Below are 70768 nucleotides of genomic sequence, written 5' to 3'. Positions count from 1 at the left end.
ATAAATGTTCAGTTGAACTGCAAGAAATTGTTTTAGGGGGCACAGTGGTTCTGTAATACTCCTTCATAACAGGGATGACACAAAATAATTAAACCTTTTTACATGGATGAACACAGAATCCTATATTCTTTTAATCAAGAACATCTTTGGTTTTAATTGTCCTATGCAATTACCCATGACTTCATGGGGGAGAAACACTATTCTTAATTGTCTTGTTTCCTCTGGAGAAAAAAGCAGGATTTTATGTTCTATATAATTAGCAGTCAAGCAAGAAAACAACTCATAAATTGTCAATGATACACTTTCAGGAGTAATTACCAGGAGTTTAATGAACAATTATTACATTATTAATTTCCTTAAATCCAGCAGAGAGGTTCTTCAAGATGAAGATTATGGAAAAGAATGTTAATTTGATATGAGACTAACAAAGACTTAACATAATTCTCCAGTATTTTTATGAATGTGACTTTTATGGATAATTCGGTGAGGAAGCCACTAATGCTGAAAAGTGAAAAACAGTTTTGAACAAGTGTGCATATTTGTCTAAGATATATCATAGAATTGGTTATGGTATGCTTTTGAGTCAGATACAATTATTTCAATTAACATGTGATTGGGTTGCTAATTTAAATAGCTGTGATTATCCACAGCTGGCAGGAACACTGTATTGTGTAGATTGTCAGGAAAGGACTTCAGAGCCTGAAGTGAGATAATGGAGCACCCAGGGTTTCATTCAGGTGGCTCTTTCAAGCCAGTTTATTCCCTTTTCCCCCTCTGTACATTACATTTGATCTGCATTGTGAGTATTGTTGAAATCTATTCATGTAAGAATGCTAACTGGTGCATGCCCCAGCCTTGCACTGTAATATTTTCTATAGTGCATCATAATAAATAAATAAATAAATAAATAGGTCCTTTAAGACACATTTCTCTTCATCTCTTCAAGACACATTCCTTTGCCTTGGAGAAGTATGTTGCCCCCCCCCCCCCCCCCAACACACACACACACACGCGCGCGCACGCTCACACACACACAGGCACACACACACACACACACACACACACACACGCACACACACAGTTTTTCAGCACCTTAAGAGCATCAGCAAAACCCAACAATTCCCTGAAGGGGCCACTTGTAAGGGACCAAGGACATTTATCCCTAAAGGTCAATTCTGTTCCTGGAAGTGCACTTTAATTTCTACTTCTATAGGAAATGAAATGGTTAAATAAAATGAAATCCTGCTGATGGTTTGCTGAACTAAAGGACTTAATCACTGTGCCATTTCCATGTGCAACAGTATTCAGTGCACGCAAGCTGCATCGCCTGTTCTAACCCATAAAATGGGCCAGACTCAGCAAGTTGGACAGAAACAAAAAAAAAAAAAAAAATGAAAGACACTTTTTAAATGTCACTTTTGTCATTTCAAACTTTCGAAGGATGCGCTCAGAATTTCAGCGAGGCAGGAACGTGAATCGTAACTGTGCCCCTCATTTCGGCAGCTGTTCAAAAATGCAGCATAAATGTTGCAGTCATTGTCGTTATGAATAATGTTGCATTGATCTCCCCTTCTCTTGCAGAGTGATGTCTAGCTTTAATGTCTGCGTTGCTCTGCTCTTGACAGATCTCAACACAAACAGCTCAGTTTTGAAGGCTGAATGGCTGTCCAAGCAAATTCACCATGGTTTTCAACATACTGCTTTTTACCATGGTTTTTCAACACTGTGTCACAACACATATTAAAGCTTCAGCAAGTATGCTGGGAGATATTGATGCAATATCAACTTGGCTTTTGTAGAGCTTCAACATATATGAGACGTTTTAAATATGGCAAAGACATCACACAGCATTTGTAGAGCACAGCGACAGATCACAGCACTAGATAGGGAGAACATGCATATTAAAAATGAGAATGTATATTAAGGAAGTATAGAACTTCATAGTTATTCTTATTTACAATGTCTCATGGGGTGGTCTGTAATATTTCAACAAACTTTCTCACAGAGAATCCAGACTTCATCCTCGGTTTATGCTCTCAGACAGACATGTTGGGTCTATCAGCATTTTACCTTGTGTGACTCTCCTCCATTTGGTTCAGTTTGATGGAGGGGAAGATCTGAGAGGGACAGTGTCACAACCTTTTCCCACAGCCCCACCCCCCCCCTCTCTCTCTGAACCCGCCACTCAAATTAATCAGCCTGAAACACACTCGTCCCAAACGCTCTGTCATCCTGTCTGCTCGGAGCTGCTCTTGAACCTGTCCTCCTCCCTGTCCAAACTCACATCATTAGTTCTCCATCTCACGGCTGAGCCTGAGTTTCAGCTGCCAATTAGGGGCACCGGTATAAAACTCCATCCTCCGTCACTGCAGGTTCTCAATCATACACACACTTAAATCGCACTGGCAAGGACTGACACATAGAGAGAATCTCTCAAAAACCTTTATAGATGTGTACCAAACCTGCTCTCTTTACACACATATATATGTGTGTGTGTGTGTGTGTGTGTAAAGAGAACATGTTACCTTCTTTAGTGATTTAATGATCATATTGAAAAATGATCAAAATGTGATTTAATGGACACCTTCATACTGCTAATACCATGAAATACCCAGTTTATTTTCTCATTCATTTCTTTATTCAATAGAGCAGCTTTTTCATAGAATCAGCTCAAGCGTAGACCTTAAAACTGCATATTTACATCGGAAATTCTTCACAGCTGGTATGAAACTGCATGTAACATCAAAAGTGAACTGATTAATTGATAAATTAATCGTGTAATGCAGTAAATTGCCAAAAATTAACTAATTAATTAATTATTCGACTGACAGGCCTGACTAATTAAAATCAGCTGTCCTTCTTCATTATTGCCGTGGTGTTCCTGTCCATAATTACCATATGATGAAATTTCTACATCACAGAAAATACCTTATGTTTTATCACTAAGAAATGGGTGGCACAATATGATGTCTTTATGGGAATACATATCTGTACGGCATAATATTTGATACATTTGGCACTGTGAGATGGTGTAATACATTGCAGAATAAGGAAGGAGCTCATGGTGTTGACAGAGCTTGTCAAAAAAAAGTTGCTGCTAACCCGTCAGTTCAATCTGATCATTATTTCTCCGATGAAGAAGGTTGGATATGAGTAGTCAAGTCTTCAAATAATAAAGCTGCTACTTCTTTTCTCATTGGGTAGTTTTATGTCGACGATCTCCAGGAAATTAAATGGCTTGGAAGCACGACATCAATTCACTGGCGTGAATAACATGTGCATAGGCATCACACAGTGCTCACGCAACAAATCCCAGCACTGGTATTTTCTTTAAAAGCCCATTGCAGACCAATTGATTCGTAAAAACCAAGCGGCAAGCTCAACCCAAGGACGTTTATACGTCTGGTTATGGTCAGCTTGCCTGCATCTCTTTTGCATGGGGCCGCGAGCCGGGCAGACTCCCTGCTTGTGAAAGCCTTCCAGGATTTATGCCTCTCCACTTTTGGAGCCCAAGGTTGTCATCAGCTGTTTCTCTATTTATCTTTCTAAGCAATAGCCGCTGGGACGCAGTTAGGCTGTGATTAAGTGTGTCTCCCAGCCCCCTTTGTATTCATGCGGAGGTGTGTGGAGGTCACATTCCTGGCAAGAAATCAAATTTACAGCTACCTTCATGAGAAAGAAAGCCGTTTAGATTTTAGGTGAGCCAGCCACATTGGGACAAGCTTAGAGCATCTGGCTTAAGATGTAAGATGGCTGATTCTCCCCCACCTGCAACCTGACTGGAGATGAGGGTTAGTTGATGATTTTTTTTAAAGCCTTTCCTCAGAAGCCTAGTTCCAAATAAAATTCTCAGCCCAAACAATGAAACAGACCCTCTGGTTTTAAGTGTTGCTGTGACACTGCCACAAGTTCTACCACAGATGTCAGGTAATGTGGTAATGTAAAGTATGTGGCATGGTAATTCCAGTGACATAAAGCTACACAGTCCCTTTAATGGCATGCTACTGTAAAACACCCAAACCATCAAGCTTGTTGAATCTGCTTGTTCAAGATTTTTCCTGCAGTCCTGTGTTTTTCCATTTTACAAGTTCTTTTCGCAGATGTGACCCTATAGCAAGTGATGTGTCCACTCTGCAACTAAAAAAAAAAAACACATACCTGAAGGCCACACAAGTTACCATCATGATATTCTCTTGTCTTTTTAATCAGACTGAGTACCTGTCAACCCCAATTAGTATGTGATGATTTAGTACAACTTAAGACAAGTCTCTGCTGAAACTTCATCTGTTTTTGACCATGCCGCAGGCACTCTGATAGGTCCCTTGAGTGAGTCTGCTTGCAAAGTACTGTACTGCTAGAACCAATGTACTCAGCTTCCAAGAGACACTGTCATCCTCTCTCAAAGTTAATTGTGTAATGGAGACAATGTCTATCCACAGGGAACAAGATGTCAGCTTGCCTGCCTAAATCCTTCACCCACATCTGTGGATTTCAACAACTAGCTGGATCAGGGTGCAGAAAGCTCATGATCTGTGTGATCTGATTTTGCTGCAATGTGTAAAACACTCACTTTCCCAAAACAGTGTATATTCTGCAATTATTCAAATGCCTTGCAGCACATGGCCACTGAACGCACACACACACACACACACACACACACACACACACACACACACACACACACAAATACAAAGGGCTAGAAATGGCAGCAAAATATCTGCATTGCAGGGGATAAGAAAAATATATTCAACTTTCTCAAAGGAAAAATCATTTTGATTGATTACTTCTTGTTTATGAAAAAAAACAGTACCTTTGTTTCTGAAGGATGTCTTCTCTTCCAGAAATTGTGATTGTGTATTTTTGCAGCAAAGAGCAAACACAGGTCCTTATGTAGGTAAGGTCTTTGCATTGCCGGGGGCAGCAAAAACATTTGCCTCCGCTTATCATGAATATGCTGTGAAGGTGCGGAAAGGTCTTGGTGTTCTGTTTTTTTTTTTTTTTACATTACCCATGGTCAGCGTAACATCTCACTCTAAACCGCAGCACGATTATACAACCTCATCTGTGCCTGAAGTCTCGCGCCATTGATTTTCTGATGACCTCCACGAGGAATGACAAATTCCCGCTCCTTCGGTGCGGAGTCTGAGGCTCTCCATCTACTCTCTAAAAGCCTAGATGGAGCTCATCAGGCTGCTGAATTTAATGAGCAGTGTGAGACACTACAGGGGCTACCAAGCTCTCGTGTTCAGCAGCCGTCACATGTGGAAACCTAGGGACTGGGGTGGTTTCCACACAATGGCGAGCCCCACCTGATACACGCATTTACATCTAAATGTTAATCTCCTGCCCATATGACTACTGAATGCATAATTCACACTTTATGTCACATGTGTAATGTGGGTTATGTGTAACAGAGTCGCATGTATGTGTGGTTGTGTGCAACAGAGACCCTCCAGTGCTTTTGTTCATCAGTGTGCAACCGTGCAGCTCTTTGCATGGTGTTGCCATAATGCGCCTGCTTTGGTATCTGTGGTTTTCATCAAATCCTTCTTCTTGGGTGCCGTAATTACAGTGTGATGTAGCACGTATGGACTTACACATGCGTGCCTTTCAGATTTCACGGCCGATCGCGTGTCGCACGTGTTAGCCTGCAGCTAAACACAGTGAATTTAGAACTTGTCTTGCCTCATGTGTCGCTGGCCTTGACTGCTTCTGTAGTCAAGGCCAAGTACAGGTCCTGGGCTGTGTACAAACAAGGCACGGTGTCGTCATACCCCTACGCACAGGCGTACAGTGCTTGTTGTCGCCTATGCCCAGCAGTGAATGGCTGGAGATTGTGGTGCAATTTCAAAGGATAAAAATGCAATTAGGAACAGAGGTAGAAATGCTATCTTCATTTTCACTATTTCTTATTTTAGTCTGGCTTTTATATCTGGTTTTTTAATTCCCATGGTCAGAGAGAACGTATCTGTCATGCCAGAGGCTTTAGGGACTCTGTCAAACTCTCTACCTGTCATCCAGAAATGCATTCAGAGCAGTGCGAATTTGAGGCAATGATGGATTTCATTGTAATTTTACGCATTCAGAAACGGATGATTTCCCTGTTTTAAAATGATTTTCTTTTTCTTAAATTAAGTCTGTGTTTAAGGGAAAGTACATCTAATAATGTGTAGGAAATTAATTGGTAAAAAATATTGCATATTTGTTCAAAACAGCCACAGAAGTCAGAGTGCTTGAAACGGAAAAGCTATATTTTGAGCTGGTTTTGCTCACAAACAGCAAAGAACATTATTTTTTGTGGAGAACCATAGGGACCCTTCCCATTTTAAACCCCTAGAAAGACAGCTATAGTTTCCTCTCAGACACATCCCAGAACATTACATACAGCATAACCCTCAACTTGACAGTAAATCTCTCAAAAACGTGCACTGTGGACAAATCTCAATGCAGAAAAGCATGTTTTAGAGTTTCGTGGATCAGAGTGCTTCTTTTAGGAGAGACAAAAGCTTGTTTGAAGTCTGATGGGTAGAATATTGTGTGAAAAGAGTTAGGGTTGTCCTGGATTACTACTAGTATGGGGGTGGGATGGAGAGGGATCCCTCTGACAAGTGGTGGGTTTATAGGATTGGTGGAGACTGCAGAGGTCAGGCTGGGAGAGCAGAGAGAAGGCGGGCAAGGACAGGGGACGGTCTTCCCATGGCAGGGGAGATGAGGGGACGATAATAGCCTATAGAGAGTCCAGCTTTCCTGCATATCTTTTCCACTGTGGGCAGTTCCACTCTGACTAAATGAGGAGGAGAAGAGAGAATGGACCCTCAACATTGTCTGCTCCCAACTGTTATAATAAAGATATCTGAACAGATGCATTAAAAATTCATGCATCTCTCTCATTCTGTTCTCTTTTTTTTGTGGTCGTTGTTGTTCAGCTTCCATGACTCATGTCATAGGCAGAAGGGAGGTGCTCAGAGGGGATAATTTATTATGCTTCTGAGCAAAGATTATATCCTAACATTATGATGCCGGTGAGATATGGCCCTATTGCAATACGCGGTTGTGTTCCGGAGCTGAATGAGTAATGGGGCTGCGAGGGAAGTGATTTGGTTCCGAAGTTCTCGTGCACATTACTGCAGTTTATGCTCAGAGGGCTTCCTCGGAGGCAGAATACTTTATGGCACTTGTAGGCAACAAAAGGCATTAGTCTCATTTTAACTCGGCCGCGGAGGGCAGGACCCACATGCGAAATGTGCATCCCTTGCTCAAACTTTATTTATACCCTTTCCAATGAAATGTTAGCTCCAGCAAGCCGACTGATTGAGATAATACATTTGAAGTGTTAGTAATGCCACCTTAAGTGCCCCTGGAGGAGCGAGGCAAATTAATAGTCTCCGCGTCTCCATTGCAGGCAATTGCATTACCTTCTGATTTATGAAACAACAGGCTTAAATAGGATGGTAACCTTGAGGGTGAGATGCAAAGTAAAATGTGTTTGCAATTCCAGTGGCAGATTGAACCCGCTATCGGAACATTTTCCATGTTAAAACCATATGCAGAAGTGGATGGGTCATTTATAGATGATTTGCTTGCTTTTTTTAAGATTGTTTTCAAGCGAACCGCAATTTTATTTTTACTAGAGCTATTGATATTGCTCGTCCCAAGAAAGATATAGACAGAAATTCCTTGATTACCTAAGGCAGAAATCAAGATGAAATTTTTATTGGTAATCGTTAAGTAATTTATTTCTATGGAATAAAATTATTTCACCCTGAAAAATTGCTCCTCTCTACTACCAATTTAAACATGCTGGGTTCTTACGAAGGGCATTGTGCAATTAAGCATGTAGCTTGCTCATTTAAGGGAGGGATTTCTGCTCCCTTAGAACTGGTGGGTATTTGGGTATTTGTTCCAAATGATCTCTTAATTACATCATGGCAAGGATCACCAGCTTCTTTGCACAAGGCAAAAGCTGATTGCCTAAAGTCAATAAACCGATGAATCAAAGATTTTTAATACAAAACCTTCAGGGCTGTTGCTTTCCAGAACTAGGAATGAAAACAGCTAGTGTGAAGCAATATCAAAGAGAAAACATGAAATAAATGGCTCATCACTTACACTCATTGTCTATATTTTTTCTCCAATGTTAGTTTCTGAAAGTTTGATTTGTCAGGTCATGTTCAGAAAACAAATATTATTTTCAAAGATGGGTGATCTGCAACCATTAAAGAGTTAAGTTAAGTTAGAAATTAACTGATTATACACTGAAATTTATCAACTGCATTTTTTTTTACTAAAAATAGGGAAGGCAGAGTCTATTTCTAACTCCTTTCTAAGAGCATGTAAAATTTCATTATCTATTGTTCCATTATGACTGGACTTTTTTTCATCTCTTGAGGGGCATCCAAGTTGACTTTCAAAGCCAATATTGCTGTTACAACATCTTATCTGCAGAGACTCCCTTCATCGACCCACAGTGCCCCCTTGCTGCTGGGGGATATAAGAGAAAGAAGTACAGATGTCTGAGGTGGGCATTTTGGGTGACTGGCTGCTTCCCTGTTTTTAATGGTCGTCACAATCCTATAAGACCCCCAAAAAATACAATGGGTTATATTCTCTGCTCCTTAAGCTGCTTTTGAAAGCCTCTTGGTTTTTCTGAAGCTGAACATTTTGACACCTCGACAAAAGATGCTGCAGATGGTGAAAAAGGGGTGCGCTTCAGAGTGTTTGGCAAAACTTACAAATGACAAGCACACAGTGTCCCTAATGGCTAATGGATGCCATTTTCATGTTGTCTCGCAGGCGGCAAAATACACTGCTGAGTGCTGAGACCAAGAATCAAATGAGAGAAACAAACAAGTCAAAACCTTATTGCCTAAGCTTTTGTGGTAGTACTATAGTTGCTCTAATTCTGATGTCACCACTAGCAACGCTAACCATCATGCGCTGCCAAAGAACTACAATGTAGCATTGAATCTCACAATAACAGCGTGAAGTGGAAAGAGTTGGTGCCTGTTCCAGGTAACGTGATCATTATCAACACAGACAACAATGGTTAAATAAAGGTTCCCGCTATGACCTGAACTAAAATGTAATACAAAAGTTTAAGCGCTCAAGGGAAAATACCCTCTACTGAATTACAGAGTAGCACTCAGCTTCATCAGTGAACAGGGCATACATTTCATGGGCATTTAACTCTCTCAGGTTGTTCACCTCATTAACACAATGAAGTGTGGGCTAGAATAATGAGGAATGCTTCCAGTCATTGAGACTGAAAGTTCCTTTATTTAGTTGAAGGAAGTAATGCTGCCAGCATTCAAGTTTTTTAAACTTAAGTCAGCAAAGAAAATGTTCACAGATGAGTTATGGAATGATGGGAGACTAACTGACACTCAGCACCTTCACTGCTATTTGCTGTAATAAAGTAATAATAATGCCTTATGTAATAATAATAATAATAATAATGATGACATCATAATTTCATAATGATATAACAAACATCTTAAACCTCTTCATACGTGTCTTACACAAAAAAAAGTGGAGCTAACAAATTGCCCAGGGATAAGTTTGCCACAGTTCTTTCCGAGTAGCCAGTACCCTACATATCACAGATAGCGAGAGCAAATATATTCCTCATTTCTGTACACCGCATGACAAAGAGGTCAGCATCATGGATGCATCATGGGTATCGCATTGCTTCAAGAGAGGGCTTTCTCCCTTTCACATTGACATTCCGCCAACCAACTTTTCTTTCCACTGGAATCACTGAAGGTACTATTGACCGATGGAAATGAACCGAGGCGAAGGAGGAGGGCTGGGCAGAAAATAGCCCGGTGGTGGATCAACGACCTCCCGGTTCTGTCTCCCGGGGATCAGACTTGCATCCCACAGCGTGCATGCATCTGTAGCTGTGGACTGTGAGTCTCTCTGGGGACCAGCCCGACAGTCCGGCCCAGAGCAGACAAATTACCATTAGCGCGCGTACACAGGTCAAGTGCAGTGGGTCACTGATTAATTATCACCAGCAGGCTAAAAGGGGGTACCCACATCTAGACACGGCGCATATGGGTGATTGAGAGCCTAAAAATGATGGCAGCGGTGGTTTTCTGGTCTCATCTTTTACTCACACTGGAAGCAAAGCCATCCAATTTAGGTCATGCTGGTCTTTTTCCAATCAGTCTATGAGTGTGCAGGAAACAGGGGACCCAACAGAAAGTACCGCAGAGTCTACTTGTACAGAGTTTCTTTTTCTGTGCAACAACAAAAAAGGTTAAAAAATGTGCTGATGGTATAATAGTAAAACATTCCCTCCACCCCCTTACCACTTGATATCTTAACACCATTGCAGAAAATAGTTTTGGCTTTGAATATCCAGATATGTAAGTATAACAATATAACACTTGTTTTTGAGCTATGTATCTATTATTATAACAAACCAAAAGACCGCTCTAGCACATCAGTCACCAAATTGTGTAAGAGTAATTAACTGACGTACTAGCTAGCCAGGTAACCACGAAGGTAATCACTGTGGTACAGTCTTCTCTATTCATGTAGTTAAAGCGGTTGACTGTAGCTATGAATTGCTAGCTAAAAATGTGACTGATTTGGTAAGACAGCCAACAGACTAAATTGTCATACCTTCATTAGCTAGCTGGAAAATATTAAGCTTTTCCAATCCTTTACATATGAAGGACTTACCCTATGTACTTGTAACATATCCTTGATTTATATGAAAACTGTATTTCATATTTGTTATTCCTTTTAAAATGTGTCCTCCCACACCCTCTGACAACTACGGTGTATCCCAAAATATTTAAAGTGGAGCCTCACCCCTTCCTCAGCAAAAGGATTTAAGGGATATATAAAGCTGGTAAGGGGAAATCCTGGCTTATTCTACAGAATACCTTCCTTATGTTTTGAAGAAATGTCAAGAGGAAAAAGCCATTCAGCAAAATTCAGGGTCTAATGATGACTGATCTGGTGAACAAATTCATCCGTGTTGCCTTTGTCGGAAACAAATAACATAATGAATCATCATTGCCAACCAGACATAATTTTAAAAGTTACTCTCTTCCCGACAATGTCAGCGATGTGGATTGTTTCTATAGCTCTTCTCCACATTAAACCCTGTTCTTTACTTTGCAAAGTAAGTGCCGAGCAGAGAGATCAGTGCCAGCCGTCTCACTCTTGACCCTGCTCCCTTGGATCCAGCAATCACCACCCACTGAATCTGTGCTGCCTTCAATGTGTGCAGCCTCTTGCCATGCCCTTCTCTTTATCTCTATGTAGCCAGAGCATATCTTTCTGCTTCTCTTGATGCTTCTCTTTGGTAATACATTATTAACCACAATAATTATTTTCCTGTTTCGGAACTGGAGCGGAGGAGAGCATTTGCTACTTTCAGCTGACAGGCACATTCCCTGTTCCCTTTGCAGGCATAGATGCATCCTTAGCCCATCAAATTAGTGCCATTTTCAGTTTGTTACATTGTTTCTTTAGTCAAAATTACCCTGTAGAGATACTCTCACTTATACTCACATACATATTCTAAAGTTCTTAGAATTACCTTTGTATTCCAGGATACAAGTATGTACCCTTTTTACGTTTATATTGATATACAGTATATGTTATTGATATATATTATAATTCATTTGTCTGTATGTACGTGTTTGACAGTGAATTTGCATCTTTGCATTGTAATGCGTTTGCTCTAACGCATGGGGTCGTGGATCAAAACAAGCTTAAGTTCAATACACCTTGAGCGTGTCTGCACTCATAAGGTTGAGAATGCAGGGTCTGACAGGCATACCTGCGATTGTGATGTCATGTGAGTGCATTGTCACATCATCACCTTCTGGAGCCAAAGGTGAGTGTGGTCATTTCAGCTGGGTTTGTCAGCACAAGACAAAAGATGTAAGTGACCACAAACTACTAATACTTTGCTCTCCTTTCTTAGTTCTTCCCAAGAGATAGCAGGCTGTGATCTGTGGTATACAACTTAATACCACATTCATCTCTCCAATTCAAAACAGGTTAATTTGTCTCCTTAAACTGAAATATCTTCTTTAGAGAATACCCAGACGTGCGCCCCCGCACATCCCCAAGCCTAACTCCCTCGCAGGCCCAAGAAATGTTTCCAAATCAATTAAGGTTTTAATTAATGAAATGTAACACCTGTAACGCTGAGCGTTTGCCAGGAGACAGTGAGTAATGTGGCCATCAAATTAATTAAAATGGTCCCTCCAATTATTCGCAAACAATGTGAGATGAAACATTATGCGTAACAGTTGATAGTTATCACTAAATTACGGGCGGAGATTAGTGCCCGCGGTGAGGCTGGGTTTCCTCATCATTTAAGAACCAGGTGAACTATGGGCTGCCCGGAACATTTGTTTCGGGACTGTGACAGGCAGTACTGGCTTTCATTTCGCCGCTGCCTAAGAGGAAGGCCCTCAGACAAAGAAGAAGCAAATGAATCACCTGTGTGTAACTCTGTTGACCGTTTCTGAAATACTTAGGAGAAACACCAACACATCTCCTTGGAGGCTTTTTTGGCCGGGTTGACCGAAAAGTCGGGCACATATAAATCATTAGAAACAATACCTAAAACCACTGATGCATGCAATAACAAAATACGCTATGGCACCTAATTCTCTTGCAGTGGGTCCAATTTTACGGGCTCCCTAGCCGAGGATTTCAAAGGCCTATTGCAGCTCATTTTGTGACGGCTCTCCGTCATGCTACTCGTGTTTCATTTCGTTACATTAAAAAGACTACGCTGATGATGTCACCAAGCCTCTGGGGATGCAGTTTAATCGATCTGCCACAGGACACATCTATTTTTAAACGTAACTAAAAGAACTATATGTACCGTCACCACTTAACAAAACATTTAACTTTCAGCTCATTATTTCTTAATGAGAGATGCTGGAGATGGAAGTTATGGATGCACTTCAGAAAGACAGGTGATACTGATTACTACATCAGTACAATGAATGCAATACATGTGAGAGGAATTAATAAATAAATGTTCTAGATTTAGATCAAATGCTATTGAAAAATAGAAGATGGCTAAGTTTACTAAGCACTTATAAGGTTCCAAGGCTCACAGTACATTTACAAATCAATATTTCATCATCTGAATAGAGGCACAATGTTCTTTGCTAAATAAAATCGCTTTTTCCCTCTAAATTCAGGGTAAAAGTTTTTTTTTCTTTCAGGTTGTGAAGTTTGGCAGCTGAGACCCCTCCCTGTGGCAGAGGGAGCGAGTCCTTGGTTTCCGTGGTCGCGGACTGCGTTACGATGGGGAAAAAATCAAAGGAACAAGCAGGGACGTGAATGGGGTGGCTGTCACCCGGGCTAATGCAGCGATGTGAAATATGCTGTCTCTGGTATTAAGTCATTTCAGATGAAGGGAAGCCTGGCCTCGCATTATGGAGCCACGAATACAGCATTAATCTCTCGCCGAAATGAGCTTGTGAAGATTTTATGGTAGACATTTAAAAAAGAAAAAACTTTGAGAAAGGGGTGGAGGGATAGGAATGGAGAAAGGGGGTTATTACACTGTGATCCGGAAAACCCCGATGGCATGAATCACAAGCGGTGATGGAATCGCTGCAGTTAAAGACCACTGCCGGTGGAATTATCCACTGCCCGGCACATGTGACTCCCAATCAGCAGTATATGCTCTTGGGCATTCTGGTTTTGAATTCTCAGTGCAATAATCCCGCTGAAAGACTGTATCCTCTCTTAGAGTACTAGATAATGGGTTTATGTGTAACAATTTTGAAATTTGAGCTGTACTAAGGTGTTGGACATATATTGTCAGGAAATTGTTTGATTGCATTCAAACATGTTCGGTGAATGCAATGCTTGCATGAAGTTCATTATATCTTGGACTATCTACTATAATATATATTGGAAAAAATGTGCTCAATTTCAATCAATTCAAATTCCATTCAGAAAAAGATATTCTGTGGGTATTTGGGGACCAAGCCTAATTTGCTATATAACAACAGCGCCATCTAGTGTGGTACATAGAGGACTACAATGGAATTTACCTGAAACCGACTCTGGTCAGAGCATTTCCCTCAATCTTGCATAATGTTCAGAAAAATGATTGATGAAATACACTGGGTGTTTTGTCTGAGCAGTATTGCACAGGATGTATTTGGGAAGCCGTTAAAAAGAAGGTTTATCATTGTTGAAGAGAGGTCTGCATTTTTTTATCATCATTCAAAATGTATGAGAAAGAGAAGCAGCACAGAGGTGATGATTTTATGGTTGTCTGGTCTGGTATATCGTATCTTCATTGCCATTGAGTATTGGTCACTAAACAAGCCAGATCAAAAAATATTTGGCTGATTGAGACACTACTGTCAGGCCATTGCTCCCAACAGCGGGAATTTCTGTTCCAGTGGGGCTATCCTTAGGCAATACTAGAGCTCACTGTCTCCACTAACATCTGTGATCCATTCTTTTTATATTCAGTTCAAAGACTGGGAATATTGAATTGTATTCACAAGTCATAAACACAAGCCTGTGTTTTGTTTGGGTAAAAACATGGTAAACCAACGTCCACATAATTTAAATCTGAAAGCATGCATACATTACTTTTAGGATAAAAGAGTCACTTTACTGGAGATGTACTGTATTGAAAACCATGGTGAATGAATCAGTGCAATCCATAACATCCATTTGATTAACGCCATTCATATTCAAAATCCAGCATGTGGCAATTCTTGGATTTAGATGATGCTTGTCCTCAATGATGTTTGTCAGGTATTACAGCAGCTCGCCCTGAAAACACCTTTGTAATCCTCATACTTTGAGGTACCAGGCTTCTCCAGTAGCAGAGATAAATATTGTCTCAAAACAGATTTCAGCGTAGCTCAAGTCCAGAATGCAATAAAACTGTTTGTTTGGGTTTTGTGTTCTCTTTCTCTCAAGGGCAAACGTCTGGTGTCTGTGTGCCGGCTGTTGGGTGTCTGCAGGATGGATCTTATTTGTTAGCCGACATCATTTTGTGGCTGTCCCTCTGATCATACAGGGAAAGGAGAAATACCTCACAGCACTCTCACCATTGTTTTGTAACTTAATCCATAGGTCTGTCCTCACCTGTGCCTCTTTCTTCACACACACACACACACACACACACACACACACACACACACACACACACACACAAAAACGCAAAGAACACAGAGGCATAAACACTCTAAATGAACGAACGCACACACACACACACACACACACACACACACACACACACACACACACATACACACACACACACTCACACATGCAAGCACACACACATTTCACTGCACTTCAAAAAAATAACATTTTAAAATATCCCACTGAGGAGTTGAACCAGCATCCAGGAAAACAGTCATTTATATGCTTGACTGCATATTAAGCCAGAAAAAATAACAAAGTAAGTCCCCAAGCAAACCTTACAATCATACAGGTCTTTGTTAAGCTTAAGCATACTCTTAAAGCAATGCATTATTTAATTGCCTAAACATTTCATTATTCAAGACAACTAGGTCAGAGTAGAAAGTGAAATAAACTAACTATGGAAGAAATGAAGATCCTACTTGAATAGCTGGTTCCTGTATGGTTCAGTCCTCATTCAAATCACATACCTCAACTGAGTGTGTTTTATCTACCAGTAAGGGAGGTAAATATTCCTCCTACGAGACATGCATTGATGGTTGCCTCATGAGAACCTGTGTGTGGCAGACCCAACATGACAGCAATAGTGGCTTGTTCATAATAACAGGTGGATCTTTCTAATTCAGCATTTACATGACATTCTACAATTCTCAATAACTCATTCAAGATGTCATCCTCCAAGGCTTCAGAGGAGTACAAAGAAAAACTGAAATTAAAAAGATTTCTTCATGTTTTGCTGACAGCCTGAGACTTCCAGCGTCTACCATCCATCTTATTTCAGTCTCTTCAATCAATAGTCCTGAGGCCAGCCTATGTGCTGTGACAGTGAGGAATTCCAGATAAAACCTGTGGTTTCTTTCCTTGGAGAGGTGTGCTGATTACATGAGGAAAATGCTAGGTGGAACTGCTAATATATATAATACCACTCGAAAGTTTGGATACACCTAATTAAGATAATGAAAAACAGGCATTCAAAGTCATGCATTTAAATTTTGATCTAAAGACTTGCTTGAAGTTTGTCTCTTAGACAAATAAAGTTGCCTATGCATGAATTTCTTTTAAAAAAATTACAAAATATTTTTGGCTACTTTGAAGAATCTAAAATATGATAGTTTTGATTTGTTTAACACTTTTTTGGTTACTGCATAATTTCATTTGTGATATTTTGTAGTTTTTATGTCTTTATTATTATTCTAAAATGTAGGAAAAGTAAAAATAAAGAAAAACCCTTCTATGAGTTGGTGTATCGGAACTTTTGACTGGTACTGTATATATAACACATCATGAAAGGAAATGCCACCTTCAGAATCATCACTGTTGACAGAATGAAATCTATGTAAAGACCTATAGCGAAACTGGTAGTGAAAGCTTACAAAATCTTTCCTTCACCCTCATGCCACCAAAGTAGGATCCCTGGAAAACATTCTGGCTCTTGATAACTTGTTGTGTACCTGTCAAACTTAAAAAAGGTTATTCCCAGGTCACAAACATTGCCTGAAGCCTTATAATCGTATGGTACAAAGGAACTGAGAAGTCAGTACAAATCTCTTTTCTTTCCTTTCTCAACAAACTGATGAGCCAGATGGATTCTTTAACCCACTGCTGTCAAGCTAATGGTCTAGACAGCTGTAAAAGCTCCCGGGATAAGATTTTTTTTATTGCAGCTGTGGAGCATCTTTCCATATTGTGTTGATGGGTAAACGCTAATCATGCGTGCAACAATGGCCAATTGGGGTAGCATTTTGCCATGCTGATTTTCTAGTAACGAGAAGGCCGGAGGAGTTTTTTTTTTGTTGTTCTTTTTTTAAAGAACGGTTCGGTCAGATCATTTTTCACGACCAAATAATAACTCAAGTTTCTGAAAGCAGCTGTTGAAGACCAGCATAATCACGTAAGCATATAAAAAGCCCCCCGGGCATTCAGAGCTCTGGGTGAATGGATGATCTGTTTTTGAGTTGGTGGGTGTCAGTTATCCGACAGCTGTGGAAAAGTGGTGAGGAAGGCAGATATAGCAGCCTACCTTCTGCAGCCTGGTGTGTTATGTTCTGCCAAAGATGAGCTAGGCCAAGGCTCCCTGCTGAAAACGAATCTCCCGAAAACAGGGGCCAGGAGATGGGATTTCATTTGGAAGTACTCATACATTTGCATTTTGTCATATAGCAGATGCTCTCGCCCGGATTACCTCTCCAGGAATGAGTAAAAAGGGCATGTGATAAATTTACATGAAGGACGGTGCATGGGGAACACAACTAACCACATTCAAACATGTGTTATCCCTTTAGAGCATGCTGTGAATTATGTATGTTTTCGATCCACAACATACCCTACAGTAGAACCACCATGTACCCTGAAGTTGTACTGCACCAATATAGGTATCACACAGTGATTTCTGTGCCGAATGGCTAATGAACTGATGTGTAGACATGGTCACAAGTTCTTGGTGGTTTAATTAGACCTCGATAATATGGTTATGCCCTACTAGGAATATGATTCACTTCTGTTCTTCTGTGCTGGAAGTCACACTGGAAAAGAGTGTCTTCTAAATGAACGTAATGAAATGTAACTGAAAAGACTGTTCCACATTTCAAGGGGATCTATTTTCCTCTAAGGCACAGACATCAAAATATCACAAAGCCAAGTTATTTGCTTAAAGTGTGCTGGAATTGGAATTAAGAACATCTTGGACTCAAGTCCTGGACCACTTTTGTTTCATCACTCAAAAGACTACGTGCTGCCTGAATCACTGATGTTGAAAACACATTTTTCATTGCAAGTACTTTGTTCACAATGAATTAACACTTCCATAGAAAACTGTCTGGCTAATTCCTTTTGGTCTTCAGTGTTAGATGTGAGACCCTGCTGTCAATTACATATGTACATATACATATATGCATATGTATATCCTAATATATATACTTCTTTTGTAATGGAGATCCATTAAATGATGTGGTTCCCAATGGAACCTACAGATAACATTTCAAAGAAACTCACACTTCACAGTAATGATAGAGTATGACTTTTATATAAACACACATATATATACAGATTTCCAGCATCACAGGCTACTACAACGAGTGAATGATGGTGCGGCTCTTCAGATTCTGGACGTACTCCTTTGCCTGGTCGAAGCCAGTCTTCTGCTCCACTTTTGGTGGTGCCCCCTCCACGAGCTTCACAAAGTAGTGGCAGTGCACTTTATCCATGATCCCAAACATTCCCTTGCCGTGGTATCGGATGCGCTTCAGGTACTTCCCTTTGCATGAGAAGGATTCCGCTGTGAAGATTAGGGACAGAAATAAATGCTCAAATTGCATAGCCAGTGGAGTACTTTCCTCTGAACACACGGCTATGTATATCTTTCAGTCACTCCTAAGAGCATGACAAACAAAGAAAAGCTGGCTAACATCTGACTAGATTTATGTTCAATCACTTCAGGATGTGAGCTGATAATTGCACAACATAAGCACATTAATAAAAAACATGGTCTTTTTTCACTAGAAAGAAAAGTGGGACATTCTTTTTGTATAGTATTTTGGATCTTTGTAAGAAATAGTACAACTGTTCACAGAGGCTGACATAGAAAAAAATGAGGCTATTACTTAATATGTCTATAGCGGGGAAAAGCTGGATCAGCTCTTTCTATTGCTCAGAGGTGGGCTTTGATGGTGCAGTACTGAAGATGCAAGTTGTAAAAAGCAATATGCCACCTCAGAAAACGCAAAAAACCACTAATGAGTATTTTATGGCCATATGGTCACAGGAATACTGAAAGGCATATTCCTTGTTAGGTATTAAATTTAATATGCTTGAAATTAAAATGCACTGGGAGAATCTCTATCTCTTGATATCTGACATGAACATAAGCATTCTGTGGAAACAGAATATGCAAATATACCACCATGGTAAATACTTACCAACATACAGATTGGACTTGTACTCAACATTGTGGTTTTTCACAGCCATTTCCTGGGCTTCTAACAGAACCTTCATTAAAAAACAAATGTTTAATAATTTAAAGGCAAATCTGCAACAATTATTTTTTCTAATACTGAAGCATATGTTGCAATGTACTATTAATTTCAAAACACAATAAAATATAAAGCTCTACATACGGAGAATAGCCTCAAACACAAAGTATGCTAATTAGCATTAGGCCTACCTCCTTCATTATCTTTGCCCCCTTTTTGTCGTTGAACTCAAGCTGTGCGACGGCCTGGTCAACACTCATGCCTCGTATCTGTGAGAAAATAAACAAGCCTTGTCACTGGAAATTTACCAGCTAATGAACCAGCCATGTAAGCAATTTGAATCTGATCTTCATGTTATTTTGGGTTTGACATTACTTTCCCTTATAATGTAAATGTTACTTGTTTGCATTACTCTATTTTTCACAATCTGATCAACATGTTACCTATTGGTGATTCTAAACAATAATCAACAATCCAAGATTTTTGATTTAGATTGGGCACATGAGCCAATCAGACAGTGGTTTCCCGTACATGGAAATAAAAGCAATATGCTTCACATATGACTGACAAATGCATCCACAAATAAGATTTGTCCATAATATGTTTTCACACTTTAAATTAAGCATGAATGATGCTTAGGGGCACTACAAATGGCAGGCCACTCAGCTGTAAACTGGTATCTATGTCGTACAAGGTTTGAGCATAGTTTCCTCAAAGGGCAATGGCTGCAAACGAGCAAGTTTTAATGCCACCTCACTAAGAGAAAGAAGGAGCAAAAGTGCTGTCAGACACGAGACACACAACCGCTCTTATTCTAGGGGAAGGCTGCTCTCAAATAAAACATCTTCTATGGTACGAGTCTGGCTTCAGACTCAGAAACCCACTGTTAAGTACACAATGCAAAACACATTGTAACAAAAAAAGGTTATTGATGAAAGTAAATTAATTCAAATAAACACATTTTTACAAATCACCTCAAAGTATAATCTTCTAACAGTCCTACTTAATTACCAAAGCCATTTTAAATACTGTAAAATTCTGCCATATTGTAATATCTTATGAATTACACAAATATGCAAATATGAAGCATTACTGATAAGCAGATGCCTCCAATATCTGCAATGTGTAGTACTACAATATTCAAAACAACATTTTCCAATTGATTTAAGAAGAGTTTTTGACATCAGCCACATCAGAGCATGCCCTCGTGGTAGATTGTATAAAGTAATTAAAGAAGTATCCCCCAACCATGTTTTTGAGAAAACATTCAATGGTCCTATGGATAAAAGTACATTAAGTTTGACTGAGTAAGCCATCTTTTTTCTGACATTTCATCTAAAAAAAAAAAAAAAAAAAAAAAAAAAAAAAACAGAACAGACAAACAATCAACAATCTCAAAACTGCAATTCCGATTTAGGGCCTTGGTTGTAGTCACATTTGAGGGATCAAAGAATTAAATCAACAGCCAATCGCTCATTTTTACACCTCTAAACCCCTTAAATTTTAATGTGCATCCAAGACAACTGTATGTTTATTCCAGCTTTCACATGATCAACTCCAGGCACCATCTAGTGAACAAACCAGGTTTTACAATATAAATGGATATTGTTTAATCATATCATCAAGTTTGACCGCAACTTCCTTCCGTAATTCCAGCACAGATATTTACCTGACCTGGCTGAATTACTGAAAAGCGTGGCAAACGCAATGTGCTGAACACAAATTTCGTTTTAACCCTTTCACATGCAACTTATTTGTTATGGTATGTAGCGCGTGTTACCTTATATGGTTCGTTATGTTTTCATTTGCGTTATTAAGTTTCTTATAGATTTCAGTTAGCATTTGCTATATTTTTAGAGTTAAATCGCTGTTTCCTCAAATTTCCTCAAAGATAAGATTAGCTAGAATTTCTCCAAACTAGTGTTCTAATCGCACCAGTTTTATCATATGTGCTAAACGGCTAATCACACTGGTGTGACCGTACCCGCGAAAGGGTTAAAACGAAATTTACTGTTCAGCACATCTGCGTTTGCCACGTAAAATAAAACGCCGTAAAATAAAGAATGAGTACATTTCGATTTTTTGCAGCACTTTATACAAGCAGTGATTGTAGTAGATAGCCTACCGACATCATGAATGTTCAATTATGTTGCATATTTAAAAACCATTAGCCTAATGTTCCCTTACCATCTTCTTATTTGTCATTTGATTTGAAAAATAATTAAAACTGTTTTAATGCGGCTACATATAGCCTACCTGTTCATGCTGCTTCAGACGCCATTATTGTATAGCCTACAGAATTATGTGAATTAAAATATAAAATATTAAAATGTTAAAATGTTAAATGTAAAAATGTTAAAATGTAAAATATTTGCAAGTTTGCAATCACTTTCTAAGTTGTAATTAGCCTTCCCGAGAATTCATGTGCAAACGTTACGGGTTGGCTTTTTGTACTGCGTGGGGGTCGGAGCGCGGCGCGGGGGTATAAACCGCTAAATCGCGGTAATGTGTTGCTTTATTACCGCGGGAAGAAAAAATCATTACCGTCACAGCCCTAACCACAACACATAAAATATATAAATCTCTTGAAAGGAAAAAAAAAACAGTTTTAGAACAATTTTAGACAACTTTCTTTGCATTTAGGACATAATTTGAGGGGTACAGTTCCATAATACCTGTCAGACAGAGAAATTACATCACAGGCTGATACATTAAAATCAAAATTATGAGGTTCAGAGCTTTAAAATGGGTTTTTTGGCTGTTAATTCGGATTCCCTGAGGCCTTAAATATGACTAGCGCCAACCAGCATCAACATCTGAATAACAGTTTGGAACGTTTTGATTTCTACAGGAAACATCTGAAACAAATATGACTGACTTGTTTAATAACTTACTTATATCTATGCAGCCAATAAATATTTCAACAAAAAAAAATAAAAGTTCGGACATCACCGTCATAATCATCATCATAAATCAATACGCAATCTCTGGAAGAATGGCAGTAAGATCTAAGACGGTGGGTGTTGGGCCCAAGTCTTTTGAGTTGGACGGGCCCTACTGCATAATTACAATGCCTACAAGTATTAAATTAAATGACCTAAAGGCAGTACATTAAACATTCATTTACCAGTTTTGCAAGATACCACATCTTGTCCTTGCTGTACTTTATTTGGCGTCTGCAGTGATGTACTTCCTGTAAAGAAAGACCTTTCAAGTTTATGGATTCATATACATTACAGCACAATCAATATTGTGTGTTGTAGCATAAATTTGTGTTTAATTTCTACATCGCTAGCAAAGTATGACCACTTCCTGCATATAAAGTTAGCTAAATAGTTAATCAGGTAGATAGCTGTCTAAATAACATGCCTTCAAAAGAAAGGCCAGACAAATATACAAAGCTATCTGTCTATAGATAGCACTATAGTAATGACGACATGAGAAGAATATGTGAGCGATCATGATTATGATCATCATGATCATGATCATCATCATCATCATCATCATCATCATCATATTCCAAAACCAAGAATATCCAGCAGGACTCACGGCTGGTCTAGGTGGCTCGTCTGGCCGTTGTGGGGGATAAAGTATCCGATTCTTCCTCTCCCAGTTTTTGGCATCTAATGTAGAAGTTGTATGAAAGCTGGAATTCTGAAAACCACAACCCGAAGCGAGCACTCTGAAAGGTAAGAAAAGAATACAACTTCAGAAAAGACAGACAAGCTTTAATCCTTAATCTAAAAAATGTATCTATATAAGAAATTCTTGCTCCAGTTGCAATAGTACAATTTTCTCCTTTAGGTTTCGACTAGGTCAAGCTCCACAGTTAGCCCAGAAAGACAGAAGCCCTTACCGTGAATGTATCTGCCCTGCAACATTTCTCAGGAGAGAGAAGAAACCTGGAGAAACAGTGCAATTTAAGTAAATGCATTGAACAACAAACTGTGTCTAATAAGTCGTGGCATAATAATCATAAAAATGTGCTCGTACCCACTCCCGTCATAGAGGAGACCGCCATCTTGAACCTTCTGACAAGTTTCGCTTTACGGCAAGATAAAATGCGCAATCCTAGGTCGATGTATCGCGTCCTCTTAATCACTAAAACTGAAAGGAAATTCACTCACATGAAACGATTCTCATAAGTATTTACAGTCTTTTATTTAATGAAGCAAAACTTTAATCTTAAGGTCATACATTTTCATGTTTTGTGATAAATTTAGTCTTTAGCTGGAAAATTATTTTTACTTTTAATCCTCGCCGTCACTGATTAGCTAGCTCAGTATATCCCATGTCGCTTTCCGTAGTGTTTTCCGTCATTTCATAAAGTTTTACGACTGTCGTTCTGTTGTGGATGCGGCATGAGATGTAGAACTGGCACTCAGCGGCGTTAGTTAAGTTACTGATATGGTGCGACTGTAATTTGGAGAAATTTATGTGAATTGCTCCTCCGAGGTTATCGGTCTCAGAATGCACGAAAGACTTCTTCCTGCCTCTCCAAACTGGTACTGTTCGCGGTCCAGCGACACAAATGCTAAGGGTATTTTTGGATTCGGGGCTAAAAACACAATATATTTGATTAGCGTCACTGCCTCGTCGCCTGTGGTTGTGGGTAAGATATATATATTTTTTTCTTTTCTGTTCGAGTTTGATTACTCTGACACGTGATACAAGGTACAATACTTTCACCACTGGTTTGCACGTCTATTATGGAGATCTGTACACCTGGGCAGTACTTACGTGGATTATGCTTTTGCTTTCAGGTGAACTTAATGGGCACAGAGAGAAAGTGTCTGGCTTTGCATTTTGCCACCACCCCGGTGAAGAGAATCTGTGTGCCAGCACCTCTGATGATGGGACAGTCAAAATCTGGGACATCAACGAGAAGGTTGCGCTGAAAGACCACAAAGCTCACCAGGTGAAATATTTATGGTATTAGATCACAGCCCCTTAGTCCATTCTGTCCCTCAGTTGCCTTATATATGTTTTGATGTGTTCTCTCACAATGTATTCCAGTGGTGCATTTTCTTATTCTTAAGAAAAAACTTTAAAAAAATCTGTTTTGTGTACAGAGCACAATCACAGCCCTGCACTGGTCTCCAGTTGAGAAAGACTTGGTTGTTTCGGGAGACGAGAAGGGCATTGTTGTTTGCTACTGGCGCAACAGGGATGACACACAAACCTTCTTCCCTGAACCGAGAAACATCTTCTGCTTGTCCTGCTCACCTCATAATGGAAACTACATTGCTGTGGGGTAAGCACAAATCGCAGTCCACACAATGCCAATGCCATAATGTAATATGTCAGTATCATTCTTACTAAGAAATAGTTCCACTCTGTCATTTTATGAGGTCAGTGCTAGTTGTGAATGAAAAAAAAAACTATGATAAATGCAGATAGAAGTTCAAATTTAAATTTAGTTTGCAGAACTGCTCCTATCCAGACTGACGTGAAGACGTGAAGGTACAGAAGTGCATATGACAAAACCACATGCAATAGCTCCTACAGAAAACTTCAGATGGAGTCACTAACTGTATGAAACTAACTCAAAGGTATAAAGACGGAATGATCGTAGTGATTGACATCAGTAAGAAGAACGAGGTGGTTCACCGACTCCGAGGCCACGATGATGAGATCCACGCCCTGGCCTGGTGTCCTCGTCCCGATGAGGAGGCGCTGTACAGCCGGCCAGAGGAAAACCCGGGTAAGACAGCCTGCTCCAGCTACATTACATTACATTACATTCATTTAGCAGATGCTCTTATCCAGAGCGACTTCCAGCACAAAAGAACAATAGATTATCCGTTCAAGTTGATGAGCAACAGTGTCAGACCAGGGTAACAATACTCCCAGACCAGTGAGTATGAGCATAATACTGTTCAAGCCCTACCACAAGTTAACTTGTGTAGTGTGACTAGACAAGGCAAACACAAATATGCTACCATATATCAGTTGCTAGATCACAGAATCCAAAACACATTGTGATACTACATGTAAAATAAACAGCAGGTAATACAAGTAGCAGGTGTTAGGGGGTGGGGACTGAGATGGAACCGAGATGCAGTCTGAAGAGGTGGGAAGATGGCCAGGGATTCTGTTGTCCTGACCCCAGTGGGGAGCTCATTCCTCCACTGAGGGATCGCCAGCTGATGGTTTTGCCAGCCACACAGCTGAGAGCTCATCACAACAAGACCAATTAGCAGTGAAAGGAAATGACAAAGGGTTCATGATCCTGCTCATATCGTCATTGAACGCTCTGGTTGTCAGCTTTTGCGTTTCTGACTGTTGTTTCCCTCCTCAGAAGTAACCAATGGGGTGACAGAAGGACACGAAAAGGGGTGTTACCTGGCTTCAGGAAGCAAGGACCAGACGGTGCGAATATGGAGCACGGCCAGGGGGAAAGGTCAGTTGGAGCTATTAGTCCATAATTACTAAGTACCTGAAGGAGTTCATTGGTGCATTGCATCTTTTAGCAGGACAAGCATATACTTTGGAACCAGTTAGCAGTATTAAACTCTCCCTTTTCTGCGGGTAGGTGTGATGACCCTCAAGCTTCCTTTCCTGAAGAGAAGAGGGGCAGGCATCGACCCAAGCGTCAAGGAGAGGCTCTGGCTCACTGTGCATTGGCCTGCAGGGAAGCCAACGCATGTTGTGTCAAGCTGCTTTGGGTATGAAAAGCTGTCATATGAGTATCGGGTACAAGTTATTTGCTTCTGATGACTCTGGGGTCTGAGAAACGTTTCTGCTTGTGTCGTTTCCCCTTTGTGAACACAGGGGTGAGCTGATACTGTGGGATCTTGCCAAATCAGGCAAGCAAAAGTGGAGTCTCCTGGGCACGTCCTCAGACGGCCAGAACCACAGCCGTATTGTCTTCAACATGAGCTCTGTGTGCTTGGGCCAAGATCAGGAGCTCTTGATCAGCACATCCATGGACAGAGAGGTAAGAGCGGACTGGGGAAGATCTGAGAGCTCAGGTCGTGTCTGCCTTTAGAAAATGTGTAAACAGCTGAGCTGCACATTGTGTGTCTGTTTTAACTTCCTGAGCCTGTTTCTGTCTCAGATTAAATGTTGGGACCTGTCCTCCTTGGAGTGCTGTTGGACTCTGCCCACCTTGGGGGGATTTGTGTACAGTTTGGCCTTTTCCCCTGTGGGAACAGGCTGCCTTGCCTTGGGGATCGGGGACAACATGATCCGCGTATGGGACACCCTGTCCATCCACAACAAGTATGACACCAAGACCTTCTGGCAGGGCATCAAATCCAAGGTCACTGCTGTAAGTAGCTATTTGGGGTCTTTGCAAATTGTTGGAATTTATGAACCTTTTTCTTATCATCTTTTCCTGCATATTGCAATAAATGTAAAAATTGAGTGTTGTCTGTCTTTTTTGTCTGTTATAGTTGTCCTGGCACCCAAAGAAGGAGGGCTCCGTAGCATTTGGAACTGATGATGGCAAAGTTGGAATTTATGAAGCTTATTCCAATAAGTGAGCAGGGTTTACACACTATATAGATATATAACACTATATACTAAGTATACACACAAAAATAACTTTATATCTATGTGTATAGTGTATGTGCAGTATGCCATGTATAGTATAGAACTGTATGTGAAAGTGATCATTCCTGTCTAATAGGCCTCCTCAGATATCAAGCACTTATCATCGAAAGACTGTCTACACATTGGCCTGGGGACCCCTAGTACCTCCACTGTCATTTGGTAAGTTCAAGTTATAAACTAACTATATGATACTGTCTGACAGACCCAATAAACATTAAAGTTTTGCATGCCTTGCAAAACTGTCAGTAAAAGATGGCTTCAAAGCCTAATCTATGAACATGTGATCCTTCTTTATGAAGCCCATTAACTGGCTCGGGTTTTGAAAATGCTTACCCTCCCCCAGAGATGTTCATTGGGAAATCAGAGCACGGCAACTAATTTGACCAGCTGCAGGGGACGGTACTTTTATGGCGATATCCGTCATACGTCTCCGAGGCTGTAAAGATAATTGCCTCAGTTTGAGAGAGTTGCTGATGATCCCAAACCGACACAGACGCGCCGGTTTATCTTCCTTTTTGCTGGCGCTGCACTTCCTGTCTCCTGGTCCCGGTGAACTGACTAGCCCGAAACTGTTGCCCACGATCCTGCTTCATCATCAGCAAAAGAACCTACGAACACAGACATAATGAGATTGCTCAAATGAACTATGTCAGGCTTCTACAGGGATCAGATGAGGTCTGACCTGTAGGAAGTGAAAGCTGTGAATCAAGCACAGTTGAAATTTATGGGTGCCAGGCACTGGTAAGGTGATGTTAGTGGTGGGTGGTGGGGTAAATCTGATTGGCTGTCTTGTTTGCATGAAGGATCAGGTGACAAGCCACCATTCAGCCTGTACAGCTGTGCTGGAGAGGGGGTCATTTTCCAGCATGACCCCTGGAATCTGGCAGGAGAAGCCACGGACATTGACAAGGTCATCCGCGACACCAACAACATTAAGGTAAGGGGTGTAGGACCTCGCCTCACAGGTGTGATGGGTTTCCCCCATTCAGTGGAGGTAAAGTGACTTTTGTTGAAAAGGCATCCAGTCTGCTTATTTTACCAATTAACTCCCCAACACTGACCAAACTTGTTCATTAGCCATTATGAGAATATATTGAATGGGGGTGGTGTAGCACTGTAGTAAGGAGCAGGGCTCGTAAATGAAAGGTTGCTGATTCGATTACCCACTGGGGTCAGTGCCATTGTACCCTTGGGCAAGGTACTTAACCCACAATTGCCTCAGTAAATATCCAGGTGTATAAATGGATAACATGTAAGTCGCTCTGGATAACAGCGTCTGCAGAATGGCAATAATGTAATGTAATGAATTGATTTTGAACAGTAGGGCTTAGTCAGTGTTATTCACTGACAAGATGACTGTTATTGTGTTTCTTTATGTGTTGTTGGTGTTAACAGCACAAGCTTTCACCTCACACGGATCTGTGCTGGAAACCAGACGGGAAGGTGGTAGCCATTGGCAATGAAGATGGGTAAGTAATGCATCTGTCCTATATACTGTAAACTGTATAGCCTTCTGGTGTAATGAAGTCATTATTATTCGTGTTGTCCTAATAAATGGTGTGGTGTCGGTGGCTTCGCTCTACAGATCAATAGAGGTGTTTCAAGCCCCAAACCTCAAGCTGCTTTGCAGCATACAGCAGCACCACAAGATCATCAACGTCCTCCGCTGGCACCACGAGCATGGCAGTCAACCCGAACTGGGCTACCTCCTCGCCTCTGGGTCCAGCAGCGCAGTGGTGTATGTGCACGACCTCAGGGGGGTCATAGGTGAGTACAACCGCAAGGGGTCGGTGGACTGTGGTCGTATCCTTCCGTGGGCTCGGATGACACAGCAGAATCACTGGCTTTTGTCAGGACTAACATCTAATAAACTAACTGAACTTCTAACAAAATGAGCAGGCCTCAAATAGAGGTTAGGCAGATGTGTCTATTTTTATACTCTCATTATCAATGAGAGAATGCAGTCTCAACTGACATACCCTATTCCATAATGGGTTTTATTGCCCTAGTGACTTGAGGGCTGTGATTAAATTTAGTGTTCTCCTCTGTCTGTGCAGAGTCCCCACCGGAGACTCCGCCTGTGATCACCGAAGCGTACCGGAGCCTGGCGGGACACACGGCAAAAATCACCAACCTGGCCTGGAGCCCCCATCATGACGGGCGGCTGGCCACCGTCTGCTACGACGGCACCGCTCAGGTGGGTCACTGCTTTACCTCTTTGCCATTGCGCCGGAATCTGCTGGAGTAGCAATTTAGTACAGTCATAAGGAGCCGAACCTGCAACCAAAAGGTTGCCGGTTCGATTCCCCTCCGGGGGCACTGCTGCTGTACCCCTGGGCAAGGTACTTAACCTAGAATTTTCTCAGTAAATATTCAGCTATATAAATGGATTGCATGGAAAAATTGTAACCTATGTACGTCACTCTGGATAAGAGCATCTGCTAAATGCCAATAATGTAATGTAATATCTCGATGTAATGCACTCTCTCGATAAAAGACTTCAAGGAGGTTGCAACGCTGCAAAGCAATTACAAAGAAAGCCAGGGTGACTTATCATGAGGAAGGGGGTATGCCGTTTGTGACTGACTGCTGTCCTGATGCGTAGGTGTGGGACGTGCCGAAGGAGGAGGCGCTGTCTAACTACAGAGGGCACAAGGGCCGACTGCTGTGTGTGCAGTGGTCTCCGGTGGACCCGGACGTGGTCTGGACGGGGGGCGATGACTTCACCGCACAGGAGTGGCGAGTGTCCAAGCAGGAGCACACCAAGCCCCCGCGAGGTGACTGCAGACTCTGCCCTCTCTCACACTCCCTGGCTGTCCTCAATCAATCCGATTCCTGTATCGCAGCTGGTGTTCATGGACACATAAATGTGTGCAGTTCTGGGCCTATCAAACGTATTATTCAACAAGAGGGCCCAAGCCTAAACATAACTGACAGCCCCTCAAAACATTAAACTGCACCAAATCCTATATTCTTAGATTAAGATGAGATTTTAAAGGCAACAGCCTGAAAAAAAAGGCAAGTGAAGTTAAACAGAACTAATGATGTATGTGAAATCTGTTTCTCGTATTGTATTTATATTTTTTCTTTTTGCCTGGTTTCCCAGGAAAGAAGAGCATTGAGCTGGAGAAGAAAAGGGCCTCACAGCAGAAGTCCAAAGCCAAGAAGAAAAAGAAGGCCTCTGGGAAAGGGGGCGTCAAGGTGGAGGAGACCGAGTCTCCCAACGGAGAGGAGAACAGAGTAGGGAGCCCTGCAGGACCTGAAGAGGAACTGTCCAATAACGAGGAGGAGGAGACGAAAGAGACCACCAGCACCCCTCCACCCTCCGGTATCATAGTATCTCCCCCTTTTCTCCCACTCCTTCTTGGTCTTTTACACTGTATTGACCTGATGCTACTATTCTTTCAGCTTTTGAATGTCTTTCTGTGTGGCTTTGTTGTTTTTGCAGACAGGGGCTTCATGGTAACATTTCAATATTCTGCACTTGAAATGTGTTGATTAATTTTGATTAGCACAGAGGTGTTCACGCATCCCGGAGAGGCTTACTTCTGCACATTTTCTAGGTCTATCAAAGAACACCTTGTGCATGATCCGTCTAATTAAGCTAAATAACCAGCCCTGAAAATTAGTGACAGGTTTTGATGAATGAAACACCACAGCGCAATGTCAGCTCTCTGCAAGCTGAGCTGCAGCCCTATTAGTGTGAATGTTGATGCAGTCATTGTTATGGCTCGGTCCACAAGGCCAAGGGCGAAGCCAACCACTTCTTCTCACTCCTGTTACAGCCTGGTCAAAAGAGCCCACTCGGCAGATAGACCGAGCTGTGCCAGAGAAAGTACAAAATGGAGGAAAGGTGTTTTCATTTGCTAAGAAAGAGACAAAGGAAGACAAGAGGAGAGAGAAACAAGGTTGGTTTGAAAGTCATACCTTTTACTGTTTATTCATACGAATTCTTTTACCTTTTGAGAATGTTTCATCTCTTCATGACACTGATGAAAGTAATTCCGTTTCATAACCTGTTTTTATGTTTTATAAAACAAAACATCTGTGTGTATACTACAGTTATGTGGTTGATGCTGTGATATTAAAAAGTTGCTGACTGTCACATCCATCACTGTAAAACAGTAAAGTTTACACCTCACAAACGGCCTTGCTTTTTCAGTCATGGCTGCAGTTTCATAAGCACCTTTATTCAAGTGAATTAAAAACCCTATGGGAAAAGCCTGGGGGAATGTAAGCGTTAGTTAAAGCAGCTTTTAGTGAGCAATGCTGTTGTCTTGTCCTCCCAGAGATCCCGATGAAGAAGAGGAAGGCTCGCTCCATCCTTCCTCTCAGCACCTCCATGGATCACAGGTCTAAGGAGGAGCAGCAGCAGGACTGCTTGACCCTGGCCACTATCAGACACTCTGAAAGTGAGTCCAGGAGCACAGGGCAGGCATCACCGTTTTTGACGAATGTCGTCCAGTCTTTCTGATGGACCTGTAGCTAACAGTGGGGCTAACAGCGGAGCTAACAGCATGTCGGTCTTCTCTTCTACAGCTGTTCCAGCTCAGTGCGTGCCCGGGTCCGGAGAGAACATCCAGCTGGGTCTGTTCGCAGACAGGGCGGCTCTCTACAGAATGTTCCAGGAGGAAGGTGAGGAGCATGAAGGATGCTGTTGTGCTTTGAGAGGTTGATGGCATACTGTGCAGAAGACCCTATTAGTGCTATGGGGAAAATGTACGTAAATCTGTGATTGGCTTTGGTCACGCAGGAGAGAGCCACATAGAGGGAGGTCACTACGACTCTGCTGTATACCTGCTGCTGTGGAAAGGGGACATTGCAGGGGCTCTGAAGATGGCCACTGAGAAAGGGGAGCTGACTGACCACCTGGTCTCCATAGCACCAATGGGTAGGGAGCGGCAGTTGAAAATGACTTCAGTGGTTACCATTGTACTGTTTTACACATAGCCATCAACTACCTGCCATATGTGTTGCTTGCAGAAGGTTAAAGGTCAAAGGAGCTACAGCAGTCAGCCATATGTTACATTACGTTACATTACATGTATTTAGCAGATGCTGTTATCCAGAGAGTCTTCCAGCACAACAGAATTGTGTATCCATAAGCGTATCCATTCAATTTAAATGACCAACAGTGTCAGATCAGGCTAACAACACTCCCAGGCCTGTGTGTGTGTGTGTGTGTGTGTGTGTGTGTGTGTGTGTGTGTGTGTGTGTGTGTGTGTGTGTGTGTGTGAACATAACACTATTCGACCCCTACCATGAGTTAACTTATGTATATAAGTTATGTTATATGTTATATACCAAATATATTATGATACAACAGTCCCTAGAACACAGAATCAAAAATACATATGTTTTAAGACAGCGTTTTCACCTTGTCTGTTGTCACACCCCACTTCAACCCGTCTTCTCTGCTGTCAGCGGGTTACCAGGTTTGGTCAAAGGCTGTGGAGGCCTTTGTGAAGCAGCTGTGTTTTCAAGAGCAGTATCTCAAGGCTGCCTCCTACCTCCTCGCCCTGCACAAAGTCTACGAGGCCATCGACCTTCTCAAGTCACAACAACTCTACAGGTAATGAATTAATAACGCCGTGACACGTGAAAGCCAGCCCCAGGCAGATTAATCTTACTTACTCCTCTGAAAAAGTCTTGAAGTCATTTAAGCTTGGCCTATTTTTTTTTTTTTGGCAAAACTAATGTTTCCGGTGAATAAACTGTTTCCTATAAATGAAATAAACAACAAGTAAGACAATGTACTTGTAAAATAAACAGAAAGTAATACACTTTTGCATTCTGTCATTTAGTAGCTGATGTATGGTAATATACTTTGCTTCCCTTGTCTAGTCAGGTTGTATAAGTTAACTTATACTTGTTACCTTATACTGCTTATACTACAAGTAGGGCTTGAACAGTGTTTCAACACAATTCTGTTCTTTTGTGCTGGAAGTCACTCTGGTTAAGTGTGTCTGCTAAATAAATGTAATGTTTCTATTTACTTCTATTGTTACAACTAATGTCACTGATGTTTTACCTGCAAGCAAGTGATCATGGAATAGCATTTATTACATCTGTGAGTTTCCAGTCATTGAAGTGGGTAAGTGAGAGTTAACCAATGTGTTTGCCCTTCAGGGAGGCCATAGCGCTGGCCAAGGCCAGGCTCCAGCCTGATGACCCAGTGCTGAAAGGCCTGTACACGACATGGGCGGCAGTACTCGAGAAGGACGGGCATTACTCCAACGCTGCTAAATGGTATGTGAGAGTGGACAGGCAGGCTCTGTGGAGCCTGACACCAGCTCCACAGGATACACTTCCTTTGGCTGTAGCCTCCATTTGTTTTTGTTTGAAACTGGTGAGAGTAGCCCTGGAAATGGTAGTCTCCTCACTCACTCACTCACTCACTCAACAACTCACTCTGATTGTGCAGCTTCCTGCATGATGCTGCCCGTTTTTCACCTGTTGTTGGATGAAAAGGCAAAGTGCTCAGAGCTCTTGTGCAATTTCTGTTCAGCCATTTTTAAATCTCTTTGCTAATACTGGTTTGCAGTTGTTCAAATACAAATAAGATCAAGTATCATTGCTCCAGCACTTTGGAGGAAGGACATAATTTACTGTCTCTGGTCTATGTAATATATGCCTTGATTAGCAGTAATTGCATGAAGACTTGTCTATCGTATGTTCTGTCAATCTTAGTTACCTGGCTGCAGACTGTGCCTTTGATGCTGCCAAGGTGATCGCTAAGAAAGGGGACGTGGCTTCATTAAAGACCGCCGCCAGACTGGCTAGCATCGCGGGTGAAAACGACCTGTCACATTCGCTGTGCTTGAGGTGTGCGAAGGAGCTGATGTCTGATCACGACTGGCTGGGTGCCCAGGAGGCGCTGAGGATGCAGGAGAGCTTATTGGTGAGTCACACGCCTGCACCATGCCCAATTACTCGATTCTCACTTGGCACCAACAAAATGATTAGGCACAAGATTATTACTGACTGAACACTGTACAGCCCAATCACACCACATCGGTATGCATGCTAAAAAATGTGTTTGAAATGCAGATTCGAAATCTCTACACATACTAAATGTCATGTGGATTAATTTAGGTGTATCGCTTCAATGCCACTGCATAATCAGTTTATGAGCTTAGCTCATCATAGATCTGTGACTAATTCACCTGATTCTGTCAGCCATGCTCTCCTGTGTCATGTTCCGCAGGTCCATCGCATATTGCACTGCTGTAATGAACTGCTCTTCGTGAGGCTGTCGGAGACAAATGTGATCGTAACCCGGAGCTGTCCCCTCACTCACAGCTGGGCCCGGCCTCACGGGGACAGCTTCCTTAACACAGTGAGGGGTGTGTGGCAGACGGAGTTTGGTGTCTCTGCTAATGATCTGGACAAAATCAGATCGCTCCACCAACAGCTGAAGGCGATAGACAATCCCGCCGCCACCCCCAACATTCCCATTAATCAGGTACTGTCAAGAACACGACACGTGGGCAAGGCTGCTGTAGTATTGTGCAGATGGAATGCAAAGATAGAAGCCAGACAATCATGCAGTAAATGTCAGGCTAAGCTTAATCATAGTTTGTTTCTTTTTAGACATTTGCTTTTTTTTTTTTAATGCTCTGACCAAGTCCTAGTGCTGACTTTGTGTCTCCCTGTAGCTCGTCTTCCATGTGTCCCAGGACGTGACGCTGTGCGTGTTGAGTTGGCTGCTAGGCGAATGGGGGGCGGGGCTAGAGGAGATACTGGGAGCTGTGGCACGCTGCAAAGGGGCTGGGAACTTCTCTCTCATGTCAGAGACCTGCAAGCTGCTCTTTCCTAAAGGTAAGGAGGAGTACATTCTGAGCCAAGTTTCTGACCAATTTCAAGAGTTTGGCTTTTGAGCTATTCTCATTGGTAATGACTATGCAGCAAGGAAGAAACGTCTCAAAAGTGCAATGCACTTTCTTTTGATGTTCCAGACGTGACTTATGTGGTGTGGTGTACCTAAACCATATGTGTGGCTGACGTTTTGGTTCATTCACATCAAAAAAGAATGTTTTTCTCTCAGGAATGGAGTCTATCTCAGAGTACAAGACGAAGCTGGATCCCACAGATGAAAAGGGTTTGGCCGCTGCTCAGAGTCTGGAGGCCTTTGTGTGTTACCTGCAGCTTTATGAGCTGTGGTGGACCAGCGGCTGCAATGCCGTTCCAGGGACTCAGAATGGCTCCAGGGTTGCACTGCAGTCAGACGGTATCACGGAGGGCCAGAATACATCTACAGACCGTGGCTCGGACTTGCAGAACATGGAGAGTGGGGTCAAGGAGGAAGTTTACGCTGGGCACTGCAGGTGCATTCTGTCAGAGCCCCACGCCAAACTCCAGGTCACGCAGGTGGCTGTTGCCGAGATCCAGCTGAGGGTGGCCAGCCTAGTGCACCAGCACAGCCAGGCCAAGGAGAGTGCTGCTAGCCCAGAGGAGGGACAGACCAACACTGCTGCAAGCGGTCAAGCCACTGCCTGCGCAAAGGATGTAGCAGCTGCTGATCCCGGACAGGGGTATGATAGTACAAGTGTCTCACTTTCTCAGCTGCAGTTTGTATTAACATGTCCTAGGAGCTGAGATTGCAAGAAACTGAAATGTAATACAGGAGTTCTACCCATCTTAAAAGGTTTGCTTACTGCTGTGCAGCTCAGTACAATTGCAGCCCAGTAGTGGTTAAAAGGGAGCATAAGGCAATCTGCCTTTGGTCGCATGTAAATTTGGGACATACAGCAGTGGATATGGGAAGGCAGCATCTAGTCAGTCTGTGGAATTGTAGTATGGTGTATACAGAGAATTGGCAATTGGCAAACAGTGAATCAGTATTATTACTTAATATTTCAAATAGAAATTTAATGAAAAATGTGAAATTGATTGATCTACTTGAATCATGTGACTAGCTAACAAAAAGCTGAACATTGATGTTGCTCCCTATTATGTTGTTGGTCAGAAATGCCTATATGGGATCCCTTCATGGTAGTTTTGTGTATGTAACTTGCTTTCTTTTCCAGCAGCGTCAATGAGTCTTTGCCCTCACTGATTGCCAAGGTTTCTGAACTTCATGAAGAACTGTCTGAAATTCCCGATCACATAAAAGTAAGGAACTTCACAATTTTTTCCCTGAATGTTATTCAGTGCTCAAATAGGTTTGAGGCAAAGAAGGTAATGAATATTTTTTTCTCATTTTTTCAGAAGTACTCTTTCCCAGATGTCATCGAGTGCTGCCTCATCCTTCTGTACCTGGACAGGAATTCCACTCTTATTCCAGAGCAACTGCGGAGTGAAGCCTTAGATCTGTTGCGCAAATACGGAACTACATCTTCACAACGCAAAGCCTGTCAGAGATTTCTATCTTAATAGTGATGGACTTTTACATCACTCTATGAAATAAAGGACTATGCACTTATGTATTTTGTTAAAAGTAACCCAGCTATAACAACATATTCATTTTGTCAATTTTATGTTTTCAAATAATAAAACACTTTTTCATTCAGCCTTTTACAATTTTTTCCCCCCATGAAGATTATATTGAGGACTGCAGTTTGGCCATGGGAATTATTACTGTCACAATACAGACTTGGCAATTTAGGAATAAGGACAAAATCTTTGTTTGGTCTGTTCACAGGTACTGAAACGCCCCAGAGCTATTGCAGCCCGATTCATTTCAAATATATTTTAGAATATACACATCCTGGTAAAGATCAGACATTCTGAAGGCTTTCAAAAAACAACCAGCAACTCACTCTACATGAACCTATAGGGATGGTGCGTACCGTGCAACACAATATACCACTTGAAATGTTTGTATTTTAAAAGCTCTTCTGTCACATTAGCCACTTTTCTGCCACAGTGGCTGGCACCAGCATGTTTTCATTACTGCAACTACATACACTCCTCAGTATACTCATCCTAATTACAAGAGATCTTATTAGCTGTCACGAGTGAGTGAATGGGCCACTGCCTTCCTTATGAAAGACTAGTTTAGCATACCTCACGTAACATTTTTTTTCCAATAGCTCATCTAATATGAACTGTGCTGTTGTTGGAAAAGGTTTCTTCCAACCAACCTACTTCTTAAGCGTGAAATGACTTATGAATATTAACCTTTCATTCTGAATGAGAAAGAACTGTTGTAGAAATGAGGCAGCAGGACTGCACCATCTGGTGAGCTGCAAGCACATGCAGCATGAAAACCCTGTGTTAGATCATGTAAAATACTCTGACCTGGTTTCGCCCTCAACCTAATGCACTGTCTTTAATTCTGAGTGATGAACTTCAGATTTCTTTTTTGTTTCTTACTCATTCGACTGCTGGCAAACTCATGACAAAACCTGTTTAATCTGGTTGCTCAAACTCGAGGAGGTGTAATCCGTTCAGATTAAATGGAATTCTTGGCATCAGTCATGCCCATCTCTGCAATGTGAAAGAATAAGTTGTAAACTAAAAAATACAAGGAATTTTAAGACCACTCACAGAAAATGGCCAATAACATTCAAAACAGTGGGCAATGTATTGAGTCAACTTCAGTTTGTCTAGTATATTTGAACAATGGGAGTTTTAAATGTTGCAAAGATTTGCAGTGTTCAACGGTACGAGGAAGCACCAAACTTTGGAAAACATGAATACTAAAATGTCACATTCAGCAAATAGAAAACATTTTAATATACAACTGTTTAAAACAATGTATGATTTAAAAACAATAGAAAATGCAAACATCTATTTAAATGTAGCTGCGAACAACTTAAAAGTACAATTTACAAAGATCTTGAATGTGCCCCTATAACCCATCCCCACCACACAACGTGCAAGGTTTGTATCTAAAATCTTCATTCCACTAGAGGAAAAATGGTAAAACGTATCAGCTTCTTTGAAATTTTACATTTTAATATACATACCTTTTCAGCATAATTTAAAATATCACAATTCCTACAAACATATATCCCAACAGTGATCTGATTTTTAAACATCTACAAAAGACCCTGAACCACTTAAACAGGTCAAAGTCCCTTTTAGGCATTGTAGGAATTCTGGGAAATAATTTCCATTGAGCATGTTGAACTACTACATGTCTCATTAGCGGTATGTAGCAAAGAAGCGCTGGCCCCACACTTTAAAAGACTGGGTTTCACAACTGTAATGCTGAAAAACAAAAGATAAAATGATCGAAATGCTTTCCGAATGCAAGCAAGACAGGTTAAACAGAGGGATCGCAGGGAACTATATCATCAATAAGCTGAAATATCAATTGGCTGTGACTGAACGGAATGGTTGTAGAAGTGTGTTAGTCTAACAAGACCAATGTCCTTTCATTGCTGGTGCATCTCATGAAAACATGAATTTCAGTGAGGGAGGGAAAATAAAGTTCGACATTAACTATCGGAGGGGATAAAACAAGTCAGACATCTGCCTGATGCCACAGGATTCTTTTGGTCAGTGCTTGTTGTTGGTTTCCTCCTGGGAGGAAGTGGAAATGCCGTTCTGATTTTGGGAGGAGCCAGACCCCAGGCCATATAATCGCCCGCAGTACTTTGCATCGTCAATGTTGTCTTCAAAAAACAACTGCATTGGGGAAGAAAAAGGGTAGAATTAACTTATACAGTGGTGTCCACAGGATGGTATAACCGTCAGCTACCAGTCATTATAATTATTATTCATTTATGTGGCATATGCTCCAATCCAGAGTGCCTTGCACAGCCGTCAAGGGAAGGTACATCTTGACAGAAGGATGAAGAGAGGCACAGAATAGCCAGTAACATAGCGACTTAGCATCACACTGAAAATCAGCACTGCCAAATAAGAACACAACCATAATTACCATTCTGAACAAGAACAATAAAGTAGTTACAGTTTATTATTCAACTGGATACAAAAGTTGTGCCTCATTAATGCTGATAGACCAAACAGGCACATTGACACAGGCACAATTCACACATACCTCTTTCATCCTGAAGAAGGCCATGCCTGTGAGGAGCGAGTCAGATCCGGCCTGGTGCTGTCTCCCAATCCTTTTCAGCTCAAGCTGGTCAGCAACCTCCTGCAGACCCCCCTGAAATAAAGACACACATCACTCAGACTTACCATACAATGTCTTTCTCCAGAGCAACATACATGGTCTAAAGGGATACCTTCATTTACTAAAGGATGACATTCTCAATGGCATATGTCAAAAAAACATGAATAAATTATTGTCCAGTCATTCCCAACAGTAAAAAATTAGGGTCGCTTGTACATTTTGTTGTAGTGAACATCTGTTGCATAAATTTGAAGGTGTTCCCTTGATGCTCTAGCAAAAATGTGATGTCTGGATGTATGCAGGTATGCAGTAGATTTACAGTTCACATTTCACTATTTGGCCATTTCAGTTTGTTTCTGCACTTTGCCATCCAAATACCGGTTGTTTTGCTTATTATAATGCTGTTCAACACAGCACACACCAATCATTAAAAAAAATGTATAGCTGCACAGACAGACAAGCATCTAATTTCTGGGTAAAGATAACAGTCTGCTATGATGCAGTAGTTTGCAGGTATTTCACTTTGTTCTTTCTTGATTCTCTTCTCGACAAACATTAACACAATTACAACGGATAGTATTATGGCAATTCCCCCGAGACAAGATAACGGCCCTTTATGCTGTGTGTTGTCTTGTAAAGCACTCACAAGAAGCCCCTATTACCTTTAAGTTCTTGCAACTCTTCATGAGATACTTCACATCGTAGATGGCGGGGAAAAAAAGGTTAAGGATCTGAAAGAACTCATGTTCCTCCTCAGGCAGCCGAGAATCCGTAAGGAGCTTCACCAGGTAGCCAAAATCATACCCGCTGCAAACAGCAAAAGAAAAAAGCATTACAGAAATTCATGGCAAAATAACCTAAATTGCCAAAGGCCTGCGTCAAAGGGATATGGTGGTATGCTCATCATATCCAAAGCACTTGTTCCCACTTCTCACCTGTGGAAGGAGAGCCACTTGACATTTTCACACAGCACCAAACCAGAAGTCATGAGGAGTTCTGCGAAGTACAGCGTATCAATTCCTTCTTCTTCATGCTTTTTGAACTGAAGTCCAGAGTTCTGGAGTAAATCAATTGAATCCTGGGAGTACATATCCTCTCTGAAAGAAAAATAAAGTCACAAAATCACAGCAGGAAGACCAGGCACTACAAAACTGCTTTATTCAAGTCCTGAACGCCTGAATGAAACGTCACAGCCCTGTCCTTAGCTAACTTATCACAACGTGGTAGAAGTTTCCTTGACCTTGAGGAAATGGAGGTATAAACATTCCCACAGAACTTTCTGGATTGGAGCCTTCCATAATTAGAAGTGAATATCTCTTTAAGGACGAGACATATTTGATTTATCTGTAAATGAGAATGAAAACTCAGGACACTTAAACACAACTTTTTTAACCTTCATTACAACAGCCATTTGCGGACCACCAATGTGAAAAGGGAAATGTGTACATACGTTAGGTTGAATTTGAAGTTGAACTGCCAGGTTGTTGTTCCTGGTGGGTAGTCTCCATCCTCGTTCATGAAGGTAAGTCCAAGTTGGATAATTTTCAACAGGTCCACGTTGCAACGCAAAAGCTGATACTGGTAGTCCACTGTGCTGCGAAACTCGCCAATAGGCCTAACCACAACCCCCGGAAATTCTGTGTCCTGAAAGCACAAAAGACGATGAAACTGTCATTAAGTGTGTCCAGGATTATACACTACATTTAATTTTACACTTCTCAGTTAAATATGTGTAACGTAACTTCCACAACGTCTAAAAATACAATTATAAAATGTGCAGCATCAAATATCAGGGAAATGGAAATACCATGGCTATGTAATTATAACTTTGAACAATCTGTCGGATCTTCCTCATTTCTTCTTCCACGTTGCTGGCCCAGACTTCACAAATAATCTGACTGGTATCTGCAAGTGCGGCTGGCATTTTGGCGGTTGAAGAAACGACTGAAAACTTCTCTGGTGTACCGAGAGCACCTCACGGGAGCAGTCTGGGGTTAAAAGGGAATGCATTTTCACGTTAGACAACGCGGTTGTGCAGAACAGTTACCGAGTAATAATGCTAGCTAACCTTACCTTAACTAGTGTAGACATCATAATATTACATAGTTAGTTAAGTACATCTAGCTAAATTATTATCTGACTGGCTAGCCATTTAAGGGATAAACCATGGAGGAATCCAAGTTGACTAGTTAGCTATTGCGCATTCTGTGAGATATAACTGCTAATATGTATAGCTAGCTATTTTACTAATTTGGTTAGCTGTAACTAAATAGTTAACTACATGCAGCACATAAAACCATGAGATACCATGGAACACTCAATTAAATACGACAAATTAAGAAACTTGGAATGTTTCAAATATATCAAATTATTATTCAGCTCGCGAATAAATGTAAATGTAAGAAGGTATACAGCTAACGTTAAACTAGCTAACGTTAGCTAAATACTGGTTTCTAGATGGCTACCAATAAACGCTAACGTAACTAGCCTATATCCGTTTTACAAGGTGGTCATTACCAAATATGTAGCTTGTTAGCGAAGTGTTAAACAACCCATAAAGCGTCGTATGTACCTCGACTTCTTCTGACAATTCTTCTTCTTTTATATAGAAATTACAGCTTTCTTCTAATCTAGCTAGTGTTAGCTAGCTAGCTAGTTCGCTATCCATCCATCCGATGCCGCAGAGACGCAGGCGCATTACCTTTTTCGACCATGACCCTACTACGTTTTCACTCGTATCACGTGATAATGACGCAATAACTTACAGACCACGTTATTTCGGGAAGCATTGTTGCAAAATTGACTGTATACCTATTTCACGGAGGACGCTTTTGTCGATAGGGTGAGAAAATGGGCAGAGGGGTGCCACGGAGGAATTAACGAGAAAATATATCTCGTAACAAGATTTAACAAACAGTCAATAAATGTGGGGAATGTGACTAGTAGCTTCCAAAGCATCCTGGCACTGATTGCTGGGGGTTTACCTGTATGCATGTTAGGGTACAAAAACCCAGAGCAAAATCATCTACCGAGGATATTTACCTTGCCCAAGGGTATAACAATAGTGTCCTTGCAGGGAACTGAACCAGCAACCCTGCTCCTCACCACTACACCCTACTGCTGCCAATTACCATTCAGTAAATGAGTACTGTATACACAGGAGACTGAAAAAATATGCCACAATACCTTAAATGATTTTTTGATCTGGAGATAGGTAGAGGAAAGGGAAAAAATCTGTTACATTCTGTTTGGGAAATTGCAGCATAAGGAGAACATTTACAGGGCCCTGGCAACCCTGATGGGAGGTAGGTATGTGGGTAAGTAGCAAGATAAGTTCTGCTGCACAGAGACTTGGATTTGAACAAAAAACAACCTTAAAATTTTAGACCTGACCAATATGCATTTGCATGTAATGCATGTAACGTCCATACATGTAATGACATAAACGATCCTTTCCTAATACTACAAAGGCTGTTGGTCGCTTACCACATTCATAACTCTGACTTGCACACAAGTGCTTGTTGCTAGCTAACTGGCTGCAATTTCAGTGAAAAGAAGAAAAAAAAAAGAAACGCCCGTTGGATTTGATTCAAGTAAAATGCAGAACAGCATATTTAAAATCTCTGAATGGTAACTGTAGTGATGTAAAGTGGGTAGATGGTTACCCTAGTGCATCCTGGCAGAGGTGCTCTGAAGGGTTCTGCTAAAAGAAGGGAGACGGAAGCAAGGCACTGGCTAGCTACCTCTGGAGAGAACTGAAAGGTGTCAAGGAAGGTCAGAAGTAGATAATGTAGCTTGTTTGGCAGCTGCCCGTTTAAGCCTCATTTTTCACATGTCATGAGAGTTACTGCTGACAGAAAATAAAACAAAATTTAAACAAATTATGAAGACACTTTTAATTCAAAAACACAAATATTTGTTAGTTGCATCATTTGAAAAGCCCACAGCAAATGTAATACTGTACCAAAGACCCATTAACCAATGACTTAAATAATATTCATTCAGTGGACTACAAGTCACTACAAGATTACAAACCAAATTGTTTCCTATGCCTGGCTCTGATAAAATGTTAAATGGTGTCCTTTCACCCAAGGATTTTCAGCCTGTTTAAACCCAGTAATAGCTTACCTTGTGTAGACACCTAAACCAATAATATCAACTGGATATATATTTTAACACAATTATACAAATATTTAATTGCTAAAAAGTAATGTTATTATGATGAATATAACAACATAAAATACAACTAGTGGTTGCAGGCAACCATGAGGCTTCCAAGCCAAATGTTGGGTAACCTTGAGCTTCTGTTAAGAATACCCCTGGAAACAATGTTTTGAAAATGTGACTGAGTAAATGCTGAAAAATCAAACAAACGTCTTGGTGAGAAAAGTAAAGCAGGGACAACAATAGTTAACTGTCAGATTTGGTATGATCAGGGAAATACTGCCAAAACAAGTTTGTACACATTCACAAGCAATGTGTGATGGATGTGCCATTCATGGGGTGAAGGAATGATGGACAGCTGTCAACAGCTTTTGACCAGTGTGGGGAAAAAAAAAAAAATATCGCAGCCGTTAATACCATACCTGACTCAGGGTACAGGTGGACTGAAGTATTTTATGTGTTTCTACGGAAGATGACCAATAAATGTACCAAATTCAAACAAAAATCAGCCAATGCTGTCAAGATTTTTGTGAAGAAGCAAAATTGGAAAAAAGAAAATATTACAAAGAAAAAAAGCAAAAAGCCATTCTGGCTTGAAAGCCTCTGAAGAAAAATCACTGGCCTCTACAAGGTCGGGATTTACATTGAAGAAGTATCTCAGAATTAATCAATCTGAAATAGTTTAGAGTTCTGTGGTTTGGAAGTAATCAACCTGGAAGATCTTTAACGGCAAATTTTTTTGGCTTGTTTTAAATTCTCAAAACTCATTGTAGCTACCTACTATAGGATACAACAAGTACGACAGTTCATTTGTCTAGAAATACACAAGAGTACATAAGTCTCACTGAAGCAGCTGAACAGATGACAGTGACATCACAGAGCTGTTCTTTGTTGAAGTTCCATGTTGGCACATTTGAGATCTGGCTGTCACTGGTCAGATGAGGCTGTACTCCTCTGAATGTGAGACACCTCTAATACTGGCAGCAAGAGCTGGAAAGCATCCTGAATATAAGTTGCACTGTTTGAAGCCTAAAGACAAGGGAGAAAAGGAACCAGATTACACCTTTGTAACTGCAATGACCTGGGTCAAGCAGTCTAAAATAAAATATATTCAGAAATACAAACCTCCAGAAACACTCCTGTTATCAATGGGTTAAGGACATCTCCCTTTTCATTTGACTGCAAAATCAAATATACTCGCATTAGTTTTTTTTTTTCTTTTACGTGTTCATATTTGTTACGTACACACAATAAAACTGATTTATATGTCTTTTTATGTGTGAAATGTGGACGTAGTAACTGAACACTGCTGCTAAAAACAAATAGTCCATTTACAAATGCTGCTGTCCGGGATCCAGAAACACTTGTGCTATAGATTAAATTAATCAGCACTTTCAAAGTTAGCTCAGTCTTAGTGACAACCGACTAATCAACTTCATAATGATTTGATTTCGTAAACCTCAATTAGTAAAGACTTCTTTAATGAATCTTGAGTCTCTACTACAAGCTAACATTACAATCCATTTTTGAACTCTAATAAAAAGGACGAAAAGAAGACCAGCTTACCCCAAGAGTGGTTAAACAAGAGGTGAACCTTTTGGACAATAGTGATATTTCCTTGCACAAAATAATTGTGATTCTGGAGAAGAGAAGTCGTATGTTAAAAGACTCATCAGTAGCAACATTAATATTCATCTTGAGTATTCACTGATAATTCAGGATTCACTGATAACTATCTAATATGCAATGAGTGCAATAACAATTGTGACATCAAATGAAGAATGGCCAGTGATGGTTGTGCAGCAGTAATTAGTTGAGAGGGCAGGGGACAGACTTACTGTGAGAGGGTTTTGGCCTGTTCCAGAGCAGTCACATCCTGATTGCCATGGTAAAGGATAAGTTCTGCCACTTTATGGAATTGCTCTATTGATCTGGCTGTTAGCTCTGCCAGACTCCTGATAGCAGAGGAGTGAACGTCCTACAGAAGATGGGCAATGCACAGATTAGAAAGAAGAAAAGAGGGGCAGACAGTGACAAAAAAGTGTGCTACACATACAACGTACAAAAGTCAAGCTTACGTAATGTCTGTGTCATACATGGTTTACTAATGTGAAGACACATTTTGGGTCCACTCTGTGCTGCAAGAAGCACATATACACTGATGCGATCAATGTGGCTCAAAGAAGTTATGTGTGAGTGTTTCTCCCTTTTGTACCTCCACAGTGCAGCGTTTCTCCACCTCTGTTCCATCCGGAACCTCCTCCTCACTCCCCTCTCCTTCCTGCTTTGAGCCTTCAGCTGGCCTGCTCATGTTGGTGATGCTGTCACATGCATTCTTCACGGCCTGAGTAAGACAGTTAATCCATTAAACCCAGCACAGGGGCCATATACAATTCACATCAGACTGTTAAGTGTGTATTACCTCATGAATGACGAGATAATACAATAAGCATGCTAATTTTTTAATGTGATCATTATCATTAACTCATTATCAGTTTACCCTCACTTACTAAGGTGGTACTACACAATAGTCATGTATGCAGTGAACTGTTGCCTCCCAAGAGTCTGAAATACTTATACTAGATATAAAAAGCAGGTCAGGTACAGTTAAACTGCTTATGAATTAACTCATATGAAAATCTTATTCCTTTTTGAGTCACTGTCCACAAGATGGCAACAGACCACAAGACTCCAATTTACTGCCATGCAATAAGAGTTGTATATCAAAGACAGTCAAATGCCACATACCCTGCCAAGCTTGTCTGCGTTTGTAGATATGTGTAGTTCTGCCAGGGCATCAGTTAATTCCTTAACAAACTCTGTGCCAGCATCATCTTAAAAAAAAAAAAACAGATGGCAAAATATAAAATTTAGAACATTTTAATACAAATTACGTTTTCTAAAAATCACCTAAAATGATTCTGATGTCTTCATTCTACCAGCAGGAATTTCTTTTAATTCTCCTCCTCTGTAAGACAGGATCCTGACAGATATTACATGACAGAACTGCTACTTCAAAAATAACACAGGAATTAAGTATCTTTCAGCAGGGAGGCACACTGCATTGATTATGGACTGGCACAGAAGAAGTACCTTTCTTTTCATCCACCTCCTCCTCGTCAAACTCCACCAGGGAGAAGGGCTCCTTGATCAGCTCAAGCTCCTCTTTCAGCTGAGCCAACTCCTCACCAGACATGGTGGTCAGGACAGACTTTACCTGCATCATACAACAAGAAAAAAAGTGAAAGAAATGACTCCGGTCTCAAGTTGGGCCTTGCTGCCAAAATGAGGGGACGTGCAAAAGGCAATCAATAACATGAACGTATGGTCATGTATAGATTGCTGTCACTGAGCTTTACCTTTGCCTCACTCTCTCTGGACAGGATCTCCAGGGCCTCAAGGTGAGATAACCCCTGGTATTCATCAAACAGCATTCCGTAATGGGCCTTCTTCTCTGTGTCCGAGGAGACCTCCTCGGCCGTTTGCTTCTCTTCCCGTTCCTTTGCTTCCCTTAAAACCTACAGTACAAGAGACACAGACCTCTGGCAGTACGTATCTCCATCTTGAGTCTCGGCTAGGCTGATGATCATATGCGTGCTTCTGTGGAATTAAATCTGCCGTTCAACATTTGGCCTGAATTCCAGCTCAGCACGAGCAGACATTTGCCTGCATGACATTAATTACGCCTCACTGCTCCTTCAGCACAGAGGCTAAACTTTACCTGCGACAGAGTGGATGTTCTGTTCATCAGCCCCTTGGTTTTTTTAAATCCTGGATCTCCTTCCGCTAAGACATCCATGGTCTTTTTACCGATGAACTCCAGAGCATCCAAACCACCAGTTATTACCGTTTTCCCCTGGGCAATGAAGATTAAGTTAATACAATTTAAATATGTTAGTAGAAATTCAAGTACAATTTTTCCCCCCCTACCCTTGTACAGTATGTGACACTCATAAACAATAAAACAAGTGGCAAGCATGAGTGAAAGACATATTTGTGCTTACAGTGCTCTGGACAACACTGGAGAGGGATGAGAACATTCCCATTGCACCTCCCAGGGCTGACGGGCTCTCCGCCTCCCCACTGTCACATTCACCTTTGGGCTCACCTGCATACATAATACAAAGACCTGTATGCTTTTCCAGGTCTTCACTTTATCTGCTTGTACATTTCTATCTGATAACTCATGAAAAATGTGAAGACTTAACACACAGAATGAGTGACAGTGTGACACGCAATAAATCATTCCATTACCCTCTTCTTTTTCCTCCTCCTTGATCTGTGCCGACAGATCTGTAGGGCTGGGTATTCCAAGCGATGTCTCCGCTTTCTCAATAGCCTGAGATATACCATGCCCTTGAATTGAGCAAAGGATAAGTATTTAGAGATACAATTCAAAATATGTATATTAACATGTTCCGACAAGCTGGATTAATCCACCGCTGTAACATATTTCATTAAAAATACAACTGCCAAAGGTCCAAGGCCTTGTAAAAATGGAGTTTTAAGATGTTTGTGTAATTCAAAATGCAACTGAAGTACAGCCACTGTGTATGATATGGGGCTAACGAGGATATAGCAGACATTCCACATGATTCAGATGCTACAGTTTCAGGACTGGCTACTCACCTACACTGGCCACTGTGGCTGAGGCAGTGGACATGAGGGACTTGCCCCAGCTCCCCCAGTAACCCCATCCTCCTTGAGATACAGTAGACTCACTGGATTTCTGTAATGGAGACAGAAAAAAGCATGACTGTAAGTAGCCTTACCACCCTGTGGTAATTTTGCAAAAAAGCAACACAAGCTAAACCAACTTGGCTGGACTCACTGAAATCAACTGGCAAACCCAGTTTGCTCATGGAAGTGATGCTGACAGACAGTAGGGGGCAACCCTGAGTGGGAACCACAGTTAAAAGCCACACCCCAGTGCCATGACTTGAACCCTCATATCTTTCACATGAGACCCTCAACTGAGATATGTGTTGCATATAGATACTGAAGATCCCACAACAATTACCGTGAAGCACAGGTGTGTTCACCAGTGTCCTGGCCAAACATCCCACACGGTCATCCTGAAGTTTGACTGGCTGTATAAATATTAACGCCAACTGATGTGAGCAGATTGCTCAGGTGAAAAGTGGCTGCCTTGACTCATCCAGCAGAGTGCGATACAACAAAACTGGCTGAAGTGCCATGACTGACTGTTTAAAAAAATGTTGCTTTTCTCTTGGTCATTTGTAAACTTACTTCAAACTGCAGTCTATCAAAGGATTGTGCATTTGGTCTCTCTCTCTCTCTCTCTGGAAAACCCATTCACTGAATCTTGCTGTGTGGGGTAAAACCTTTCTGTACTTGAAGGCACTCCCCTACACAAAGTTGTGTCACAAAGATGTCACAACAGCACTATACTGTTACTGCACTCTACCTTTTTAGAATCATCTTCTACTTTCGGACTCTCCGGAGGCTCCATGGAGTCAATAGGGGGTTTGTTTTCAGGTCTCTTTCTGGTCTTACGGACAGGTGCCACATCCATGTCGTTCTCTGGCGGCTCTGGGGTGCTGTCGGTCAGTGGTGAAGAGGACTGCTCTGGGGAGCCCACCTCCTGGACCTCTGACTGCCCCACTGGGTCCCTCTGGTCTTCACTGTCTGACATCTTAATACATTCCTGCCTTATACAGACCAACAGCATTAACAATGTTACCACTATGCTGATCTCTATCACATCAGTGATTCTTTTAACAGGACCTATACTTTACCCAGCCTTGTCCCCTGATAAGTTAATACTGACATTCAGTAACATTCGATATAATCGCGATTAATTTTCTCTGGTCTGTCTGATATATTTGGGGGGAAAAACAACATCTGAGAATGGAGTTTTAGTAATTACTGTTTACACCTTGTGGCATTACTGCCTGACTGTAGGTCACAGGAGATTAAACTGAAGTTTATCCCCGTGTACTGAGGAAAGATCCAAAGTAGTTATTAATTAAATGCGAATAGGATTATTACCACCTGGAATGTCGAGCCATCTTATACTCAGTGCTTTAACAGACTCTTGTTAGCTAAATTGGTGGCTTCAGTTAAGACAATAAGAAATTCTTAGCTTATCTAGGTAGATGGATAACTAGTTATTTCATTTCTGAGTATTCTTGGATCAAGTTGGCAAGGATCAACTCTAATTAAACAGAATCCGGTCACTCACGTTGCTTCTAGCTAGCTACGTATTAGCTAGTTAGCCAGCAAGCTGGTTAGTAAACAGCAACTTGGTACTCCCTGATCTAGCTAGTAAACTAGTCTCTCTCCGATCAGGTAAAAATGTGCAACTAGTAGCACGCAGTGACAAAGACGTTCACAAACCTATTTCGATATGTTAAGACGAATGTTCTTGGACCACTCTAGCAGATGGATCTTGCCCTGCCAGCCACGTCACTGTGGACTTAACGCGTTTTTGTTTTGCTTGAATTTCGCCCTGAAACAGGAAGTTGTCCGGAGCTCCCCGACTTCCGCTTCCTGTACATAGCAGGAACAGATTCACAACAAAACGTTGTGTTACAGTCCACTTTGAAAAGTGTGTTCCTTTTTAAACGAAACAACGTAACTGTTAGCTACTAACGACAGTCTGTACGACTGAAACGTAAGTCCTAAAAGGCAAAAAAATTGTACCAGATCGTCTTATCCGAACCAGGAAAAACTCAGTCTATGATCTGATTTGTGATGGTCCATTCTTGAGCTTCATGTGGTTGTAAAGAGAGTCGGCTGATTTAAACGAGGAAGGTGAGTGCAATTCTTCCGATGACATTCCTTCTTATTCGGTGTCATTTGTTGGCGTTTAACGTTCCGTTACCACTGTTATCAGGTGCTGGATTGATGACATACGTTATAGATGTATAGAGGTTAGATAGTGATAATGTGTTTGTTTACTGTAACTAAGGCTAGCCAACAAGTCAGATTGATGTCGCTGCTGGCCTTTCAGTTGGCTCGCCAAAGATTTGAGTCTGTCTAGTTAGCTAGACTAGCTAACGATAACACAATAAATTAGCTTTTGTGTACTCCTGGTTGGCTGTCATTACTGCGTGATCTCCAACAGGTTGAGAGGACTTCACACTCGACAGCAAACTGACGAAAATACTGACGAGGGTTTTGTTGTTTGTTTTTCAGGTTGACTAGCTAGCTGGCTGCGCGAATTTTATTCGAAAGCAAGCAAAAGATGGATACGTGTTTAAAAGTCTTTGTTTGCCACATGATCATAGCACAGGTCGGTGCACAAACCGAAATTCCCAACGGGCGACTCCAGAACAAGTCGCTAATTCCAGCGCATCGGCTCGCCAGTTTACCTCCTTTCCGAGACATCGTGGTAAAAGAGGGCTCTAGCGTGTTAATCGAATGCAACGTGACTGGAAATCATGCTGGTGTTTCGTGGTACAACTCCAAAGGCCACATATTGGACGAAGAGGAAGGGGGTAAATGACTATCTTTAGTTGTATATATACACCTAGTTACACTCCTTAAACGTCTCAAAATCTGTCGTTTTAATAAAGCGTGTGGTACTGTTTAAGATACCAGCCATCAGATATTGTTATATTTGTTAAATATTTCATTGTACACAGATGAATGAGATTAATAATTATATATATATATATATATATATATATATATATATATATATATATATATATATATATAATTATATTATATGAATGTGCTACCAACAGATACACTTCATTTGATGTGAATATGTATTTTATGAAACATTCCACTGTACAGAAACTATAGTGACTTTTAGCCAACTTTTCACCAGTAAACTCACCAGATATTTTATATCTTTCTCTAGGGGGGAAATGGTTGATTCTGGATAAAGGCATTCTGAATATCACAACTGTCAGCTTTGAAGACAGAGGCAGGTATACGTGTATCGCATCGGGCGCCTCCGGGACATCAAACTACACCATCACCCTGCGGGTGGCCTACACTTACAGCGGTCTGGGCCTGTACTACGTCATCGTGTGCCTCATTGCTTTCACCATCACCATGATCCTCAACGTCACCCGGCTCTGTATGGTCAGCAGCCACCTGCGCAAGACAGAGAAGGCCATCAACGAGTTCTTCCGCACCGAGGGGGCGGAGAAGCTGCAGAAGGCCTTCGAGATCGCCAAGCGCATCCCCATAATCACCTCTGCTAAGACGCTGGAGCTGGCCAAGGTCACGCAGTTCAAGACCATGGAGCTGGCCCGGCACATCGAGGAGCTGGCCCGCAGCGTGCCCCTGCCTCCACTCATCCTCAACTGCAGGGCCTTCGTGGAGGAGATGTTTGAGACGGTGCAAGTCAGCGACCCCGACCAGCCCAGGGGCAGGATCAAGCAGCGGCAGGCCATCGGTGCCCGCCCGGATGGGGATGATGTCGACGGCGCTCCAGCTCCGTCGGTGGAGCAGAGCTCTGAACCAGAGAGGGAAAGAGAGGGAGAAGGAGCAGATGAAGCTGTGAATGAGCAGAGTCTTGACATTGCGGTCTCTGTTCATCCCCAGTCAGAGTGCTCAGAGGCAGGTACTGATGCAAAGGCCGAGTGCCAAGAGGCACCAGGCAGCCCTAAACGCGTGCTTTATGAAAGTCATATTTAGCCAGCGGGCGATCCACAGCTCTGAGATTGAAGCCCAAAATTAAGCTGCCCAATGAGAAACCAAAAGTAGTGTTTCCCAGTTACAACACTGACCACGGTCTCCTGTTAAGGTGAATTTTAGCGTTGAAAGTTTCTGGTATCTCAGACCTCGAATTTCCAGGTGTATGACTTTGAACTGCTGAATTGAATTGATTTGATACACTTAGCCACTGAAATACCAGTTTGTTTGTGCCTGAGTGATCTTAATCTGTGACCAGAGGACAGAATCAAAATGTACTGGCTCATGAGATTTGGTTGAAGGTTTTTTCCCCCAGATAGTGTTTATGGTGATTGTACTTGGTAGTGTGAAGTGAGGAGGGTGTTTTGAGGAGCCTTTTGTGATCAGCATTGCGAGTGGGTGTTCTCTGCAACTGCCAAGGATGGTCTTTGTTTTTCTCTAATGTGTGAGAATTACTGAGGGAAAGGGACTATGATTTTCAGTATGACTCATAGCGACTGAATGATGCCAAGTAGACCCATCAGAATGCATTGGCCTCCATTTTGCAGCTCTTAATCCTGGGCTAGTTGCAACTGCCGAAGGAAGCCACATAATACTAATTAGGATGTTATGTGAATATTATCCTAAGCAATTATATTACAGTATAATTTATTTCCTCTTAAAGCAGCTTATCAAGAAGCTAGCATTACATCTCATGTGCCAAAACAATCTGTTTTGAAGTGGTATTTTGTCTTGTGCTTGTTATGGTGCATTGCTCATTCTGGCTAAGAGCTGCATAGACCTTATTTACTTGAGATATACATAGGTATGATCAGTACTGTACAGTGTATTCAGGATCTTGCTTCATTGCGAATTTGGTAACGGTTGTCTAAAGATAAAAGTATATATCAAGATAAATTGAGTAAAAAAAGGAGTTGAATGACTAAATGCAGTGATGCCATCTTTCCAAGTGATGGCGCTCTAACACTGCTCTAAAATGTCAAGAGATGAGACATGGCAGCTGTAAAGTTCCAGCGAATGGATCAAGATATATAAAATAGATATGCAGGGCTATAGCAGTACAATTATCTCTAAATCCCTACAAAAAATTTACATCAGTAAAAACTAACAACATATAGGCCTAAAATACACCACGGAGGAACACCAGAAACCCATTAAACCCATTCTTGCACACTGTTCATTCTTTTTTTTTAATGTGTGGATGTTAAATCCTGAATGGCTTTGTCCACAACCTAAAGCCAAGTAGGCATTGTTCAAATGGACAGTATTGTTAGGGCAGCTACAGTTGTATAAGACCGTCATTATAGCAATAACTATGACATCACACCAAAATGTAGAAAATTGATATGAGATCTTTTAAAATGTGTTTGGGTATAAGCAAGATCAGGAACAGTAACTCTGAGGTGAAAAATCTCAAGACACTGTGAGGGAAGTTATATTGGTTATTACAAGCAGGTGTATTTGCTAGCTGAAACACATCTACAGCCAGTCATTGGACTTGCTTTTCCAGTAATGCTGGTGATTCCAGTTAAACAGCTGCTTTGATAAAAGAGGAATGTTCCAAATACATGGTCAACAAATGCGTCACCTCATGACCTGAGTGCCTTTGGAATAATATTGCTGTCACAATTATTTTTACTCTTCATCTCTCTGCTTGGTTTCTTTGATATAAAAGAATGTGAGTCAAATTTGAGAAATTTTTCCATGTGTCATTACATATAAAATCAGTAACTTTTAGTCACTAATTAGTAACTCCAAACAAGTGAAAACCCACCATTGTTTGTATCCAAAGAACAATAATTAATGAATGACACAACTCACATTCCTAAATTACTGGAAGATGGAATATATCCTATAATTCTATATCCTATAATCCTATATACTGACGTCCCCTTGGAAGAAATTTGCATTGTGTCTGTAAAGGCTGGTAGACCCAACCAAAAATAAAACTAGCACTTTAGAACGGGCTGCAGTTGAATACAAACAGTTATGTAATTGACAGGAACATAATATTATCTTGTAAGTACATTTTTTAATTCAAAATAGGGACAATATTCATCAAGAATATGGAACAGACAAGATAAATACGGGCACAGAAAAGTTGTGAGTGTAATATGTTTAAGAGATGAAATTAACTAACACTAAAAAAAGAAATACAGGAAAGCCTTATGATTAACCTCTTGCTCTGTTTAAATATGGAAAAGTAATTTTGGCATTTATATAATGGAGGTAGAGTTATGGTCATAAATGTAACATGATTCTAGGTTGATGGAGATTGTGTTAGGTTGAGTGATAGGCTGAAGGATGAGCTGCTTGTACGTGGGTAGAAAGGTTTCGTCACCTTACAGCAGGGAAGTACTGTGATGAGCAGTCTAAAAAACAAAGCACTTTTGAAACTAGAAAACTATGTAGGGTCGCAGATGCCAGTGGAAGCTTGGCAGTTGGACTAATTTGAGCTGAGCATCTGTTTGTCTTGAGAGAAAACAGTCGAAGAACTCTGCGCTGTTAAATGAAGAGGAGGCAGAGTGGTGTGAAGCATGTTACCTTTTCACAGTTAAAACATATTTCACTGGTCTTGTATTCATATGCAGTACTACAGACAGCGTGTAGTTCAGATAATGCTAAATTAATTTAATTAATGGCAAAGGAGCATTGCTTTAAAGGTGTGGGGTTAAGAAGTAATCAAGTCCAAACAAATGATTAATTTCATGAAGAGTACTTGTGTGTTAGTCCTTACATACTGAAGGACTTTGAAGAAATGAGCCAATGGGAGGAGTGGATTGGCTCATTTCATGCTTCAGGTGTGGGCCAGGTGTGTGTGCGTGCGTGCGCGCGCGTGTGCGTGTGCGTGTGTGCGCAGAGATTCCTCAGCAGGTCAGGGTGGCTGGCAGTCCTTAGGCTCAGGGAAAGTAACTTGTCAGAGAGAACCAAAGCATCAAGGCTTTTTTAATTTCCATATTTCATCGGCAAAATGAAAATTCCACATAGATCTAATGATGGACTGGTGTGTGAATGCCCTAGGTAGTGTGATCCTTTTTCATTTGTCGATGTCTCTGGAAAAGTACAGTCAGACAGTGGTGTTGACATGATTTCCTCCGTTGTTGTGACTTTAAAATCAGCAGGTTTGAGATGTGTTCTTTTCGGAATGCATGCATTCTGCCATTAATTTATCAACAGACAATTTTCATAGAAAACTGTAGGGCTGTAAGGAGCAGAGCCATTTAAAGTTTCCATGTCAAAAATAAGGCATGTTACATAATGTCAGCAATTTTGGTCTCTTATAAACACAGCACAAACCAGCATTGCGTTAATTCTTTCCAGTGGCCCCCTTTTCCATTGTAACTGCTATACAGATTCCTCAGTGAAGGATGTCAGTATGTGTGTTTATGAGCATGCTGACTGATTGATTCTCTGTTGACTGATTTTGCAGATTGCTGTATTTTTGGGTCCATCTCTGTGATGGCCATAGCATGGCTTGGGTGTGTAAGTGTTTGCTGCTGAAACAGAGGTATACCATTAGAATTAGGCAATATAAAGGCGACCGGGATCAGAGATGTACATTCATACATTAATGTATCTGATGTAGAGTGGGCATTTGTTTAATTTCCTGGAATGAGCGTGCTTCACCATTCCACATCTCACAACCTTTATGGTCACGTGGGCCTTGAAAAACGAAAATTAAGAAAACACCTTAATATCAGAATGTTTACACTGTGAATTTGTGAATGTAGTGGCTTTATTCCAGTTGATTCTGTGGTTTTGGAGATTTACAGGTGCTTGTTTTTCAGGTACTCTTCTTTTTCACTGTGAATGTAATAGGTGCATATTTACTGTATTGATTTTTTTTATCTTGGTGCTCTGTAACTTGAAGGTGAAGTGTTTAAATATGTTTAATAAAACTTGATTTTAATTTATTTTTGAATGAACAGTAATCACAAAATAACTCTAACCAATAAATGCCAAAATCAAATACACCTGCTGTTGTTATTTGCATAGCAGTAGCCCTTAAACAAGGACAGTGACAAGTTTAAGCATTATGTCATTGGGTTACATGGCTACATAACTTACCTTGCTTAAGGCTGCATCTGAAGAATCTCAGCCAAGATTCAAGTCCAGAAACAGTCTTATCCATAGTCTTTTGCTTTCAACACTATTCCAATGATTTTGTTTCTACCAGGGTGATATAATGATCTTCCATTACATATGACAATGTCCAATAGTGCATTTCTGACTAATGGTGTAAACATTATGCATTTGTTACCACTGTTCAATCACCCCAAGTGTAAGCTCTTAAAGAAATCAGATGACGTGCAATGGTAGATGCCCTTAAAAGAAATTGGATATAACACATTGGTGCCAGGAATGAGTACTTTTGTTCTGAGCAGGTCTTAAAAAACACTGCAGCCCCACCCCCATGTGCTTCCCTTTATTATTTATCCAACCTTTTTCATTTCCTCTCTAGAATGAGAGTGAGATGTTTTCAGAGTAATGGCTTCTGAATTAGTTCACTGTATTCAAATATACATTGTAATACTCTCAAGGCTGTGTTACGCTTGTCAGTTCAGTTTAAAACCGAAATTGAAAAATGGTTTCAATTTTCCAACTTTTAGTTTTTGTTCATTTACACAACATTGGGAAAAAAAGCTTTAAATGATTAAATGGCCACTTTAGCTTCATTAAAACAAGAAAAAAGGTTCTTGAGATATCACTAAGATTTTAAGGAATGTATTATAAATAAAAGTTTAAACACTGTTGTGCAACATTGGTAAGCAGATATTTTTAAGGGGTTTTAGTGACTGAGTCTGTATCTATATCGCAAAGAGAATGTTGGAATAACGAATGAAATAAGTAATAGGGTATTGTTTTCTGTCAACATCATACAGAAACTATTCAGTAGTCATTCAGAGGAAAAAAAAACAGATTCTTTCAGATTTTTAAGATTGAACAACTCCTTGATTTTTTTTGTGTATCAAATAAATCGATTAGTATAAACCATATAATGTAATAATCAGATGAACTTTGTGAAATAATCTAGATGTGTTAAATGAGCCCACAGACTCACTGTCGATCTGTAAAGAATGCTCATGAACAATAGCATAGGAGAAGAGCCAAAAAGACCAATTACCAAATGAAAAGCTCTGCAGAAGGCTTTTGTTAGACCATCTTCTGCATACAGGCTGAGGTCATAATATCCCTGAGCTTTTTCACACACAGAGAAAAAAACACTTAAAAAATACACAATTTAGCAATAACCTTGAGATCACTCAAACAACCTCTTCACCTAAATCTGCAATGTGTGGGTTGACAGGGTTTTTTTTTTAGGACGCTTGTCACAACATCCAAATGATGCATCGATGGCAAGCTTTCTTTGTGACATTTGAATGAAATGATGTCAGGGGGCTTCACAATTCCTCATTGATTCACGACGGAATACAGATCTGTGATCATATATCACCAGAAAATCGATATACTCGTATAATGTGAAGCGGCAGGTTACCTTGAACATAGGCCGCATCGATAGAAGTATCACTCTCGGGACTGAGCAAAACGGTGCAGCTACCGTCCATGTGCCTCACCGATAAATATCAGTCTAGCACTCTTACATGTCACACGGCGTACGTTACCCCTGTGAAACACTGTAAACGCTTCTGCTTATGAAGGAATTATACTTCAATGATAAAAATGCCGCTGAAGTTTGACAAGTATCAGGGTGTAAGGCAGGGTTGCCTGTGAGGGCTGCCTGCTCCTCCCCACGACAGTGATCTCAAATCAATGCTAATCAGCGAGTATGTAGTGCGCTAGCACTTTGCATGACTTCCTCTATATTGATCATGCTGTTACATGTACAACTGTGTATTGATATATGGGCAGAATGCTCTGTTAGCAACTCTCCGTGATGGCTGGTGCAGTATGTCTGTTCTCACATGAGTGTGTTGAGCTGTTTTTTTTAGAAGCAGTGTCTCTGGAGATTGTGTCCACACTGTTTTCTACTTCATTAATGGTATAGACTGACACTGCAACACTCGAAATATGAAATAATATAGCAATATATATAATTTCACTTTTAAAGCTTCTTCAATGAAAAGATGGTCAACCTTCCACCAAAAAACATTTCCAGTTATGTTTTATTCTCAAACTGTGATAGTAATGGGCATTTTAAACAAAAATCTTTTCAACAATAAAAAGTAAATTGAAAAACAGGTTTCCAATTTTCCACTGTCAGGGTGTTTTTTAAAATTGAATTGACACGTTTTACAGTACACTACTTGACACAGACCACAGACTATGTATGCATTGATAAAAAAAAAAAGTTTTCAAGATGCCATGCCAGTGAATGCTTTGTTAGGAAAAACATCAGCCAATCTGGAAGTTCTGACAACAGTAGGAGTAAATCACTGCTCCATATGGCACAGACTGCCTAATAAAAATGAACAACTTGCTCCTGTCCAGTCCTTTCTGGCGGCCCAAGAGGTGCACTGCAAGCCAAGCAGAAAAAAAATGTCTGAAAGTGTCAAAATGGGCAATTTATGTCGTGCATTATTCAGCGAAGCAGAATGATTGTCAAGCGGACATTAGGGAAAGTTGTGTCTGAACACATTCCACCCACAAGCTGTGAAGATGGGCACCGTCCTGTCTGAACACTAAGGGGTGTATTCTGGCGTACTGAAGGCTCCAATTATCTTTGACTCTGACGCTTTTAGGAGTGCATAATTAAAAAGCATGCTGGAAAGCAAAGGTGCGCAAATTATTTGTCAGGTTTAATTTACGTGAATTGTGAGTCCCATGCAGTCACTGACAACAGGTCAGTTAAAGAAAAAAAACAAAAAAAAAAACTTTATGAAAGGAGGCCCCGTCTAGGTACTGCTCTGAATCAATTACACAGGCATACCATGCTGAAAGCTCACATACAGAAACATATATTGAAATTCTGATTGTAGACTCATACTGTTGACATATATCATAGGCATGCGCAACTAAAACAAAAGGGGCTCTGCAAAATTGTCGAACAGACTTGCATTCAGTGCATACCATTGAACAAAACATCCTTGTGAACTTGCACCATGTCCACACTTACACATCAAGTGCACACACACACACACACACTGTTTATTACTCACACACAAATAACCACAGTCTCAATAACACACAATGGGTACATAAATCTTCCAGCAGGATGGACGCATCCTGTTCAGAAAAAAAAGGTGTTTGCCTACCTTAGAATTGAGACTGGGGAGGCGTGGGAAAGTGAGAGATGGTGGCACGTAGGCTATAAACTGGAATAGAGCCAGGATTTATCTGAGGTCTCCAACTGCATGCCAGCTCCAGGAAGGCAGCGGTTCAAAAGACAGAGGCCGTCCCTCCCTCTATGAAGAGGAACAGAATCCTCTGACCCCCTTTCTTTTAATCTTCCCTAACCCCCCCCCCCCCCCCCCCCCCCTCCGAGCAGCTCCCCACTGCATACGAGGAGGGCAGGATCCCAGAGGCAGAGGGTCCCCTGCCCATCACTCATCAAATCAAACCAGGAGAGGAAGTAAAGCAGGCATTTACCACAGCCCTGAATAAGACAGGGAAGTGCAATGCCGTGGGGGTGGGGGGGGGTGGGGGGCAATGCATGCAATGTGATTCTCATAATTGTAAATGAACAACTTGAGACAGAGAAACAGACCGACCAGCAGAATATATTGCCTATGACTTGACTGTGTGCAGAAACATTAGCATGTGTTAACGGCTACTTTTAAATGACTTGAAAGTGTTTGTTTTTGTTTACAATTAGCTGCTGTCTACATTTTATTGTGCAATTTTGATGAGCCGCAACCTATCACTTTCTTGATTGTGTTTAAATATCTCAAGAGGGTTGTCTAGCAGGAGCGGTCAAACAGCCATCAGGCAGCAGCATTTTGAGCTACTCAGGTGTGCAGAATGGCTTTGGTGCCTAATCCTATCTTCAACACATTTTTTCTTCATATTTGTTCTTTGTTATGCCATTACAGTTGCTCAGTAGATGCTTTAAAGCAGAACATATAGCTGATGGTTATTTCCTGAAGCAGTCTAGGTTATGTACCTTGTCCAAGGGTACTACAGCAGTGGCTCACCTGAAAATCAAACCCATCAGGTGAAAAAATTAGGTCGGGTTACAATACCTGCTCCTTATCCTTAAAACTATGCCACATTTCTGCCCTCTTTGTGCTCCTCGGCTTTCATTTCAAATGTGTCTCAGTGTACGGCACTGAAAATTGCTTTGCCGTGTAGAGATCTGTCTTTCTCGATTACCTTCAAGCATGCAGGAAAAGGAGAGGAGCGCGAAACAGACTGACTGGAAACAAGTGGAGCATGGGAAAACTCAGTAAGAAGCATAACCACTATACTGACCACCAGATGGTGCAGTGTAGTTACCAGAGGTGGCAGGTGTTTGTACCATGAGTAATCAAGACCTCAACATCAAGACCTTCTTTAGAAGACCTAATCAGGAGCCAAGTTATGACAGTAAGTCATCAACACACCTCGGGTTCTGCTGCAGTCACATAATATTGAAATTACCGCCAGCCCTTACCTTGCACTCAGAACTGAGGGGTAGGCTTATTTTTACCTCATGTTTTTATTTAAGAAATACTAGGACGTTTTGATATGTTACTCTGAAATAAATATTTATTCATGTCATATATGTGTAGGTAACAACTTTTCATGTTAATGTCACTGCTTGCTTGTTCCTCCAGTGTTGTGTTGAAGTTATAGGCAACGGAAGTGTGTGCGTGCTGCACAAAAAGTCCATTGCAAAGAAAAACCACAACCACATGGTGGCCATTTCTGTAACCATTTCTGTGGGCATCAGAATTATTCATATATAATGCATATATATTTGAATTATTGTAATAATTTTGGTAATAAGAATGATATATGGAATGTTGTTGGGTATTCATTACAAATTGCAGGCATTACAAAAAATATAAATAAATAAATTAATAATTTTTTTTTGATGTGGCCAAATGAAATAAGAATCACGGTGTGTTTTCCCAATAACTTTGAATGATGATTTCAAGTAGTTTTTAGTTTTATTGATGCTGATACAAGATCTTGAGTTTGGTTACTGGTAAAATTGACAAAGACAGTTGTGTAAGAATAATGAAAAAGTAACACTTGCTTAAATTTATTGTTCAAAGGACAAAGTTGTGTACACTTAGATCAAATCTGGACCCGTGTGTTACTCTTTAATTCTTGAACAAATAAAACCAGATTGCTAAATGTACATGATCATCTTACACAAAAGGATAGGATCCAACCCAAGGCATACTGCAGCCCAAATCCTTTCTCGTTGCTGTATGCCTATGATGTGTGCTAAACAAAAACTGTTACAAACTTTATTCTGTTATAGGCCCAAGGCAACCAATTTTAGTATTTATGTTCATACATGCGCAGTGCAGTAACCTTACTTTATACTAAATATCTGAGTCATTCACTTGTTACTATCTGACAGCTTCTGCCTACTTAAAGCCGGTTTATAGTAATGTTCATATTTTATCATTTCATAACAGTCTTGAACCAAACAGTGGCTTGTATAAGGAGAGGCAATACAAGCATCACAAACGATAGCTCCTGTACTTCCACAGAAGTATATATCCTAAGCTAAATTTTAACAATCAGTTAAGCACACTTGAGAAAACCTATCTTGCTCATCTGTGCATCTGTAAAGCACCATATGCAGGACAGTGGAATGATGTGCAGATGAGCAAATGTAGATGTGGTTCAAAAATTTTGCCGAGCCAAAAAGCGACAACTGCCCAAGGTAGAAGGGAAGACTCCATTTGGTTGGTGAGGGCGTGAATTTTGAAGTGTACTAAATTACAATATCTCATTTCAGGAAGTAATACATTCAGATGGGACCCATCTGAATGTTATACCCACCTGAGGCATTTTTGAGATCACTGTGGCTGTAAAAGTGAAAGTAATCAGCACCTACAATTTCCCATGTTGGCAGTAGGAGTGGCAGTGTAGCACAGTGGGAAGGAGCAGGACTTGTAACCGAAAGGTTGCTGGTTTGATTCCCCACTGGGGTACAGCTGCTGTACCCTTGTGTAAGGTACTTTACCCACAGTTGCTTCAGTAAATACCCTGCTGTGTAAATGGATGTCTGTAACATTTTTAAGTTGCTCTGGATAAGACCGTCTGCGAAATGACAGTAATGTAATGTAATGTAACTTGCTTCTCTATAGTCAACATAGGGCAACACACCATGCCTGGGCTCAAGGACGTTCAAACACAAACTGGCCAAATGTTGTGTTCAGTGATGAGTCAAAGTTCAGTCTGTTCCAGTATTAAGCATCAGCAGGCAGCAAACTGCAGACACGGGGAGAAGAACCATTCATGTTACGTTGCACTGAAAATCAGTCTGGAGGTGAACTTGTGATGTATGTGCTGCAACACACTATGGATCACAGCCAGTGTTTACAGATGACTCCTTGGCCAATGCTATAGTGACAATGCTCTCAGCCCATACATTACAAATAAAAAACAATGCCCTCCCAGCTAGGGATGACAACACATGGCCACATCTTGCATGCATTAACTGGAATTTACTAAAATTTTGATGTACGAGCAACAGTCTGATGTAAAAGCAATGTTCTCTCCCAACACAGCACCTCTTACTGAGTGGATTTTGGCTTCCCAGAGAGATGTACAGTACCAGTCAAAAGTTTGGACACACTTTTCTTTATTTTTTCTTTATTTATTTATTTTTTTAAACTATTTTCTACATTTTAGACATCAAAACTGTGAAATAACACAAACGGAAATGCAGTGACCAAAAAAGTGTTCAATCAAAACTATCTTATATTTTAGATTCTTAAAAATAGCCAAAATATTTTTTTAAGATTAAAAAATTTTGGAAAGAGATTCATACATAGGCATCAACTCCACAATTTATGTTTATCTCAGAAACAACTTTCAAGAATTTAAGCATAAGTCTTTACATCAACATGTCTTTGAATACATCACATTATTTTAATCAGGTGTGTCCAAACGTTTTACTAGTACTGTAAACGCTATTGTAATGCCAATACTATATCAACAGCAAGTGTTGCTTGGAGCGAGTGGAGAACAGATGAGAAATTACGCTTGGCGTATCAAAGATTCCGCATTGGAACCCCTTCACCTCTTTTAATTTGTTAATATATTTGATGTTCTATGTCGTACATATAGACATCAGTTTTCCTCGACTTGTCTTCTTGCATGCTATTCAGCTCTCCGACACCATGAGGTCAATACAGTTTTTTTAAGCCCCTTGTTGAACAATTATCCGATTGCACTGCAAAAAGATGATGAATTAATTACCACTAATTACGCACAAATAACAGTTATGTTTAGATATATAGTGTTAATATCACTCCGACTGTTTAGAATCACGGACCATGTGAAGGATTGTGTGCAGGGGCGTGTTGGCAACAAGCCTTTTCATGTCACTATATGCCTTTAATATATAGACATCAATTAATGGGACATTAAAAAGAAACCCCAATTTGTAAACTCTGTGAAGTTACGTAACTTTTTCTGTAGTGCGTCTGATAGCAGTGGCCGTAACATGTTTAGATTAGATTAGATTAGATTCAACTTTATTGTCATTACACATGTAACAAGTACAAGGCAACAAAATGCAGTTAGCATCTAAGCAGAAGTGCGGTAAGCAGCAAGTGCAGAGGAAATATTACAGTTATTAGAGTTATATGTATGTATATGTATGTAACATGTTCCCTGCTATACAAAGTTTCACGTGTTGAACCTATCACAGGCTCTTTGACAGAATCACGCCATGCTGTTGGAAACTAATGAAGTTATTAGTGACCAGTTGGTGCATGTTGCGGACAGTTCGTAATAATGACATTAACTGCGTAGGTAGCCATTGATTTCAAACAGGCTTCATCATAGGCTCTGAAGCAGCCCCAGTCGCGAGTGCTGTTCTCTGACTATAATTCGTTGCTATGACACAATACACAGAAGGGTGAACTTGAATAGAGGGCCGCTGCAAAACCTTTTAAATTGCGGAGCAACGTAGATAACGCTCTGTATAAATCCTTTTTTGTCTATCAAAATGACAAACGGGATTAAAATTTTCCCGTCAAAGCTGACAAAAATAATAGTAAATGAGGGGATATTGTCGCTGAAAGGAAATGCTGTCAAAAAATGAATGACAGCAGATACTGTGGCAGTTTCACTCAAAGAATAGGTATTTGTTTTGGACTTTGACGTTTCTTCTATGACTCCTTTTCTTTCCTTTTTTGCTTTAGGCCGTTTTAAGAACTTCACAAATAACAATTAATTGTATACTTAGTCCGGTGATTGTGTTACCACTACTGATAATTGAGTGCTTAGAGCAAACCTGGAGGATAACGACTGAAATACAGGTTTAAAGCAGGTGGGTGAGAAAAACTGAGGCACTTGAGTGCTCCAGCGTATGCAGGCCATTTCTCCTGCCTAAGAGTCAAATCAATCTGTGTTTTGTTCTCGTTGAAAAAAAAGAACTGTAATCACTTGCTTCTCAGTAGGAAGTGTGCACAGTCATACAAGCTGCTCCCCCTCTGCATCCTCAAAAGAGGAGTACAGCAAATTTGTGGACTTCTTTTTCATAGCAGTATTTTGTGGAGGCTGGAGATGGAAGGTAAATGGAGATGATTTCTTTCTATCACTGCTGTGGCTTCAGACTAGCAGTTGTTGTGAGGGTAGCTGCCAATGAAATGACTTGATCACTTTCCCAGTTTATAGCTCTTAAAGGGTAACAGGCTTCACACCTGGGGGTTCTCATCGATAGGAGGAAGATAACCTTCCCATGCCACGCATTGATTCTATACTGATGAAGTACTTTATGGTATTTTTCCCATGTGTGTAGGACTTACATTATAATTACACAAATGTGTAAAAAAAAAAAGATGAGTGACCTTGCACCATGAGGATCCAACAATCAGTGTGCACAAGCCTGTCAATAAGGATGAAAAAGAATTGGGAGAATGAGGAATGGGGGAATTGCTAAAATATTTCTAGGGTCATTTAATTTATTAACATTCCATAGGATTTCATATCTTGTGCATATTTGCATTGTGTAAATGTGTCCTGTATGATACCTTAGCTGTTAGTCACTTTATGTCCTCATGAAATTTGGGCATGCTAAATCATTGATTAATTTATTGAATGTATCACCTACAAAATCAACATGCATTTTGGTCCTCCTGCAGAGTGCTGTTCAAACTTCTGCCACTATGGATGTATATAGGGAAAAATGGCATAGGCTAGAAATGTGTATCAGTGGTGTACTGAACATTGTAATGTTTTTGATCTTCTTAGCTCAGACTTTATAACAATTATTTGGAATAAGTTTGCAGAAATGGGCCATTAGGCAGTACTGTGTAATAAGATTCAGTGCATCGAGTGTTTGAGCTGGAGAAATGTCTCAAATCTGTAGTTCTTTGGAAATTAAGAATGAAATTATGTTGACAAAGGCATTATACTGTGTGCAGTATAGCCGCTGTTACTGCGTTGAAGGGGGTCTGGTAAAAGGGGAATAAATGTCACAATATTCCCTGTTTGGTTTTCATGGGAGTTCACTTTAATTTCCGGTGTGACTAATATGCTGTGTGACAGAAATCCCCAGAGGGCCTCGATTCAGTGATGACATTAAACAAGGAGCTTTGACAGGATTGTGGCCTGCGTAACCCTTCCTCTCAACAATCACTTTTAACCTGCTCTTCCCATGCGTTCCAAACACAAAGGCCAGCTGTCAGGCTGCAACGGTGACTGTGGTATTGAGTCATAATGTCTGACATCACAAAGGGCGTGACATCACAGACGGAGCTGACGAGCCCTTCCTCAACAACAACGCCATCGAGTGGGGAAGCCGTTATGAAGTGCATGTCAGGCAACAAGCTCATTACCTGTCTGTAGGAATTTATGGTCACCAGTGAACACGTTCTTGTAGCTCAGTAAACAATTCTACATCAGTTTTCAGTTTATGCATAATGTAAGAAGAATACGTAAAGTTTTTGGTGTTCAGGATTTTAGAATATATTTTCTGCTGGAGTCAACTTTGAAGTCAGCAAGAAAGCACTTCTTTGAAAATACACACTCTTGGCACCAGTTTAACTGATTAAGTTATGTGCCATATGGTACTTCTTGAAAAGAAATGTGGATGCACAGTGTCAGCATCTAACATTCTTTATGTTAATAAACATGCTAAGCAATATTAAAGTTATACAGTAACAAGTCATTTTCTGACAGTGTATATGAATCACTTTGGTTCTTCGACCTAATTTATCTATTTCATATAATGGGCTTGCACAGTTAATTCTCTGATATGCTTCTGTTGTTATCTATTCTTAATGTAATGCTTTCAAAGTGAAATTTCACACCACAGCAGATAAGCCAACAATATTCAGTTCATGTCGTGATTTGCTCAGGATAATGACTTTCAGTTTCTTGCAATGAGACAACAAGCTGATCTGGCATATCAGAGTGAGGCTGAATTGGTTGCCACTGTTCCGTTTTAACACTCTTAATTTAAAGATGAGGATTCCTCTGTTGTCCTCTCTCATCAGATGTAGAAAGTAACTGAACAGAAATGAATTACGCTATTATGAATCTCATGAAATATTTATTAAATGCTACCTTGATCCAGCAGAGTTTTATCCTCAATGTGTATCAAATTAACCCAAAATGAAGTCAGTCAAGATAGAATATGAGGTGTTTCTATTCCTTTTATTTAGAAGGCACAGCAAAATATCTCTCTGCCATCCTCCTTATTGCTATTATTAGCAAAGGCACCAGCTATATGAATAATAAACACACAACTATTTTATCTCATCAGTTGAAGCATGCAAATGAAATGTGATGTCTTCTGGAAAGATAACATTGTCCTTGGGTCCACAGAGCAAAAGCATATTTTTTTTGTAATTTAGTCTGGAACATTGTGTACGTGTCTGTCTGTGTGTGCGTGTGTGTGTGTGTGTGTGTGTGTGTGTGTGTGTGTGTGTGCACGTGCATTTCTTCAGCAGTCTTGAAAAGCAGTGCTCAAGTAGAATGTAAATGTAAAAACTGAAGCGGTCTGCTGCAGCGCGGATTTGAGAAGAATCACTGAGGGTCCCCCCAGCAGACAGATGATGGGGAGAAAAGTGGTTCTGTGCTGGCAGCAGCAGAAGCAGACAGAGGCCTCCCCCTAGCCAGGGGAAATGAGACGGCTACATTTAGATATGCGCTAAGCAAACTGAAAGCATCTGCGCAGCAACACAGAATCGAATTTTCTTTCCTTATTTGCCTACTCTCTTTTTACTGTCACGCGCTGCTCATAGACAGAGGCCCGAACAAAATCACCCTGCAGAAGTCATTTGTTTAAGCTTTAAACCTTGAGTATATTTTGGACGATGACGAGCGGGGGGAGAGAGAAGGAGAGCAAGCAGCGGAAGATCAAAAAAAGATGCCAGGGAAGAATGCGGATCAGTGTGTGGGCCGGCATTGTGCTTGATCACAGGCTTGGAGCGAGCTCAGCGCCACCGTTCCCGTGTCTTCAAAAAAGTGGGCCAGACGAGTTAACAAGGCAAAGCTGCCATTTTTCCACCGGTTGCAGACACGGAGGGGTGAGTGAAGGAATGGAAGATCTTGCTTGAATGCACACAGATCAAAAAACGGCCACTTGATGTCTACAAAGTAAGTGACAGCGGAATCCCCCCCAACCCCCCTGCTCTAACTCGGCCTAAGATCTGACAAGCGCCGATGACGACAGACGAAGACAAAATTTTGCGGAGAGCCAGCGGGGGAGCTGGAGTAAGGCATCTCTTACTGTGCCTGACAACCCTTTCTCTATGTGATGTTTATGCATATAGCATTTCTATTTTCAGCACAAGCTATCTGTGTTAATCTGTTGTAATAATAACTTGCATACCAGATTGAAAATATAGCACAGTTTTTACTAGATGGTCCATTTTAGGCCACATATAACCTTCTGATAATGAATATTTAGTTAAATGGGGATAATTCATACGAGGGAGTTTGACTCACAATCTGTAATCTTGGTCAGTTTCTTCCATTGTTTTCCCAAATTGTTTTTTAAAGAATTTCTGGCATATGTACTTCCCCATGTCTGGAAGTATGCTGTGGTCCCTTAGCCATGAGCAAACACACACACACACACACAGACTGTCTCAGCTGTTTGCTTTTATTAATCCCTGCTACCCATGTGGTGTGTCATGTTGCAACTAGCGTCACAGCTGGCAATTAAGCTGAGAAGCCAGGCTGGGAAAATCTCTGTCCCCAAGCATCCGTTACTCACACTGCGCTTCAAACATGATCCTGCTGCATTTTGGGTAACATCAGAAACACCCTACACAGGCCAGTTTTCCATTAAAAAGACAACATCAAAAACAGCACTGGCAACACGTACACAGAATTTAAAAACCTGTTTTTTTTTTTTTTTTTTTTTTCCTCAATCATAGGACGTATTCAGCTAATCGGCTATTTCACGCTTAATTGTTGATATGTAATTATAATTCTTAAATCTGGTGCAATTAGGTTACGGCATTTAAAAATGGAAAATTATGCCTCTGCTTTTATGATGAAAAAAAGACACTTCTAAAGCACGAATTCATGTGTAAACGTTTTAAATCTCTAAGAATTTGTATTCTTATTGTATTCTGTACTGTTTACGCATCCTCAAACCTAGCTCTGCTAGCTGATTAGTATGTGTCTCACAATGTCCTTTTCAGCAGGCATTCAGCAGCTTTGTAACTCCAATTATTCTTGAATGTGGATGAGTGAATATCTGACCCTGAAAATACAATGGTACCTGGCAGGTATGGACCATTTAGTCTTTCGTGAAGCCTTTTAATTCTGCCCGTGAATTACAGACTATTACTAACACAACAAGCTTTGACCTTATTCAGGGAGACAGCCTGTTCATGTTCTCCAGGAGAAAGGCATGTCGTACAGTCCATTATCCAAGGCAAGTCCCAAAGGGGGGCATCCAGTCTCTGTATAAAGTCCCTCCCCAGCCATCCCACCTTCATCTGCAAGAAACGCTTTGATGTCTGTATGCTTTCCTCTAACAGGGAAAAAGCAGCAAGGATCGTTTTCATCCAATTACCTTAATTGCTATTGCTGTGCAACCTATGCATTTGCAATCAGCAAAGAAGAGAGCAAAAATAGCTTTAATGTTTTGGGGGTGATTTTCAGCAATACAAAAGAAAGTTTCACTGTAAACAAAACCACCTAGATACTGATTTCCCGCAATGTAGACGCAGGCACATTGATATAAGTGCCTTATATCCGCATTCAGGATATAATTCAGTATATTAGTGTGTATATTAGCAATGATGACTCTTCTTTTCATAACCTCAGTGCAATGCAGTTATGACTGTTACTGGCCATCTGGTTCCCTGTTTATGGGATGTAAACTTTTTGGTGTGCTGTTAAATATGCAATATACAAATATATATATAAATATACAAACTATATGTATAAGATAAAATATATGGAATCATCTGTGAAGGAAGGCCAAATAAAACACTATGTGTTTTCATTTTATTCAGGAAAAAGAGGCTTTGTCACAATTTTTTTATTTGCTTGTTAAGATGTTGCCATGCAAAAACAGATGTATTTTCATAGCAGAAATATTACATCTGAATTTATGAGCTGTGATTGACATCTAAGTCAACATTTACACAACATAGCAATAATATTTAATTCCATCAGCAGTAGGATGAATGATGGCTCTCCCTGCTTGTCATGTGGGTGTACTGGTAAAGCTGCTGTAACGTCAATAATGGAGCCACTGAAGGTAACAGTGTCACAGCAGGTTGATTATGTACAAGGGAGACCAGGATGCTGTTGCTGTTTCTCTTTCTCTCTCTCTCTGTCTCTCTCTCTCTCTGTCTATCTGTCTCTCTCTCACACACACAGTCTGTCTTTGATAAAAATATGAAAGCTATGTGTAATCATGGCAGCATGTTCTTCAGTGGCATATCATTTTGAGGTTTAAGACATTATAGGATTATAGTATGTTAGTTAGTTAATCGGTTTCATTTGCATTTATTTTCTTTGAATCGGTTGTGCATGCTTTGTTCAGTTACTTGCTAGGCCTAACTTATACAATACAGTCAGTGCACATGTGCTGTGCTTCAGAATACAACAATGGCAAGTACAGAATTAGGCTAAAGTTGTACTCATGAAAGACCTGGGAAAATTGCTTGAGTCACATGTTTGCTTTGTCGTAAACACCATAGGATCTACCTGACTACTTGTCATAATTTAGGTGCGCTGTAGTGGTACAGTGTATAGTGTGACACCGCAGTGATAGTGGTAGTGTATGCACAGTGTTTCATTGTTCAAATGTACATTCTGGAAACTCCTCAACTGACTTTATTATTTGTTATTGTTTTTCATGATTCAAAATTTTGCCATTTAAAGTAAGGCTCGTGTCTCAGCTACTGAATTCCTTTTAATTAATCACATCTGATTTTACACTTCTATATTGCTCTTGAGTGTTTCTCATTAAAAATTTGTAAAGATCATAAAGGCAAGGGAGATTGGTCTAAGCTAAAACCTTGTTGTTTCTATTTATGGCTAAACTGATATTTTGTGACATGCAGAAAGGTAATGTGATTACATTACATGAAGTCAGTTAAATAAGAATCAGCTAATGGTTAATCCGCATACAAACTGACATGCTTGCAAATTGTACAAACCAATGAAACATAGATTAATGACAGTTATCAAGCAAAGAGAAACAGGGTTGCCCTGCTTTCAGCTCATCAGTCTCCACTGGTAAATAGGCTGTCTCTATTTTATAGTATATCTGTCAGACAGGCTCAGGAGACTCCACCCTCTCAGGGAGTTGATGTGCTGTGCAGTTTCTCCCTGACTGTCACTCACGTGTACGGTACATGGTGCTATGCCTGACTTATTTAAGGAAGTCCTGTAAGTAAGGCTCACCATTGGATCTGAGCTGCCCTGGCCTCTTTACAACAGGTGGTCCCATGGAGACACACTTTTGTTTTTCTGTTTTGAGCCGGCCTCACGCTTTGTCAGGTATTGCCCTCAGAAGTGCCTGTATGGTTAATTGTATTCACCAGTGGCATTGTGCGGTGTGATGTTTACATTGTTTTTGAATTTCCTCCTGGATAAGTTCAAGGTTAGTTGCTGCCACAGAGATGGTCAGAGAGGGTAACAGTCATATTTACAGGAGACAGTTTTGCTCCTTGCACAAATTCCCTTCTGATCCTCAGGATTAGGGAATAGT

General features: G+C 40.7%; 5 protein-coding genes across 7 annotated transcripts; 2 read left to right on the top strand and 3 right to left on the bottom strand.

The window, feature by feature from the left end:
* Nucleotides 1-18226: 18226 nt before the first annotated feature.
* mrpl22 (mitochondrial ribosomal protein L22) lies at nucleotides 18227-23185 on the bottom strand. The gene is made up of 7 exons (XM_036525646.1): nucleotides 23130-23185; nucleotides 22993-23038; nucleotides 22686-22818; nucleotides 22264-22329; nucleotides 19328-19405; nucleotides 19083-19152; nucleotides 18227-18442 (listed from the first exon to the last, which is right to left on the bottom strand). The coding sequence occupies exons 1-7, from the start codon at nucleotides 23155-23157 to the stop codon at nucleotides 18234-18236; spliced, it is 630 nt and encodes a 209-aa protein (XP_036381539.1). The 5' UTR covers nucleotides 23158-23185; the 3' UTR covers nucleotides 18227-18233.
* Nucleotides 23186-23498: 313 nt separating this feature from the next.
* gemin5 (gem (nuclear organelle) associated protein 5) lies at nucleotides 23499-36136 on the top strand. The gene is made up of 28 exons (XM_036524139.1): nucleotides 23499-23748; nucleotides 23900-24054; nucleotides 24209-24390; nucleotides 24689-24840; nucleotides 25438-25539; nucleotides 25672-25804; nucleotides 25911-26076; nucleotides 26197-26409; nucleotides 26534-26619; nucleotides 26770-26852; nucleotides 27497-27630; nucleotides 28089-28162; nucleotides 28279-28460; nucleotides 28751-28890; nucleotides 29299-29470; nucleotides 29800-30021; nucleotides 30479-30601; nucleotides 30983-31105; nucleotides 31233-31328; nucleotides 31447-31584; nucleotides 32118-32265; nucleotides 32823-32942; nucleotides 33384-33594; nucleotides 33901-34158; nucleotides 34352-34514; nucleotides 34741-35227; nucleotides 35723-35807; nucleotides 35904-36136. Exons 1-28 carry the CDS (start codon nucleotides 23607-23609, stop codon nucleotides 36066-36068), a joined length of 4455 nt encoding a protein of 1484 aa, XP_036380032.1. The 5' UTR covers nucleotides 23499-23606; the 3' UTR covers nucleotides 36069-36136.
* Nucleotides 36137-37446: 1310 nt separating this feature from the next.
* On the bottom strand, nucleotides 37447-41429 carry cnot8 (CCR4-NOT transcription complex, subunit 8). 2 transcript variants are annotated; one of them, XM_036524730.1, is made up of 7 exons: nucleotides 41242-41429; nucleotides 40532-40712; nucleotides 40175-40368; nucleotides 39660-39821; nucleotides 39387-39531; nucleotides 38647-38757; nucleotides 37447-38270 (listed from the first exon to the last, which is right to left on the bottom strand). In XM_036524730.1, the coding sequence occupies exons 2-7, from the start codon at nucleotides 40646-40648 to the stop codon at nucleotides 38142-38144; spliced, it is 858 nt and encodes a 285-aa protein (XP_036380623.1). In that variant the 5' UTR covers nucleotides 40649-40712; nucleotides 41242-41429; the 3' UTR covers nucleotides 37447-38141. The 2 variants fall into 2 exon arrangements, with proteins under 2 accessions (XP_036380623.1, XP_036380621.1); XM_036524728.1 differs by having other exon boundaries at nucleotides 41297-41429.
* A 1696-nt stretch (nucleotides 41430-43125) lies between these two features.
* On the bottom strand, nucleotides 43126-49353 carry fam114a2 (family with sequence similarity 114 member A2). 2 transcript variants are annotated; one of them, XM_036524203.1, is made up of 14 exons: nucleotides 49249-49353; nucleotides 48317-48560; nucleotides 47518-47617; nucleotides 47143-47244; nucleotides 46893-46996; nucleotides 46610-46744; nucleotides 46248-46406; nucleotides 45982-46105; nucleotides 45637-45722; nucleotides 45104-45232; nucleotides 44727-44866; nucleotides 44455-44527; nucleotides 44014-44067; nucleotides 43126-43917 (listed from the first exon to the last, which is right to left on the bottom strand). In XM_036524203.1, exons 2-14 carry the CDS (start codon nucleotides 48542-48544, stop codon nucleotides 43816-43818), a joined length of 1536 nt encoding a protein of 511 aa, XP_036380096.1. In that variant the 5' UTR covers nucleotides 48545-48560; nucleotides 49249-49353; the 3' UTR covers nucleotides 43126-43815. The 2 variants fall into 2 exon arrangements, with proteins under 2 accessions (XP_036380096.1, XP_036380097.1); XM_036524204.1 differs by having other exon boundaries at nucleotides 48317-48556.
* A 66-nt stretch (nucleotides 49354-49419) lies between these two features.
* Nucleotides 49420-54327, top strand: LOC118775705 (microfibril-associated glycoprotein 3-like). The gene is made up of 3 exons (XM_036525747.1): nucleotides 49420-49665; nucleotides 50050-50351; nucleotides 50723-54327. The coding sequence occupies exons 2-3, from the start codon at nucleotides 50099-50101 to the stop codon at nucleotides 51505-51507; spliced, it is 1038 nt and encodes a 345-aa protein (XP_036381640.1). The 5' UTR covers nucleotides 49420-49665; nucleotides 50050-50098; the 3' UTR covers nucleotides 51508-54327.
* The last annotated feature ends 16441 nt before the right edge of the window (nucleotides 54328-70768 follow it).

This window comes from Megalops cyprinoides, chromosome 3, assembly GCF_013368585.1.
Source record: "Megalops cyprinoides isolate fMegCyp1 chromosome 3, fMegCyp1.pri, whole genome shotgun sequence".
Lineage (NCBI taxonomy): Eukaryota > Metazoa > Chordata > Actinopteri > Elopiformes > Megalopidae > Megalops > Megalops cyprinoides.
This window is presented reverse-complemented; position numbering and strand designations above follow the sequence as displayed.

Excerpts from the sequence above, each read along its gene's own strand:
- cnot8 (XM_036524730.1), bottom strand. The coding sequence starts at position 40,648 with ATGCCAGCCGCACTTGCAGATACCAGTCAGATTATTTGTGAAGTCTGG. Across the intron at positions 39,822-40,174 it reads AACTTCAAATTCAACCTAAC|AGAGGATATGTACTCCCAGG; the intron begins GTATGTACACAT and ends TTTTTCTTTCAG. Across the intron at positions 38,758-39,386 it reads AGAGTTGCAAGAACTTAAAG|GGGGGTCTGCAGGAGGTTGC; the intron begins GTAATAGGGGCT and ends TCTTTATTTCAG.
- gemin5 (XM_036524139.1), top strand. The coding sequence starts at position 23,607 with ATGCACGAAAGACTTCTTCCTGCCTCTCCAAACTGGTACTGTTCGCGG. Across the intron at positions 28,163-28,278 it reads GCCATTGGCAATGAAGATGG|ATCAATAGAGGTGTTTCAAG; the intron begins GTAAGTAATGCA and ends TTCGCTCTACAG. Across the intron at positions 35,808-35,903 it reads AAATTCCCGATCACATAAAA|AAGTACTCTTTCCCAGATGT; the intron begins GTAAGGAACTTC and ends TCATTTTTTCAG.
- fam114a2 (XM_036524203.1), bottom strand. The coding sequence starts at position 48,544 with ATGTCAGACAGTGAAGACCAGAGGGACCCAGTGGGGCAGTCAGAGGTC. Across the intron at positions 46,745-46,892 it reads CCAGTGTTGTCCAGAGCACT|GGGAAAACGGTAATAACTGG; the intron begins GTAAGCACAAAT and ends TTCATTGCCCAG. Across the intron at positions 44,528-44,726 it reads CAGGCCAAAACCCTCTCACA|AATCACAATTATTTTGTGCA; the intron begins GTAAGTCTGTCC and ends TCTCTTCTCCAG.
- mrpl22 (XM_036525646.1), bottom strand. The coding sequence starts at position 23,157 with ATGGCGGTCTCCTCTATGACGGGAGTGG. Across the intron at positions 22,330-22,685 it reads ACGAGCCACCTAGACCAGCC|GAAGTACATCACTGCAGACG; the intron begins GTGAGTCCTGCT and ends CTTTCTTTACAG. Across the intron at positions 19,406-22,263 it reads TGTGGTATCTTGCAAAACTG|ATACGAGGCATGAGTGTTGA; the intron begins GTAAATGAATGT and ends ATTTTCTCACAG.
- LOC118775705 (XM_036525747.1), top strand. The coding sequence starts at position 50,099 with ATGGATACGTGTTTAAAAGTCTTTGTTTGCCACATGATCATAGCACAG. Across the intron at positions 50,352-50,722 it reads ATTGGACGAAGAGGAAGGGG|GGGGGAAATGGTTGATTCTG; the intron begins GTAAATGACTAT and ends ATCTTTCTCTAG.